Source organism: Lactuca virosa, chromosome 3 (genome assembly GCF_052849685.1).
Source record: "Lactuca virosa cultivar CGN04683 chromosome 3, Lactuca_virosa_CGN04683_v6, whole genome shotgun sequence".
Classification (NCBI taxonomy): Eukaryota; Viridiplantae; Streptophyta; class Magnoliopsida; order Asterales; family Asteraceae; genus Lactuca; species Lactuca virosa.
This window is the reverse complement of record NC_136428.1, coordinates 86,299,144-86,371,232: the sequence shown is the minus strand read 5'-3', so window position 1 is coordinate 86,371,232 and position 72,089 is coordinate 86,299,144. Positions and strand designations below refer to the sequence as shown.

The 72,089-nt window shown below is 35.7% G+C and overlaps 3 protein-coding genes across 3 annotated transcripts; 1 reads left to right on the top strand and 2 right to left on the bottom strand.

The window, feature by feature from the left end:
• Positions 1 to 29,896: 29,896 nt before the first annotated feature.
• On the bottom strand, positions 29,897 to 31,528 carry LOC145163762 (GDSL esterase/lipase At5g55050-like). The gene is made up of 5 exons (XM_079082542.1): positions 31,270 to 31,528; positions 31,047 to 31,192; positions 30,648 to 30,881; positions 30,262 to 30,511; positions 29,897 to 30,117 (listed from the first exon to the last, which is right to left on the bottom strand). Exons 1-5 carry the CDS (start codon positions 31,526 to 31,528, stop codon positions 29,897 to 29,899), a joined length of 1,110 nt encoding a protein of 369 aa, XP_078938668.1.
• A 4,368-nt stretch (positions 31,529 to 35,896) lies between these two features.
• LOC145163761 (GDSL esterase/lipase At5g55050-like) lies at positions 35,897 to 37,585 on the bottom strand. The gene is made up of 5 exons (XM_079082541.1): positions 37,327 to 37,585; positions 37,104 to 37,249; positions 36,705 to 36,938; positions 36,319 to 36,568; positions 35,897 to 36,174 (listed from the first exon to the last, which is right to left on the bottom strand). The coding sequence occupies exons 1-5, from the start codon at positions 37,583 to 37,585 to the stop codon at positions 35,954 to 35,956; spliced, it is 1,110 nt and encodes a 369-aa protein (XP_078938667.1). The 3' UTR covers positions 35,897 to 35,953.
• A 32,026-nt stretch (positions 37,586 to 69,611) lies between these two features.
• On the top strand, positions 69,612 to 72,080 carry LOC145166124 (ALG6, ALG8 glycosyltransferase family). The gene is made up of 3 exons (XM_079085056.1): positions 69,612 to 69,823; positions 70,104 to 71,555; positions 71,622 to 72,080. Exons 2-3 carry the CDS (start codon positions 70,322 to 70,324, stop codon positions 71,945 to 71,947), a joined length of 1,560 nt encoding a protein of 519 aa, XP_078941182.1. The 5' UTR covers positions 69,612 to 69,823; positions 70,104 to 70,321; the 3' UTR covers positions 71,948 to 72,080.
• Positions 72,081 to 72,089: the final 9 nt, after the last annotated feature.

Below are 72,089 nucleotides of genomic sequence, written 5' to 3'. Positions count from 1 at the left end.
CACCTGCTCCGGCTATTGTGTGGATCTCTGATAGTCGTAAGGGTATGGCAGGAGCCCCAGCAGAGAGGAGCCGACCATTGCGGGTATGATATCTTTTGCTTTGTCTTCGGTTGCTATCAGTATTTATGCTGCCTGGAGTGTTTTATCGGTTGGGGTAAGCGAAATTTTTGGTCTAATTCTCTATCGTTGTGGATTATATCTCTGAGAATTGTTGTATGTTGTTTGCATGTCGTGAATCATTAGTGGGTTATTAAAGGGTTATCTCCTGTATAGTAGGATCCAAATGTTCGGTTGTATTTTGGGTTGTAGTAGAGATCGGTTCATGGGCATTGTGTGGAGGGTTATGGTCAGGATTCAGCGGGTTAAATTCTCCAGTATCGTCAGGATTCAGCGGTTTTTCCAGTTGTGTTTGATTGGCTATTAGGGACGCCTAGGGAAGTGGTCCATTGTCGAGGTTTTGGTTTGGGCATCAGTTCTGAGGGTTGTAAGAGTTGGGTATTGTATCATTTTAAGCATTTGGGATCATTAGTGTTGCTGGGATTCGGGAAGTGTTCAAGTGGTCTTCAGGGGCTGTGCGGTCTTTTGGAGATGGTTAGTTATGCAACACTAGTATTGGTAAATGCTGGTTGTCAGCAGATCGTTAGGGGGTAAGAAGGATTGGGAATCCTTCAACTCTCGCATGCTGTGAGGATTTAATCGAATCAAGTGGGGGAGAATCGTTCAGGTATTCAGGAGCAGGAGCGGTTATGAAACTAGGATGAGTTTCGCATCCCCATCGAGGAGGAAGGCGGCCAAAGTGACTGTTTGGTTTGAGGGGTGTGTGAGTGGGAGTTCGGGAAACTTCCCAACATCTGAATCGCGTCCTATTGGTGCTTGATAGCAGGCTTTGGGGGAACCAGGTAGGGGTTACAGTCATGAATTGAGTTCAGTTTGGGTGTTCGGTCGAGTGTGTGCTCTACTTTGGGTATGTTCGATCTGATAGATTTGCGGTAAGGTTTTGGGAAATTGTGGTAAGGTAGAAGTGTTGTAAGACTGCGGGGTAGTCGTAGCATTCACTAGTGGTCAGTTGGGACGGGAGTGTTGTAAGACTGCGGGGTGGTCTGTAACATTCACCGGTCCCAATACAGCGGCATGATGGTGGCAAATCTGTATTTGCTCTCAGATTTCTTCAGTAAAGGGTATCATGGGAGGTGATTTGTATTATCTGATTGGTTAAGATTTCAAAGAGTATTCTTCAGAATTTCCAGAGCTGAGTGATCATTATGTTGGCTAGCAAAGGAGCGCTAGTATTGTTTAGCGCAGGGCATGGGCAGTTCAGGCTATTTGAGGGAGATGGATTAGAGATCCATAAGGTTTAAGAGGTGAGAGAGCATCGTCAAGTCAAAGTGGAGGAGAAATAAGTGGTTGTTTAGACTTAGGTTTTGTTGGTGGGAGTTCAGGAAACTTCCAACCTTCGGTCGGCATCGCCTTGGTGATGCATAGTAGGCAGTGGGAACTCGAATGGGTGACCCAAACTCATGATGGGTTATAGGATTTGGCTCAGTATGTGTGGTGTTGTGATGGTTTGAGTGTGGTGAGGCCATGGGTGGTCAGCATGGTTGGATGGAAGTATTGTAAGGCTGCGATGGGATTGTAGCATTCATCAGTTCGAAGTAGAATATTTATGTGATGGTCACGAGCATGGAAGATGAACCAATTCGTGAGTGAGCCTGAGTGTCTCTTGATGAGTGGGGTCCGTGGGCGAACCCCGTGTGATTACAGAAATTCAAGTTGGAACTGGTAGAGACCATTGTGCCAAGGGTTTGGATCTTGAGTGGCAGGATCATGTGGGTAATCAATGTACGATGCAGAGGGGTTTAGGCTGGCTAGCCTGGTTGTTGGACTTTTGGGAACCTGGTGGTTGGACCAGGTGCGAGATTGGAAGTCTCGGAGATGGTTTTAGAGTATCTATTTATTGGTTAGGTGAAGGTTGTTGGTAATCAGAAGGTTGTGGTGTGAAATGCAGGTGCAGATTCGTGGATGTTGGGTTATGAGTGGAGTATTGAATCGATTTTGGGTGAAATCTCAAGTTAGGAATCGCGCACGTTTTGTGTAGGGTTTTGTTTCAGTTGGATAAGAATTTAGGGTTTCTTTATGCCAAAGGCATCAATCGCAGGGATTCAAGAGTAAGGAATGGGTTTAGTATGATGATAGATCGAGCTATTATGTTATTATTCGGATGGTACTATCTGCGGAGGAACCACAACGTGCTCGGAATCAGGAGAAGTGGATTGAATGGAAAGGTGTTATGGGGCAGTTTTTGACAGTCGATATCTGCTTTTGGGAGTAACGTGGGGCTACTGTGTGTGTTTGTATTTTGGGCTCAGTTATTGAGCAGGTGTTCGGTGTTCGGAAAGTTGGCAGACAAGTTGGGACCATGGAGGTCTCGGTTGCTTTAGGAAAGCAGCTAGGTGGCAGCAAGATGAGTCAGAGTGGTTTCAGTGATTTGGGATTCATGTGTGGAGTCGCTTGTTATTCGGGGTATATGTTGAGTCGTTTGCAGTCGGATTAAATAATCTCAGAGTGACTAATTAGACCCTGTTGCGCAGCTCTCGTATGAGTTTATCCGTTTCAGGGATAAATCCTCTACTCGAAGGATTATCTGAGCCTTCTGTCAAGTGTAAGTGCAGTTGTATTTGATCAGTGATTTTGTTCCTATAAAAGCATCATGATAATATGGGTTGAGAGTATTTATGTTTAGTCTAGGCTTCTTATGAAATTGGTTGGTAGTGGTTCAGAGTGGGTGGTCTGTCAGGAAGTCAGGTCAATTTGAGATTTCGGATTTCAGGAAAGGTAGAGGTGGTTTTTCTGCACAGGTTTAAGGTTCGTTCTTCTTTAGGTTTGGTGAGTTCCGCTAGGGTTGGTTTCAGTTGCCTTGAGAAGGCTGTAGAATTCTCGGGTTGTGATAGTGTTGTTCGGATTGTTTGGCGTGTTGAGAAAGGTAAGGACGGATTTCGAGGACGAAATCTAATTTAAGTGGGGGAGATTTGTAACACCCAAAATCTAGAGGAGAAATTGTTGAGATTTAGCCTTATTCGAGTTGAACTCAGTGAGTTGGAGGAGTCAACTCGACGAGTTTAGGATGGAAGATTCGTAGGATTAAATGAGCCAACACGACGAGTTGAGGTGCCTTAACTCGACGAGTTGGTAAGGAAACCCTAATTTTTAGGGTGTTGCACCTTATTTAAAGGCCTTAAGCTCCTTTGGCTGGCCTCCTTATCAGCCTCCACTATTTTCAAAACACTAAATCAATTTGTAGCCTCCTTTGTCAAACATTCGAGCCTTAGAAGAAGTTTGGTAGTCATTTTGTGCATTATGAAGGTGTTAGAAGATCTTGAAGTTCTAAGCTTTGATAAGGATGTCTTGGATCTAGAATCTCTACCCATTTTGAAAGGAGTTTGAGGTATTAAGTTCTTATCTTGATGGCTATATGCTTAGATCTCTCTTTTGGGTTAATTTTTTATGCTTTAGCCATGGGTTGGGTGAATGTTTGGATTAGGACGTCCCAAAGCATTATTCTTTCAGATCAGGGGTTGTCATGGACTCTTTTGGCATAAAGGTGCCAACTTTATGGATTTAAGGACTTCTTGTCTGCATTAAGTCCCTTATTAAGCCCTTCTTGAGATTTTGAGCTTCTCCTAGACATGCATGAATGTAAAGTTGGCAACTTTACGGGGTTTTCCTGCTCTAGGGTGTCAGATCTACAATTTGGGACTTTGTCTTTGGAGATTAAGTGCTTAATGGTTTTGCCCTCACTCTTTTGAGTCTAGGGATTGGGTTTGAACCTATTTTGGTGGTTCCAAGGGGTAAATTTGGAAACTTTACCCTTCTAGATCTCATTTTGGTCGAGATCTGAACTTTGGAACTCTTGGATTCGATGAAGGCAGCTTAATATATTAAGTTGTTGGGTCTCGGGTGAACTCGACGAGTAGCTTGGTCAACTCGGCGAGTTGTTTTGGGTTTTTCCCGTTTCTGAGTTGATGTAGAACTCGACGATTTGGTTGGTCAACCCGGCGAGTTCGGTCAATATGGATTATGGATCTTGTCTTTTGGCTTATGTCTTTGACCAAGTTTGTCCCAAGAGGTGCTTGAGGTGATCTGAATTGTATCTAAGGAAAATATGGGCTTAGGATAAGGCCCATATGGGATTGGGCCCAATTTGGAAAATTGGCCATTAGAGGGCCTTTGTGGATCCTTTGGTTTTGGGCTTGAGAGTTTGATTTGTTGATGGGTAATCAGAATACTAAGTGTTGGACAAGAGAAAATGGTCGGGTCGTAAGGTACGGCCATGTAAGAGGGTTTGGGCCCAATTTGGAAAATTGGGCCAATGGTTGATTTGTGGGCCTTTAGGCCTTTCAGATTGTAGTTGGGTCATAAATTTTGGGCAAGGTTAGGTTAGGGGTAAAATGATGTTTTTACCCTAGGGATGGAGTTGTAGCTAAGGATTGGAACCCAATTGATTAATTGGGCGTTGATTTGTTATTGCTAGTTCGTGGAGCTGTCACCCAGCAGCCAAGAGTGTTCATGTATGATTCAGCAATGCGAGGTGAGTCTTCTCACTATATCCATGGGTCGAAGGCAACAATGTCGTCTGATTATGTGTTATGTGGTATGCTAGTTGTTTATGTGATATGTGGTATGCTAATTGTCTCTGTGATACTTGTATGGAAGACCTTTGGGGGAGCCCCGTGGCAATTGGATATCAGACCATGGGGGGAAGCCCATGGCATTCCAGGTCAATACCATGGGGGAGCCCATGGCATATCAGATAAAGACCATGGGGGAGCCCATGGCAAATATATGTATGTTGCATGATAATTTGTGGTTGTATGGTGTGTGGTATTTTGGGGAACTCACTAAGCTTTTTGCTTACGGTTTGCAGTTTATGTTTCAGGTACTTCAGTTTTCTAAGGAAAGAGCTCGGGACGATTGCAGGGCACACACCACATGTCTTCGCATTTTGTGAATAACTCTGATTAATGATGGTTTGCTAACTCTTGGTTACCTTGGTTTCATGGGAAAGAAATGTATCAATGATTTATCAATCTAAAAACAATTTTTTTTATGTCATGATTTTTGGGGCGTTACATAAACAATATGGAAAGAGTTAAAGAAATTTAAGAGTTGTGAAAGGGTCTAAAAGCATTTTTATAATCAAGTTTCACTTGCCTTGATTCGACGATTACATTCTGTGCAGCCTATTTTCCATGACGTGGACTTTAATTCCACGTCGTGAATTTGGAACCCATCGTGATGTCAAAGATGCTTTCGACCAACAACACGTCGTGGATTCTACCACCACGACGTGATTTGCATAATTGGGATATTCTTTTCTTCTCAACCATACAATGTGGCGTATGCTTTCCCACATTAACGAATTATGTTTTGAAGATTTTCCACACTATATTTGTTGAAGATTGAAGTCTCGGATTCACATTTTGTCAGCACACACACATATCTATGAAGATCTAAGTTCCATTTTCCATACTTAGAGATGTCCATATTCAAGATGTTCAAGTTTTCCACACCCGTTCAGAATCGATCTCTCCACTACTACCCCAGGGGAGTCTTTTCCTTTTTCTCCCTTTTATCACTTTTAAATTCTTTTATGCATACAATGAGGGCATTGTATGTAATAAGTGTGGGGTAGGGGGTCGAAAAAGTAAATTCCTAGAAAATTTAAAATTTTAAAAGAATTAAGGATAGATTTTAAATAATAGTCGAAAAATTGGATCTAGTAATGGTTTAAACTTTAGTTGCTAGTGTTGCGTGGGATGGTCCGATGCGAGTTCAAATGTTTAATTGAGCCAACATATGTTATAGTATATTTGTGGCTTCCCAAATCTTAGTGAAAATCCATGAGATATGAAAGATAATCTGGTAGTTTTTATGGCATAATATATTTTGCAGCCTGAACCTGTAATCTTTCCAGAAGAGCTTATGTAGTCATTACACTTAGACTAATACCTCTAATCAATAAACGTTGAAGTTAAGCACCCTTGCCTAATCATGTAGGTTTTGAGAGGAAAAAAAGGTGAGATATTAAAAAAAAAAGAGAAATTACCAATAAGTTGTAAGAATTTGGAGCTGTCAAAATATGAAGATCAAAAGATCAAAATTCTGAAGAATCAAAAAGTAGAAGATACCAAAAATCAAACAATTAATGTGGTGAATTCAAAGAAATCAAAGATCAATTATAAAAAAGGTGAATAATTTTAAGAGCTCCATTGTGGTATCAAGAGTTGTAATTTTTCTAGATTATGTATGCTTGGGTTGCTGAACAAAAATACCTTGAGTTTAAGAAAGATTTCTGAGGATTGATTCGGAGGGTTGCAGAATGAATGTCGTATAAGCTAAGGGGTGAAGGTTCATAAGGATTGTGAGTATTTACGATTGGGGAAGTTGTTAGGATTTTAGACATAAATATGTGCATTGCGGTCTTGGTATAATGGTTAAGTTTATAATGGATTGTTCTATGTGATGTTAGTGATGAGAGTTGAACTTAAAGTTAATTAGTTTTGCTTGAGAGCAAGAAAAATATAAGTGTGTTGTATTTGATATTGTCATATTTATACACATTTTTAGGCAATATTTTAATACATTTTGATTAATATTTTGGTTATTTGCACAGATAAGTGGTACTTATAAGATTGAATTGTATTTTGCAGCCAAAAGGAGCAATCTTGAAGAATAAGGACCAAAAGCGACAAGAAGCGGAACTTTGGAGGATTGAAGAATTAAAAGAAGAAAATCCCAGTGAAAAGCTCAATTCACGACATGGACATCACTTACACGACGTGGAGTGAATGTTTCTAGAAGATGAGTAGACGGAAAGTCAGAGTCCTTGCCCGATAATGATTTATCTGAATTCACGACGTGAAGTCCTAGTCCATGACGTGGAGAGCAAAAATCACGAAAACTATATAAATCCTTGGTGTTTACAATTTTAGGAGACTTCTGGGAGATTAGAAGGGTTTAGAAGTCGAATTCTGAAGGAAATTAAGTCAGAGAATTTGAGTGCTAACATCCAAGGAAGTACAAGTGATTGAAGATCATAACTTTTGCTTTAAGTTGGTACAATCAATTATGTTTTTATACATTGAATTTTTTGTTTGATTTCAGCCATGAGTAGCTGAATCTAGCTGCTTCTATTTGGCTAGCTGAAGCTTCAATTCATGGTTTAGTTTATTAGTTATGGATCTTATTAGTTGGTTATATGCTTGTGTTTGATTGTTAATATATAGCATGCTAATATTTGATACTTGAATTGCTTGAATTCATGTTCTGTGTAGCTTAGTGATTATTAAACTGCAAGAACTTGACACCTGATAATTTAGTGTGCATTAGATTACTAAAGCTAGGATCGAACCAATCTTAGATAAGTAATTGAAGTTATTGAATGTGGCTGTGCTGGAGAACATATATTGTGACTATAATTGTGTTTGTTTAAACAATCTTACATAGCTCCATTCATAATTTATAATTGATTTTGTGTTAAATTATATGTGACCATGCATAGTTCTACATGAATTAGTTAAACATTAGTATATTTGGACTCAAATTAGTAGTAATATAATCATTGGCGGCCAACGTGAATTATCCATAATTAGTAGCTAACCATTGAGGAGAAGTGGATTCAAACTAAACAGAAGTCTTGTGAGTAATTGATTGAATCTGATAATTGAGTAGTTAAGTTTGTCTGAACTTGCAAAATCAGATAAAAACCAATTAAACTCTTTCTTAGAAATTTAGGTTAATTAAATAGTAATTAAGTTAAATAATTAAATCTGTTCCCTGAGTTCGATACTTGACTGTTTGTGCTATACTATTTGCAAAAAGGTCCATTGCCTTTAGTCGAATAGCTAGTTAGATAGTAGGTAAAATTAGGTGTATTAATATTTCGACCATCAAGTGTCCTTGAGGTTGGAGGGTCTTTTGAGTGCATTTTGGTGTGTTTTGTCCCATTTTCAAGAAAGAGAACGTTGGAGCAAGGTGGTGGGTCAAGGAGAAGCTTGTAGATCCGGATTATCTGCTCCATTTCTAGCTTGTGCAAGGTATAAAGTCTTGATCTTGATCTGTAGAAGCTTAGATCTCCTTGTTTTAGCTTTTGGACCCTTTTTGGTCGCATAGATGAGCTCTTGCGGGTTATGATCATTTCTGAAGCTTAGAGTTGCTACTCTTGGTGTTCTTTGGGTCCTAGAGTCATAAATGTAACATCCATGAATTTTCGGTAAAATTTAAACTTTTCAAAACGACCCTTTATTAAAGAGGTGTTTACAAAACCGTTGTTTCCAAAACATTTAATTAAAACTGGAATCATTTACACATACTTTTCAAAACATAAACATTATCAGAGTATCCCAGAAACCATAAATCCAAAGCATGATGATGTGTATGGTCACGCCTTCGCCTTGCCAAAACATCTGAAGCACCTGAAACAATAAACTGCAACCGTAAGCACAAAGCTTAGTGAGTTCCCCCAAAGTACCAACACAAACACTAGCACATATACAAATAACAACAGTATATTGTGGGTCCAATCAACCATCGGGTTGGAATACCCCAGACCCTCAACCATCGGGTTGGAATGCCAACACACTATAGGTCCAATCATCTATCGGGATGGAATACCCCAGGCCCTCAACCATCGGGTTGGAATACCCCGGCCTGTTGGCTACGCACAAAGCAGTGAAGCCTCGGCCACCAATCAAATATGTGCACATATAACAAATAAATGTATAACGGTCTACAACCAGTCAAACGGATCTAACATATCAGTAAGCATAGAAACATCTTATCTACCAGGATACATATCATGACATCATAGCAACATCCTATCTATAAGGATACCGATCTAACAGATCATAACAGTACTCAATTATACGACAAATCAGGATAACAGTCCAAAGGATCAGCATTGGTGCCTTCGACCCTGTTAGTACAGTGAGGAAAACTCACCTCGAACGGCAGATAAATCCCACAATTATTGCAGCTGCTACGAACCGGCTTCCACGAACTGAACCAAACAACCAAACCATTCTTTAATACTTACCCATGGCAAAACCACCAAGCACTAATCCCTTAAATGGTCCAACTAACCAAGCCCACAATTGTCCAAAGCCCATTAGGCCCAAACAAGGCCCAACTCCATTGGGCCCATTAAGGCCCAATTCACCATCCAAGGCCCATCAAGGAAAGCCCAACCACAAGTCCATTACTCTAAAATCCTTAGTCCATTATGAGCCCAAGCCAAAGGATAAGTCCAAGACCAAGCTATCCTACAATCAAAGAGCCCAAAACTTGCACAGGAGATGCTCACGTTGTGAGCACCTTATGCTCACGTCGTGAGGTCGTGATTTCTGCCCAGAAACTTCCTCAAATACGCTCTCACGTCATGAGGTCTTATTCCTCACGTCGTGAGACCAGTTCTGACCAAAAATGAGCATTAAGCTCCTAATCCGTTAAGCCTTAACATGAGACAGTCTAGAGGGTCTTCCTTGACCCCAAGGACCATAAAAATCGAAGCTTTTTGGACATGCATGTCCAATACATGTCCCAATAACAACTATGGCACAAATAAAGAAATATGACATCAAATCTTATGCAAGAGTCATAAAACTCTACCAAACTAAAGATCTAGCAATTATCACACTCAAGGGACCCTGGAGATCCATAAAGTTGGCAACTTTATGGATTCCAATAACCACACCAACTTAGATCTAGAGAATAAGCACCAAAAATCTAGATCTAGGCTTATGGACACATAAGGCAATGAACTTGAAACTCACAATAGGTCCAAAAGGTGTCAAAATGGATGATGGTGAGGCTTGAATGCAGAAATGATGGGCTAGATGCTCTTCCTCTTCTTCTTTACACCTCCAAAACTCCACCAAAAGTTCATAAACACAAGGAGAGGCTAGGATTAGGGTTTTACTGAGTTTAGGGGTGAGGGAGGCTGGTTTGGAACCCTAAAATGGAGCTTATGGGGTTTAAATACGATAGAAACCCTAAAAGATCGTGGGCTTGGGTTTCAGCGTTACTCTCGTCGTGAGCTCTTAATGCTCACGTCGTGAGCACAGTTTAAATCAACATTTTTGTTTAATTGCTTCTCACGTCGTGAGCTCCAACTGCTCATGTCGTGAGCTCAGTTTTTCCCAGATCCTTTCCAACTTCTAACAGTCATATCTTCTTGGTTTCAACTCTGTTATCGACGATCCTTATATCCACAGAAAGGTTGTGAGAAGCCCTACACTTCTAGAAACTCATCATAGTCTTAAATCTTTCAGAACGAGAACCCAAAATTCAAAAAGGCCCAAACTAACAAATTACGATTATACCCTTGGCTCCGAAACGCCATCGAACACTCAGACTACTTAGACTTCAACACCCTCATCCAAAAAGGGTCAACTCCTTTCTCCCCCCAAGGACTAAAAATGACCTAATTATAACTTTGGGGATGAGTTTGAAAATACATGAAAACCGAGGTGTTACAACTCTCCCCCACTTAAATTCGATTTCGTCCTCGAAATCATCCTTTGTCATCCCTTGCAAGCCCGACATCCTGAGGGACACACCCACAACCTTGAACATACCATGACCTTTCCAAGCAACCAAACCCAACAAAAAGTTTCCAATCCTAAGGAAAACAAATCCATAATCCCAAGCAGCAATCCAACCCTACATCACCTGAAAATCTGTAATCTGGAATCTCGATTCCGGTCTGACTCCCCGACAGACTGCCCATGCTAACCATTACTAATTTCATTTCCCCTTATCCCCTAAAATGACTAATCAACCTTGAACATATGAGGTTCCCACCAGAAAACAGAATCATAGATCATACACTGCTACCGACAATTCTTTACTTGACAAAGGATTAGATATTCCTTCAAGAGAAAGCTCATTCTGATGACCAAATTCCCAGGGATATAATGAACAACGGGAGGTAAACTGGGAAGTGAACCCTTTTAGTGTTGACCAGACAATGCTTCCTTTAGCTCCCGAACCAACATACACATAACAACCAGCTAACAAGCACGAACACTCATACCTGGCCCAATAAGCCTCGGGCTGGAATGCCAGGCATGCCTACGACGAGTCCAGCCATCATCTGGATGGAATACCCTCGTATCATGCACATGTTTGGCCCATTCAACCCTCGGGTTGGAATACCAAACATGTCAGGTCCAATCGATCATAGGGTCTGGTCATCCTCGGGATGGAATACCCTAGATTGGAATACCCATATATATACATAACTCATGTCTAATCTCATAAATTGAGATCCAAGGTCCTACCCTTGCATTTTAGTCAAAATCTTCTGATTCATCGCAACCCCTCACTATATCTGGATACAAAGATTTCCTCAACTGCCGCTGAGACGACTAGTCTCACACCTGATCCAGCCACCCGGTTCCTAGAACCTGAAAGACAGGGACGTCCTAACCCCAATAATCTTCGATTACACCATCAATGATGAAATTGCACCTTCTGCCTGGAACTCGCGACTCGCACCACAAACCCAAAGATTCTCCACTTACTTCACAGTCTCTCAGAACACTGACCTTGCACGGATACACTCACAATTCCCAACGCGAGTTTCCACCAAAGACCATCTTGAAATGGCCATCCATGGATCCAACGGAAATAATATGCATTCATCCCACAACTCTTACTGCTCTCTTTACAAACCAACTGATTTATGGGTCTTCCGATCCCCCATCAACGCGTCAATACTGAGAGTATCACAAATAGATTAAACGAATAATCATGACCATTAGGCCCATAGACCATGCCTGGAATACTCCTGATCTCATACCGACCTTGTCGGTAATACATTGCTTGCCCAACCTTACGGGTCCGAAAGATACTCTCCTCCTTTCACTGTCTTGAGGGGGCCTAATCACCGTCCCACACAACACTGAACGCGCACCACCATGCTGCAACCCCACCAAGTACGATTCACCTGTAGAACAAGCTGCTACCGAAGCAAAATCTTACGAACCCATGGTTGCACACAACTCGAAGGTAGGATAATGGTCGAACTCTCGACCCCATTCGAAGGCCATAACCTAACAGAACCATGCATATTCTTAGGGAAATCCAACCTCATCCAAAAGGAAATATTTCCCAAGGTGAATCAACACACTACCTCCATCAATAACATAAGACATCCACATCATCGATCGAAACATGATCCCATACTTGATTGAGACTGCACGGATCCTACCAACACGAAACTAGTTCGAGAAGACTTCCAAGGCGATCTCGTAAGTTACCAAACCCGAGTTTGCTATGAATACGAAATTCCATTCTATCACTGAGGGTGAAATTACCTCAAGGACCAAAGAAAACATAAACACACTGCATTGGAGGGTGGGTGACACATTCCTTGCTCTTAACTGTCGCCTCTTGAATCCTCCGAAGAATTTCTGTTGAAAGGTGAACTCAATGACCAATGGTCTAGGACACCCTGAAACCTAGACCAGAGAACCACAAGCCCACATGGAGCTAAACACACCTGCTTCTGGAAAGGTTCACTAAACAACATCTACCAAACAATCTGAAAGCAGCAATCCGAGCAGCAACTGACAAATCCTTTAATGACTGACGCTCAACTTGATAATTCCCAATTATGCCCCACTTAAGGTTCTAACTACCACCCACTAGTTTGAAACCAACTCACAACTCAAACAGACTCAACCAGGTACAATCATTCCTAACCATGGAATGAATGACGTACGCAATATGGTCCTCCCGATACAGATCAATCGAAACCCAAGAGAAACCTGAATTCCAGCTGAAAACTTATGGCATGCAGAATGGCATATAACGACCCTCAATAACCCAAAAATAGCAGAAAGTCAACCTGGGATATAACTTACCCAATCCAGCAAAATTCCAACACAATACAATTCCCGATACAGCCCCGAAGAATACAGGAGGTGACACACTCTCAAAAGCATTTGATAAAATCCTGACTTCCTCCTCCTAAGTTACTCGGACCATCCTGAGGGCACGTAGGAAAACTCCCCTTCGATCCCAGGTGGCCTGAACTAATCCATTCTTGCAATCCCAACGACAATCCGACACCCAGCCTACCCAAGAATATGGTCCCTAACTTTCCTCGCAAGATACTCATGCCACATAAATTCACCTACGCCTCTCGGCGCCGACATACTGTCACCAACCACTGCAACCAACAGGCTCCAAGCTGAAAATATAACCAGACCCTGGGGTCACAAGCCCGCTCGCTTTTCAAACCCGGAAAACTATAAGGGTACAACCCTTCCATAGATGATGAGATTCCAATCCATCAATTAACCATTCTACTTCCAGCTGCAAAACTCAATCGATCAAATCATCGCTCCCTTCCTGAATCACGCGACTCGCATTGCCTGCCTCGAGAAAAACCCCCGAAGCCTTAAACCAAAACTCACTAGGTATGCACCAACAACTCGAATCCATATCGCCACTAGGCTGATATCACATACCAAGCCCATCCCCACGGCTGAGCATCCATAACCAAAGATTGACAGGAACAGAACCACTGCCGCGAATCATGGTATCCAACCATGCTACCATCCCTGACCAGTCCTTAGAATCCTCGAGATTTTCCTCGATTCAAGTATGAATCATGGTATCCAACCATGCTACCGTCCCTGACATATCCATACTTTCCTCAAGAATCGTCTTGGGTCCTCCAAGACCTAGTCATAAAATACTCTTGAAACCTACTCAACAGCGAAACAACTACACTAAAATACTCCCTAGGCTATCCTAGGGTCCCACACTTCTCTGCCATCATCTGCTGAAGAACTCCTCACAATGTTGATTAGCTATTTCATTAATACAATCACATGCAACAAAGCTCAGATAATCCTTCGAGTAACAGACTCATCCCTACAACAGTTGGACTCAGACGAGAGTTGCGCAGCAGGGTCAAATCCGTCACTCTGAGATTATCCAACCTTTTTCACATGTGACCTGACATATTTACTTAACAACTAACTCACACCACTCATGAGTCCCACAAAGCACAAAGCAAGCAGCATTCGTGCAGAGGAGTCGACTGACACTAAAATGCAATAAGATCAGACAGATTCTCTTACAAAATCCTCGATCTCAGAATCCCAGCATCCCGCGCGTGTCTTCGTTCTGCCCTCACTCTCTCAAGAGTGGCTAATCCTTCCTCACACTGACCTGCTACCTACTGCACCCACTCATGAAACTTCCACCAACCCTGCAACACTCGTTTATGCTAGCCATACATAACACTGGATCCAATAGATAGTCGAATACCTGATCCTACCCTAAGCCCTTCATCATAAAAGAACAGGAAATAAGGCCAAACCAAACATTCTCAGGCTATAGAATCTTAGTTATGTACAGCTATGATGCATACACTAAGCAACTACAGTAATGATGTTAATTTCATATATAGGAGAATCCTAGGCTATCAGGCATCATATAACAGTATGGTATTTTGGGGTCAACTTATTGGCTCCGACTGATCGTACACATCGCACCCTCCTTAAGTATTTTGAAAACCATTTGAAAATCATTTTAGAAATCTTTTTCCTTAGTTTGAGACTGGATTCACACGAGTGTTCCTCTAATTCACTCAAACCAAGGCTCTAACACCAACTTGTAACATCCATGAATTTTCGGTAAAATTTAAACTTTTCAAAATGACCATTTATTAAAGAGGTGTTTACAAAACCGTTGTTTCCAAAACACTTAATTAAAACCGGAATCATTTACACATAGTTTTCAAAACATAAACGTTATCAGAGTATCCCAGAAACCATAAGTCCAAAACGCGATGATGTGTACGGTCATGCCTTCGCCTTGCCAAAACATATGAAGCACCTAAAACGATAAACTGAAACCGTAAGCACAAAGCTAAGTGAGTTCCCCCAAAGTATCAACACACAAACAGTATCACATATACAAATAACAACAACATACTATGGGTCCAATCAACCATCGGGTTGGAATACCCCAGGCCCTCAACCATCGGGTTGGAATGCCAACATACTATGGGTCCAATCATCCATCGGGATGGAATACCCCAGGCCCTCAACCATCGGGTTGGAATGCCAACATACTATGGTTCCAATCAACCATCGAGTTGGAATACCGCAGGACTTCAACCATCGGGTTGGAATGCCAACATACTATGGGTCCAATCATCCATCGAGATGGAATACCCCAGGCCCTGTACCATCGGGTTGGAATACCCTGGCCTGTTGGCTTACACACAAAGCAGTGAAGCCTCAGCCACCAATCAAACATGTACACATATAACAGATAAACATATAACGATCTACAACCAGTCAAACAGATCTAACAGATCACTAAGCATAGCAACATCCTATCTACCAGGATACTGATCTAACAGATCATAACAGTACTCAATCATACGACAGATCAGGATAACAATCCAAAAGGTCGACATTGGTGCCTTTGAACCTGTTAGTACAGTGAGGAAAACTTACCTCGAACGGCAGAAAATCCCACAATTGTTGCAGATGCTACGAACTGGCTTCCACGAACTGAACCAAACAACCAAACCATTCTTTAATACTTACTCATGGCAAAACCACCAAGCCCTAATCCCTTAAATGGTCCAACTAACCAAGCCCACAATTGGCCCAAGCCCATTGGGCCCAAACAAGACCCAACTCCATTTGGCTCACTAAGGCCCAATTCACCATCCAAGGCCTATTAAGGCAAGCCCAGCAAGGCAACCCCAACCAAAAGTCCATTACTCTAAAATCCTTAGTCCATTATGATCCCAACCAGAGGATAAGTCCAAGACCAAGCTATCCCACAATCAAAGAGCCCAAAACTTGGACAGGAGATGCTCACGTAGTGAGCACCTTGTGCTCACGTCGTGAGGTCATGATTTCTGTCCAAAAACTTCCTCGAACACGCTCTTACGTCGTGATTTTGCATAGAGTGTTTGTGACTCCATTAGAGGTGCAACACTTGAGGCACTAAGCTTTCAGAGGTCAAGATCAAGAAGGGTTCTGATTGTTATTTCTACATAACAATCAAGGTAAAGTTTCTAACCCTAATCTTATGTCAATTTCGATAATAGCATGTTAGATCTAGGGTTTATGCTTTGGTATTCAATGTTGCATGTTTACGTAGAAAAACCTAGATCAAAGTAATTAGGATTACATGAACACCATAGGATTGATGTAATGCACATAACCCATCAAATTTGTTGATGAAAACATCTGATATATAAATATCATGACGACTCCCGACAACCCTTAACTGTTCCCTTTATCCAAACCAGCTGATTTGTGATTCTCCCGACTTCCAACCATGCACCAATACTGAAAGTACCACAAGCAGGAGAAATGAACAATCATGATCACTGGGCCCATAGCCCTACAAGGTCCTCAACATAGGTCTGGATTGCGTCCGAGCCCATAAACAGCCCTCTCGGCAACATTACACGAATTTGCCACAATACGCATCCTTAGGGGACCCATAACCGCATCCAAAAAGGGAAGAAATATCAGAGTTATATCGAAACAATAAACCACACTCATTAACAGAAGACATCCTCGTGAACGATCGAAACAAGACCTCATACCTTGCTTGAGACTGAACAGATTCCACCAATACATAACTAGCTCGAGAAGACTTCCAAGGTGATCTTGAATGCTACCCAAAACCTGAGCCTACTATGAACCAAAATTCCACACCACCATTGAGGTTAGACATAACCAAAGACCCAAGGAACATAAAACATATTGAACTTGATGATAAGTTAACAACTCCATTGAACTTCAACTGTCACAATTTGAAACTTTCGGGGAATCTCCGTTGAATGATGAACAAAACAACCAATAATCAAGGACGCATTGAAATTAGATCTAATGAACCAAAACCCGAGGGGAGCTAAACGTGCACGTCTCTGGAAGTGATTTACCGATTGACAACTGCCCATACAACGAGCTGACAAGTCCCTCACAATCGATATTCAACTAAACAGATCCTAGCACCTCGTCATATATTCATTGGCATCCCAAAAAGGAACCAATGGCTACAACGAGTTCCTTGACCAACTACTTCTTTCTGAGAGACAACTCATGCGTCTCCTGAACACACACATCCGATAGCCACTTGCTCTACACCCTTGATTTGATCAAATCTTAAACCGAAATCCAACATACTCGCATAACAGATCCCTATGAACCGTTATTCCAATATCACGAACTCGAACGGATAGATGATCCCTCCAAGCAGAATACTTAGTTCTCCCCCACTTAGGGTTCGAACTACCACCCACTGATGTTGTACCTGTGACAACCCGGAACTTTTATCTCGCACACTTAGCCAATTCAATCAAAGTTAAACATGTTTCGTTGACTTCTGGCACTGTTTGAGGGTTCGTTTAAGTGATTTTAAGATCAAGTATGACCAAGGTTGAGTTTAGGAACGAGTCAGCAAGCCATAGAGTGACAAAATCAGGCCATGCACACCCTTAGGGGGAGTGTACGACCGTACACATGGGTGTGCGGCCACGCACTCACCTCTTGGTCGCACACTCACTTGTTGACAGCATACCTACTCCTATATAAAGGGTAGACCCCCTTCCCTTCATTTCTTTCACTCCTTGGCAGCATACTACTCCTTCTCTCTCAAGATTCTTCAACCGCAAACCCTCTCAAAGCCTCAAAAACGTGAGTACTTCTTCCTCTAGCTTAGAATCCATGAAACACCTCTCTATCTAAGCCTTAAGTGTGCAAAAATGGACATGTTCTTCATGTTGGAAGTGAGTGCGGCCTCACACCCTCTTAAGGTGGCCGCACACCCCTAAAACACCCTCCAAAGTGAAAGTTTAACTTCCATACTCGATGTAGATGTGCCCCTAGCCTTGCTACACCTTGGAATGGACTTTTGGGTATCATTTTGAGGAGTGTACGATCGCACACACCTGTGTACGGCCGCACACACACTTGTATGGCAGCACACTCCAAGTGTGCGGCAGCACACCCAAGTGTGCGACCACACACTCTTGTGTGCGACCATACACTCATTCTAGGACCATAAACCCACCTCTAGGACCCTAAACTTGTACTACAACTAAGTTTGGACCAAGAACACTTCATGGATTGCAAGTATGGACCTTGAAACACCCCAAGAACACCTTCATTCATGGGTGTACGGCCGCACACCCCTTGGACCGCACACCCATGGCCGCACACACCTTAAAGGTGGCCATACACTCACCTCATGCAATCCTTTAGGGCTCTAACACTTAGTGCAAGTAGTCCCAAGTTCCTAGAGTGGTTCTCCATCACTTTTAGTGGTGAAATACCTCCATTTGACTCCGTTATGTGTCATTACATGTTAATTAGGATCAAAGCGTGTTCAAGGCTTCACTTGAACATCCAGCATTCCGTGTCGATCCTTCATTCAAATCACCCGAGGTTAGTTCATACCCCTACATTTTCCGTGTTATTAATGTTTTAGGGGGGGATACAAGCCAAACTCAAAGTATTTTATTAAGTTTTAAACTTACTAATGCAATCCAACGATTTCCACGTTTAATAACATATTCGGATATTTTATCTCTTTTTGTAAAATGTTGAGCGTAAGGGAAACTATTATTTTGGAAATCTAACTTCATGGCTTTCAGTAAGGTTTTTACAAAGCATTTTCCATACAAATTCTAATAAACTATAATGGGTATAGTTTGGGATAACCCTCTAGGCAGTCTCTACCTAATCAGATTTCATAAATGAATATATATAAACTATGGCAGATTTAGTTTATGTTATATATATTTTCTCAGGAGTATAAATTATTATTATTCAAGGATAATTATTGTTTTATACTGTTTCTCGCTAGTAAACTAGATTATACAGAATTGTGAGGCTCTACTTCAATACTGTACCCTTAGGTGTATAGTGATAAATCCTATCTCAGTATAACCAGAGTCTCCTGGAGGGAGAGCGTGAGATTTGTGAATAGATCTATTCGGGACTGACAATCCCACACCAGAACTGCTAGCTACAGTTAGGCAGGCATGCCTGTGGTGAATAAATGTCATTTAGCTTAACGCCTGAAGAAGGTTATAAAGGTCTCTCGGTCATATCAAGTATGGTTATACGACTCGCAAATAAGTATAAACTAATTTCGGTTTACGGACTCTATTCTTCATTTGTTTTATTTTAAGTAATAAAACTACTTTTATATATACTGACAGTATTCAGGGATTTCTAAACTGGCATCTCTACCTCTAGGACGGATAACATGTTTTCTAAAACTGATGGTTTATCTTCTACTAATAGATACTCTTTCAACACTACCTTTCATAAGAAAATATAGGATTTTCTTGAGGAATACTTTTCAAAAGAATCAAAGAACATTTTTCTCTAAAACTAAATGCTTATGAACTCACCAGCTTTATACTGATATTCTTCAAAACTGCTTGTATTCTCAGGGAATTAGTAGACAGGTACTTCCAGGAGCTCGGAGAAGTCGAAGTGTTAGAGTCGCGTCTTTCTATTTTGCTTTTGATATTAACAAAACTATGTATCAAAACAATGTAAACCTTTTTCATATATGTATTCAATGTCTGGTTGTGTTTACTATGCTTGCTATGATACAATTGTTGTGATACTACGCATGACGTCCTCCACCCTGGAACGTTTCGGCCATCACGGTTTCGGGGTTTGACATAACCAAACCATATATCGAACCGGCTCAACCAGGTACAAACCATCCTTGACTCTTGGAATGTATAACACACTCAGTATGATCTTCCAGATTAGGACCCAACAAATCCTAAGAGAATTCTGAATTTCAGCTGAAGACCTCTGAAATTTCCAATCAAAACCACTTTAACGTTAAGGATTTCATGCAAATGCATAAGCAAATACCGACTTACGATCCAAAACATACACTCCTTGCCTATAAATTCAATCGTCAATCCGGTACCTGACCTGCCTATATCCAAAGATTATGGACCCTTGATCGCATCACAAAGCATCCATACCACATCAATCCACCTGCGCACTCCTACGCTGGCATACTGTCGCCAAACATCGCGACCAACATACCCCATGTAGGGTTTACATCCCAACTTTGACAGTCGCAAGCCTGCTCACTCCTTCTCCGAACTCGAAAAAACTGAAAGGGCGTGATCCTCGCTATAGATAGCGACATTCCAACCCATCATCCTGATGTACGCCACACGGGAGACGACGACTAGCTATTGGAAGCTTCCTGAACTCCCAATTTACATGAATTCAATCCAGACAGCCACTCGGGTCGTCTATCCTCCTGACTGGGATTCGAAACTTGCCCTAGTTCCACATCCGAACCATTTCCAGAAATTCTAATCGATTCTCCCCACTTGAATTTGTCAAAGCTCTCCCAACCCACAAAATTATACGGATTCACAACCCATCAATCTTCATATAGTATGAACCGACTATGACCTGCTTACGAATACTAGCGTTTCAATACTAGCCGATCACGATGATCGCCCAAATCCTGGAATCCAGATAGATACTCCCCGAGATCCCAACGACCCGATAACCCCAACAATTCCCATGATACAACACCAAACCCTGAAATCCTATATGTCGGCGACTTAAGACCATAACCCTTGCTCGGATCTGGAGAATCTTTACCCCAACTTCCCATCCTCAAATAATCTCTTAATTCTAACCATCTACGACTCATGTGACAATAAAATTCCATTGACATCTCTGATAACCAAACAACTCATGCAACTGTCACCACTGTCTTCTTGCCACCGCTCCTTCCCTAGCGACGGTAGTGATTGGACCTCAAAGTTCTTCCATGAACAACTGTCGACCAAACCGGACAAATGCTAACATGACTAAGCTCTGACTTCATTGGAGAACTAACCAGTTGATCCGCTCATAAACCTTCCAAACGATATCCCTGAAATGACCCCACCAACACATCGGAACAACAACCGAACAAACTGAAACCAGCTCAGGAAGATACAACTTACTAATGACTCTTGGCAAGCATATTGGCATATAATAATTCTTGATGACATAATTCCGGCAAAACAGAGAACTAACCCGAAGATAATACTTACCCATACCCAACAAGATTCGAAGGCAATACAACTACTGATCTATAGCAATTCACAATAATATCAATACAGAATTGGGGTTCAAATTACATACCAGCGATTTCTTGCGGTTCGATCTTGACCTCCTGAGGAACAATGAGCGTTGGGACCTGAACTCAATCTGCCACCCATGCAGGACAACTGGACTTGAAATGACCTGGTTGATGACAATGAAAGCATATCTGATCCTTCTTACAATCCCGATGCACATGTCGTCTTTCCCCACACTTGAAACGCCTAAACATGTGACAAGCAACCTGTAGGTTCCCCCACACTTTCCACACACCTCAAAGTCCTCCTGACTTCCAGCACCCAAGTCAGCTGATTCAGACTCTCCACCTCCTTCCAATTGTCCTGAGATACGTGTCCGCTTCCTTTTCCCAAACCACGCTTCCACACTCACTTTTCCTTCAATAACAGCCTCACCAGTTGCACTTGCAACATGCGAGAGTGCGGCTCGCTCCTAGAATTTGACAATCAATCTGTCAGTGATCTGACCAATGATGTCGGGCAAATCCTCCAGTAGTATCTGCGAAACCTCAGCGGCAATCCAGACATGAAATCTTGTGTCGTTTGCGTCCAACCCGGAGGTCTCCACTCCTCTTCCAGTCATCGACATCCTCACACCCGATACTGACCTGGATCTAGCCTCAAGTCATCTCATCATCACCATACTTGCAAACTAAAAATAAACCAGAGGGATATCAGATAACACGCATATCATATCAGGGGAACCAACTCCCAACAGAGCCCTAAGGTTATGACTTCACTGTCACGCATACGGGTCCTGTGCTTTCAGTAGTACGGGAACATACTACCTTCCACACCTACCCGTATTTATCCCAGAGGATCATCACAACAACCCAAACAATACACTGCACTCTATCCTCACTTACTTGAGGAAAGCTAAACATATCGCAACTGGCCGGCTGACCCCACATAACTCATCCTACCACCAACTGCCACATGACCCTCCATTGGTGCCAGATAACTATTGCATCAATACAATCACATGCCGCACAACTTAAACAATCTTATACTAAAAGATTTAATCCTACAACGGTTGGACTCAGACAAGAGTTGCGCAGCAGGACCAAATCTTTTACCCTAAAATCATTTAACCCATGTAGCATGTGACTTAGTGTATTCACTCAATAGTCAGTTCACACGCTAAAGAGTCATACAACCATCAATCAAGTATTATATATAAGATAAGGCATCATATATCAGGCAATTCTATCATACAGTGCCTGAAGATCCCTATCCTACTATTGGCATGTTGTTCTAACATATCATAACATATTCTCATATAAATGTGTGGTAATTTTGGGTCAACTTATTGGCTCCGGCTGATCGTACACATCGCATCCTCCTTGATTATTTTGAAAACCATTTGGAATTTGTTTAAAAAAAATCTTTTTCCTTAGTTTAAGACTGGATTCACACGAGTGTTCATCCAATTCACTCAAACCAAGGCTCTGATACCAACTTGTAACATCCATGAAAACCATGAAAATTTTAAGCTTTTAAAGCCAACCCAAAATCATAATTGTTTACAATATAGTTTTCAAAACATGTTTAATATCAGAGTTTTCCTAAAAAAATAAATCAAAACACCAAGAGGTGCACGATCACGCCTTTGCCTTCCCGCGGTCATCTAAGGTACATGAAACCTAACCCAAAACTGTAAGCCCAAGGCTTAGTGATTTCCCCCAAAGTACCAATACACAAACAAATAACACATATACAATAACAACATACTATGGGTCCAATCAACCATCGAGTTGGAATACCCCAGGCCCCTCAACCATTGGGTTTGAATGACAACATACTATGGGTCCAATCAACCATCAAGTTGGAATACCCCAGGCCTCTCAACCATCGGGTTGGAATGCCAACATACTATGGGTCCAATCATCCTCGGGATGGAATACCCTAGGCCATCAACCATCGGGTTGGAATGCCCCAGCCTGTTGGCTTACGCGCAAAGCAGTGAAGCCTCAGCCACCAACCAAACATGTGCACATATAACAGATAAGCATACCATTAACCAGCCAACAAACAAACAAACAAATCTTACAGATCACTAAGCATAGCATCATCCTATCTACCAGGATACCGATCTAACAAATCACTACAGCATAACAACATCCTATATACCAGGATACCGATCTAACAGATCTCAACATCACAAAAACATGCATAACAGGATATTAATCCAATGGGCTGACATTGGTGCCTTCGACCCGCAGGTACAGTGAGGAAAACTCACCTGGATCAGAGAATTATGATCACCGCGATACAATCCCTTTTTCAACACTGCTTCTTCCCGCGAATCCACTAATACCAGAACCAGATAGAATCTCAATCAATGGCCCCAAATCCTCAAGTTTGATCCAAAGTCCAACTTGGTCAAAAGTCAATGGTCAACGGAAGTCAAAGGTCAGCAAGCCCTCACGACGTGACCATCTATGGATCACGTCATGAGCCACAACATGAAAAAATAATCGAACCTGGTCATCCTCACGACGTGAGATGGATCTCCTCACGTTGTGAGATTCGTCTGAATGCCATCTTTGATTCAAAAACTTCTTAATCCATTGGGACAAGCCACCAAACCTTCCATACAGTCTTATTCACTCCAGAACATCATAAAAATCTTGGCTTTTTTAACATGCATGTCCAATACATGTCCCAACACCAACTAGGGAACAATTATGGAAATATGACATCAAATCTTATGCAAGAGTCATAAAACTCTACCAAACTACAGATCTACCAACTATCACTCTCAAGGGACCCTGGAGATCCATAAAGTTGGCAACTTTATGGATTCCAATCACCACATCAAATTAGATCCAGAGAAATGAGCATACAAAATCTAGATCTAGGCTTATGGACATATAAAGCAATGAACTTGAAACTCACAACAGGTCCAAAAGATGCTAAAATGGATGATGGTGAGGCTTGGATTGAAAAATTATGGACTAGATGCTCTTCCTCTTCTTCTTCAAACCTCCAAAACTCCACCAAAAGCTCAAGAACACAAAGAAAGGCTAGGGTTAGGGTTTTACTGAGTTTAGGGGTGAAGGAGGCTGGTTTGGAACCCTAAATTGAAGCTTACAGGGTTTAAATACAATGGAAATCCTAAAAGATCGTGGGCTTGGGCTGCAGCGTTCCTCACGTCATGAGCTCTTAATTCTCACATCGCGAGCACAGTTTAAATCAACATTTCTGTTAAATCGCTTCTCATGTCGTGAGCTCCAACTGCTCATGTCGTGAGCTCAGTTTTTCCCTAGATCATTTACAACTTCGAACAGTCATGTCTTCTTCGTTTCAACTCCGTTTTTGAGGATCCTTATATCCATGAAAAGTTAATGAGAAACTCTACAATCCTATAAACTATAATTTGCCTTAAAACCTCCCAAATTAAAATCCAATATTCAAAGAATCTCAAATTGCCACTTTACAGTTATACCCTTGGGCTCCAAATCACAAGTCAGACTCCCGGATCATCTAACTTACATTACCCCACCCCCAAAGGGGTCTAAATCTCTCTTTCCCAACACCTTAAGCCTCATGATAACTGATCTTCAGATCACGGCCCCGAATTAAGAAACGATTCGGAACAGGTTGTTACATTATGATATTTTTATATGGTTTTAATTCTTTCCAAATACCATAATATAATTTATCCTAATTATTTCAACTTTATTTACTCTAATTATTTATATTTATTTTTAATTTAAATAATAATACTTTATTATTATTATTATTATTATTATTATTATTATTATTATTATTATTATTATTATTATTATTATTATTATTATTATAAAATCCAAAAACTTTTAGGCCATATATAAGGCTATTACATTAACACCACCATTGCATTTGAGACAGAACTCAATTAAGCTGCCTCAAACAAGATGATATGTTCTTCTTATGATGGTAATACAGACAAGTATGTTGTTGTAAACAACCAGTAACAACGAGTAGCTGTCGTAAACAACTAGTAATGGCGAGTTATTGTCATAAGTAACCAAGGACCGTGTGCTTGAACTTATGCATTACATTGCATTGTATAATGACATGAAAGTATGTTTATATCAGTAAAGCATGTTTAGCGCTTGAAAGATGTTTAAAGCAAATGTTTTTAAACAGTACAACAACCTACATATCTCATGAGACAGTTTTCTCCCATATTATTATGCTCCAGTCATGTGTCCAAATCACATGACTTCTTAGTATTAGACTAGAATATATGAAGTGTATAAAAGTCACCTAGGATTTATATGGATAGAAGTGATGATCAACCAAATGATAGAGTATTTCCCTATATAGTATATTCATGTTATTGAGGGGGCATGTTTTGGGTTTACACACCAATATAGTTTGTGTTGCAATATAACTTTCCCATGTATATATTGGGTTCAATGTAACGACCCCAATTTTTCCACTTCGCCATTGAGGTTAGTTCCATTATGTTTTCTTGTTAAGTTGCTTTTGACATGGTTAAAGTTAACTTTTAGGGGCGAAAGTGCAAGAAAATGTTACTTGATCATGTACATGGGTCATATAGTCATGTTCTCATCTCGTAGTCAATGGTTTCAAGAACAACCATGGACTTAGTTTTCCACGTAGCGAAATTGTGTTCATCAAAGGGAGGAATTTTATTGAGACCAACGGATTTTGGATTTGACATTATTACTTGAGTGTAACACAAACCTGCTCTGATACCGATTGAAGGTTTGTATCGATCGGATACACTTCAAGTATAAAGAACGAAAGAAAAACTTAATCTAATAAAATAAAGAACAGAAAAGTAAATAACACATAGATTTCTCCAAATTGTTCTTTCACCAAGAAAGAGTTTTGTCTTCACCAAGAAGACGGGTTGTCACAAAGACGATTGATACAAAGTCGAACTCTCTCTACATTAGGGTTTACCGTAATGTAGATTATATACTAATCTATACATATGAATCATATGATTTAAGGGATTGTATCTTATCTATACTAAGAACCGATCTTCATAACAAAGATATCGGATCTGCTATCTATTCTATACTTATCTATATTATTACCTAATATACAAATGATTACATAGAATAACTATACTAAGCGCTGACGTTGATAAGCTTGATACGTTGGCGTTGGTATTAGAGTAGACGATGACGCTGATGGATGTGTAGATTGTTTTAGTTATTAGATCATAAGGTCTAACCTTACAAAAAAACTCCCTTGAACACATACTACAAAATGCTATGACTTTATGTCAAAATTTGTGGTCTGTTCAAGACCTGTTTTGCCCATCTTAAACCCTATGGTTTGCAAAACTATTTTCTATATAAGTCGTTCAGATCGATACATTTTTAGGAACTACTCACACACGTTCATATAATCTTTATACAATTTATTATGATTTTTTCAAAACTGCATATCATTACAGTCCTTTTCGGACCAGTCTGTAAAAAATGGTCACTTTTACCTTAGTTAAGGTTCATATTAGGTTAGAGAAAAACTTAGGGACAAAGTAGACTCAATTTCTAAACCTTGAGAGTTTACTGATGCTAATTCCGACTCCCGATGATTTTTCTAGAATTTTTCTAAAACATGGACAGAATCGACATTTTAGATTAATTTTCCTATTTTGTCTTTCAAATATATATATATATATATATATATATATATATATATATATATATATATATATATATATATATATATATATATATATATATATATATATATATATATGTGTGTGTGTGTGACATTGCCACCTTTGTAGTACTTCAAAAGTCAAACTATTACCGTACATGTATAAATATATGTTTAAATACATATTTATACAAGTTATAATTATTATAACTTAGAGTTATACATGTACATATGATTACTACTTTAAAACGTACCTCTTTATAAAAGTGAGTATCTTCCACTTTTATGTTCATACCAACATACTCGACTTTTATAAACTTTATGCAATTCATTATGCATAGTAACTTATCCACATATAAGTTAGGGCTGAGAGCTATTCACATACATTAGTTAAGGGCTTTATAATGATAAACTATTCATTAGCTAAGTCTAAACACTTAGCATACCCACACTACTATAACCGTTGATCTCCAGAGCGAGATACGTATGTATAGATCTGTACAGGATTGACATCCCCACCTGCAGTTACTAGCTACAACCTCGACCAATCGATCGAAACGGGTGATAAGTATCTACAATCATTACTACGATGTACAATGAAGCATTGTAGGGGGTACATTCAGTCACATAGCTCGGTTATAGGACTCACTATAAACATTAACTAGAATCTCTCTCTTTCTCTCTCTCTCTCTCTCTCTCCCTCTCTCTCACTACAAAACCATGGATTTGGTTTCTCTCAAAACAGTTTTAAGTATGGATTTACGTATGCAAAGACATCTTTTGGTTTTCAATGGTTATTCAAAGACTCTTTACAAACACAATTTTATGTATGGTTTTACTTTCAAAGAAAATATTTTTTAGACTTTTAAAAGTATCACTGTTGTTAGCAGAAACCTGTAACTCTCACCAACCTTGTGTTGACCCTCAAAATTGCATGTATTCTCAGGAGTTCATTAATCAAGTTTTCAGATAAAGGAATAGTCATGGATTTCAGGCGATCTAGTTTTCTAGTTTTGTTATATTTGTCTGTCTGTTTAAGGCAACTCATGTACTCTATTATTGTCTGTAAGAACCTTGTATTTAAACTTCAAGATGAAATACAACTATTGTTCTGTTATTGTTGTACTTATGCTATATATTCAATTGCTTGTGATCCATGAACAAAGTTGCATAGCCCGATATGTTTCACTGCCTCGGTCAAGGGTGTGACATCGGTCTCTTGACTTTTCGAGTTGTAGTTGTTTGACTGCAAGTGTGAGGTGGGTCTTCTCACTATACTATATATGTAGGATTCTTGTTGTCTTTATGATACTTGCATGGAAGACCAAGATTTGGCCCCTGGCATTTGTATGAAAGACCAGGATCTGATCTCTAGCAATGTATGAAAGACCAGGATTTGGCCCCTGGTAATGTATCTGAAAATGTATGGAATACTAGGATCTAGCCTATGGCACGTGTATAAGTACAGACCATGATTTGATGCATGACAGGAAGTGATTATAAGACTATGATTTGGCTCATAGCATTCACTTGGAGTTGAAATAAAAACGTTATGGTATGTATGGTATGTGATATTTTGGGGGACTCACTAAGCTTCGTGCTTACGGTTTATGTTTATTATTTCAGGTACTTCTGGTTTCAAAGGGAAGGGCCCGACTTAATCGCATTGCATCCCCTAGAGTCTTATTTCGCATTATTCGTTTTATGATTTTGCTCTGATGTTTGAGAATACTTTATACTCTGATTATCTTTTGGAAAAATGGATGAATGGTTTTGGTTATTTGAGAAATAAAATTTTTACTTAGTATTTTTGGGACATTACAATATTAAGAATTATATTCTAGACTGAATGCTCATTTGCAGATTAATGTATTTCTAAACATTTAAATATTTGGTTTATATATATATATATATATATATATATATATATACAACAATTTTTTACTTCCTCGCTGTGTGACATAAAAAATATCTACATTGGAGATACCGACATGATATTTTAGGAATGAATGATTTATCTTCTCAAGGCTAATATACATATTAATGAAAGAATTGGTATCTCATTTTGGTTCTTATAAAAAGAAGGTCAAGTATTAAACAATTAATCAACACTAATTATGTTGGGGAAAATGTATCCAAAAAGATAGAGTAAACTACCAACAATTTCGATTAATGAGAAGTCGTCAATCGAAATCGGAAATACCTAAAACCCTTGGTCCCTGGAAGGAGGGTTAACCCAACAACCAAATAGAACAAACAAGATTTAGAGATACAAAGATAGCAATGTCTAACAAACACAAACAAACAATAAGTTAACAATCAACAAAATGAGATAAGGGGTTTAACGTGGTTTCACAACGGAAGAGGTTGTGTACATCTACAAGGGAGAGTTAATATCTTGTAAATTGCACCAACAAACACTTACCAATGTATGAAAAATGATCCAAAAAGCATAAAATTAATATCATTTGGAATCTAACATAAGGACAAAGGAAACGAACTAAACCCTTTAATAGAACAAAAAGGGTTTATATATACCCGTCAGGGGCTCCAATCAGTTTCAACTGATTCTTATGAGGACAAGATGAAAATGCCTAGAACAATCAGACTTTAGACAAAATTTCATTAATGGGTCTAAGTTGTTTCAACTTGTTATGATGTTATGAATATGTTAGAAAATCATAAGAGAATAGGAAGAATGGAATGCCAAATCTTATTCATTTAGTGAGAGTTATTCCTAAATTAGGAACTCGCTCTTATCTATAGCAACATACAATTCCACCAGAAAAAGACAAAACTATCCTTATTAGTTAAAGCCACATATTAAACTCACACAACTAATTCTCAGGAGGTTGGAGACGAACTAACTTGGACCGTCAGGTGAACAAAAGTTCTCCCATTTTCCTTTTCCTAAATCATCAAACGGATGTGAATAGGAAACATTGTGTATCACCACAAAACAACAAATTAAGCATATACTCAAAACTAGTTCTTTATATTTTGTTGACAAAAACACAACATATAACATGCATATCTAAGAAATATACTCAGATTTTACATATTAACAAGCTTTTGAACATTGATTGGATGCATATATCGTCGTGATCCACTGTATAGAAGATCAGCAAACACATGAGACACCATTTCTGTGGGATGGACAAGGTCCCAGAAAAGATGGTCGCTTCTGTTGGTGCAATAGGTAGAAACCGGGATACAAGGGATGTTGGCTTTCAACTTGCCAAGTCCACAACATGCTTCTTTTGTCTCCTTAATACCTACAATAAAGTCATAATCATTACTATGAGCTTCTTTAACATTTCATAAGATCCAATAATCCAAATGAAACTTTTGTATTCCTCTCGCAAGATAGTTATTGTTGGATTGTACTTGATTAAATATGGGTATCTGGTAGTAAGTACCGTAATTTTGGGGATCTTGGATGAGGTCACTCATGACACCGAATATGTCAAAGTAAGAATAGTTGATATCCGATGATTCTAACTTCAACTCCTTTAGCATAATCTGTAGACCCTTGTTGTATTCCATCGACCAATTATTTGTTTTCTCCATGCATCCGTTGGTTGTGTTTTTCAACCTCTGAATCGGGCAACACCCAATCGCTCCAACTCCAGTTACCACAAATTTACGTGCTCCCAGCTCATACAGCCTCTGCAATAATATCAAACCAAATAATATATAATTCAAAAAGGCCAATCTTTTCTGATATATTCCTTTCTCTCATTGTATGTGAATTTTTTAATAATCAACTGTGGTTTTAGATAAATTACCCAAAGGGTTTAGTTACCTTCATAAGTTGTTTGAGGGTAGAGGTCATGAGATCAACATATTGTTGTGGTGTGTATTGGCTTGGGAGTTCGGAGTTTTTGTGATAATAGGCAAAGATATCATTGCTTCCAACCACAATTAAAAATAGACACTTGGCCAAGTGGGCCCGGGCACCATCTGAGCCCAGTAGTTGAACCAGTTGGTCATGAACTTCGGAGTAGTATCCTACTTGGTTTTCCAATGTAATCGATTGCTGCATCCATTTATAACTTAATAATTACTGGAATAAATGAGTCGATAGTAGGTAGAAAAATGTTTTGTCTGTATCATTTATGCTATATATGTATACTTTTTCTTGATAAATCTTTAAAAAGATTCTGGAAACACAATCAATATTTCGAGATTTATATATTCTTACAAAAAAAAATTTGGTTCCATTCAGGATCCCGGCACCTCCAGAAGCAAAACTAACTCCGGTAACAGTCACATTGGTGCTGCCCAATTTTTTCCCTTCCGATGCCAATGATAGATACGGTGGCGTCATTGGTAATCCCACCTTTTCAGCTGCCAAATCGCACAATATATATTAATTAAAAATTCTAATACTTAACCCGCTTTCTTTTATTAATTTTTGTTGTTACCGAGAAAGTCAGCTGCATTTTTTCCGTTACTGAAACGGCCGGTGGGTTTTCCGGTTGGAAAATCCAAGTCGTTGTGAGGGAAATTAGCTTTAAGAATGGAAAGAGGGAGGTGATTGTTGTTTCCGACGTCAACCAATGAGTCTCCTAGAATGTAAATCCCCGGAACTGAGTCACACCGGCCACCGGACCCGAAAAGTAAAGCACTGAAAAACAAATATGTAATGCATGTGAGATGAACTTCATTAATCGGAGTAGCCATTAGTAGTGTGTGTCGGTGGATGATCTGGTTGGTGAGGGTTGAACAGGGTTTAATAATAGTATTAATTATACAGGTTAACAGGGGAAGAAGAAAACCAAAACAAGAGTGAAGGATGACAAAATTCTAATTATGAGTTAAATGGTTGTGCTTTGCGGGGTGATATAGTTGGATCCTATCTTATATAATTAATTGTTCATCCATTTATATGTAAAATCTACAAAATCAAAATCTAGAAGAATGTATTCTATTAATATAGCCAACATTGATAAATTAATTTGCATTAAAGAATGTCTTGGCAGGTTACCATAACTCATATATGTCTTACATATAAGTCAACCCTCATACTTATATTAAATGACATTAGAGTATTAACATTATGTCTCTCAAATCCATATTAAAAAATAAAAATTGATTTTTTTCACATATCATTAGTTTCACCACATGTTATTTTTTGGTTATTTTCAATTATTATTATATCTGTATTTTATGAGTTTTTTGCTTTTATTTATTTTTTATTTATTGCTTATGTAATAAATGTAATAGATGTCTTTCAACTTCAAGAATTTAGTAATTGACTCATTTTTCTTATAAATTCAATATTTGATTCGTTTTCCTTATAAATTTAAAATTCTTAAAATTCAGAAATTTGTGATTCTAGACAATTCTTTTAAATATGTCAATAATTTGTTTATTTGTATATATAGAAATACTTATTCATCATTTCTATCGTATTTATTTTAAAATTTCACTTTAAAATGATCTTTATTTATTATGATAGATTTAATACTTTACATATATAATGATTTTCCATTCTCTATCATATTTAATACTTTACACATAAAAATATTCATATTATATGACATTTTAATTTATGAAAATTATAAAAAAAAAACCATAAAATGACATGTGGATTTAATTTTATTCAAAAAACCACGAAATTACATGTGACAAAACTTTGAGAATTTGACAAGTGACATCAAATGATCGTTATTTATTAGGATAGATTTAATATTTAATATTTTACATATATAAATATTTTTCATTTATTATCATATTTAATACATTACATATATAAATATTAGTATTATGTGATATTTTAATTTATGAAGATTAAAAAAACCACAAAATAAAATGTGGATTTAATTTTATTCACAAAAACTATCAAATTACATGTGGCAAAACTCTTGATAATTTGACAATAGGCAACAAATGATCTTTAATTATTAAGATAGATCTAATTCTTATATATATATATATATATATATATATATATATATATATATATATATATATATATATATATAGGGTTAGTTTATTCTATTCAAACTAATTATTGTACATCTATCGTATGCTATAAGAATTACTAAGAGAATAAGTTGTTTAGCAATGCGAATACGTTCAACCTTTCAAGAATATCATCAATTTCATGCATTCTCGTTAATTTTTTTTTTTTTGTTGTCGTACATCATTTTTCACTCATTTTCATTCTGACAGTATACGACCCAATAAAACATTCTGACAGAAATGAGAATAATAATAATAAGTGTATAATAACCTTATAGACGATTTAATTAGTGAGAATGTGTGTTAATAACAATAGTTATGTAAGATTGAACGTATTTATATTATCAAACAACATATTTTCTTTATCATTCTCATAGCATACGATAGATGTACAATAATTAGTTTAAATACTTGAGCCTAGCTCTCTTTCTCTCTCTCTCTCTCTCTCTCTCTCTCTCTATATATATATATATATATATATATATATATATATATATATATATATATATATATATATATATATATATATATATCATTCATTATTATATATAATACTTTACATGGCTTAGGTTATTTTGTTTTTACTAACTATTGTGTGCCAGAATGCACAGATCTGGACCACCGGATGATATATATATATATATATATATATATATATATATATATATATATATATATATATATATATATATATATATATATATATATATATATATATAATAAATGAAGATCATTTGTAGTCACTTGTCAAATTCTTAAAAGTTTTGTCATATGTAATTTTGTGTTTTTTTTAATAAAATTAAATCCAAATGTCAATTTGTGTGTATGTGTTTTTTTTAAAATTTTCATAAACTAAAATATCACATAATACTAATATTTATATTTTTAAAGTATTAAATATGATAATAAATTTAAAATATTTAAATAGGTAAAGTATTAAATCTATCATAATAAATAAATATCATTTGTTGCCATTTGTCAAATTCTCATGAGTTCAGCCATATTTAATTTTGTTTTTTTAATAAAAGTAAATCATCATATCATCTTGTTTTTTTTTTGTAAATTAAAATGTCATATAATACTAATATTTATATATGTAAAGTTGAGCTCTGTTCAAATGTTTTTAGCAAATAGTGTGTGCCTAAATACACCAATGAGAATTCAGGAATAATAACTCATTAAATAAATTAACAAGGGGTATAATGGTAAACTTACTATATCTAATTATGGTAAAAAAAATAAGTCAATTAATTTCTCCTTAATTAGTTTAACCCTACAAAGCCAACATCCCTAACCATCGACGGCTTCCTCAAATCATTGATACCTCTGTTCCTTTCCACCAGAAATCGATTCTTACATCCGAGCACCACCGTCGGCTTATTATCCGCCATCATGACAGCAACTTCTAGATCCTTTATTCGACTACTCGTCTTCCTCATCTTCATGTTCGTTGGCCTCTTGCTTTCCATACGCTTTTGCGATTCAGCATGATGTTCTTTTGCGATTCAGCATTCATGCTAAAATCGCTTTTCCATACGCTTTTGCGATTCATCTTCATGACAGCAAAACTCTCTTTTGTGATTCAGCAGTTGCTCGATTGTGCGCCCCAATCTACCAGGTATTTAATACTTTCCCTCTTCGAATATGAATATCTGAATATTGGTATGCTCTTGTACTAATCATAACATGTTTTTTTAGTTGTATCTCCAGTTCCTGACCACCATGAAACTGAATCGGTAAGACTCTCACTAATTTTTTTTGAAGAAACTGAAGAAGCACACCACGTGTTCGATAAAATGCATAGTTGAAATCTAGGTTTTTTTTAATGCATCTTGATGTCGATCATTCTGCTAGAATGAAATATCGAATTCTAATTTTGTCAGAATAGAATCTTGGATTCATTGTCAACTTAAGCAGTAAATTATCGTAACCAATTCTATCAGAATATAATTGGTTTCCATTCTTGTTATTGGTCTCGATTCTTATAGAATCACATCCTAAATAATGAAACATTACATTCTTTCAGAATAATATACATTGCAAGTTTAGGGATGATTGTTAATGTTGGTTTGTAGAAATTATAGTTATATTCTATTTAAATGTATATCACATTCTATTAGAATTTATTGTTTTATTCTATTTAATGCACTAAAAATTTTAATATTTGAAAGTTGATTATGTTTTCTTTGTAAATTTAGGTTTTGAAGAAGTTCCATTAATGTGGAAAATGAAGAAAACATGGAGAACAATATTGTATTCTAGCAGAATATCTCCTGTCAGAATTTATAAGTTCTTATTCTTTCGGAATGTATTAGTGTTTTTGTTAGATTTTGCGTTTTTTTTTTCTATTTTAACCATTTTTAGTTTTAATCTTTAAGAATAAATGTAATCCTTAAACCATTATTAGTCATAATTTTTTTAGAATGAATGTAATATTTGTTTATAGTTTTTTTTCTTTACGGATGAATGTAAATAGTGGTTTGTAAAGAATAAAATTCGTATTCTTTAGAAAATGTTATTCCTAATAATATATTGTATAATTATTTAAGCATGTTTAATATAAAAAGTATCTTGAATTAAACAATACTCTGCCAGAATAAAACCGCAAAAAGGGTTTATATATATCCGTCAGGGGCTCCAAGCAGTTTCAACTGATTCTTATGAGGACAAGATGAAAATGCCTAGAACAATCAGACTTTAGACAAAATTTCATTAATGGGTCTAAGTTGTTTCAACTTGTTATGATGTTATGAATATGTTAGAATATCAGAAGAGAATAGGAAGAATGGAATGCCAAATCTTATTCATTTAGTGAGAGTTATTCTCAAATTAGGAACTCGCTCTTATCTATAGCAACATACAATTCCACCAGAAAAAGACAAAACTATCCTTATTAGTTAAAGCCACATATTAAACTCACACAACTAATTCTCAGGAGGTTGGAGACGAACTAACTTGGACCGTCAGGTGAACAAAAGTTCTCCCATTTTCCTTTTCCTAAATCATCAAACGGATGTGAATAGGAAACATTGTGTATCACCACAAAACAACAAATTAAGCATATACTCAAAACTAGTTCTTTATATTTTGTTGACAAAAACACAACATATAACATGCATATCTAAGAAATATACTCAGATTTTACATATTAACAAGCTTTTGAACATTAATTGGATGCATATATCGTCGTGATCCACTGTATAGAAGATCAGCAAACACATGAGACACCATTTCTGTGGGATGGACAAGGTCCCAGAAAAGATGGTCGCTTCTGTTGGTGCAATAGGTAGAAACCGGGATACAAGGGATGTTGGCTTTCAACTTGCCAAGTCCACAACATGCTTCTTTTGTCTCCTTAATACCTACAATAAAGTCATAATCATTACTATGAGCTTCTTTAACATTTCATAAGATCCAATAATCCAAATGAAACTTTTGTATTCCTCTCGCAAGATAGTTATTGTTGGATTGTACTTGATTAAATATGGGTATCTGGTAGTAAGTACCGTAATTTTGAGGATCTTGGATGAGGTCACTCATGACACCGAATATGTCAAAGTAAGAATAGTTGATATCCGATGATTCTAACTTCAACTCCTTTAGCATAATCTGTAGACCCTTGTTGTATTCCATCGACCAATTATTTGTTTTCTCCATGCATCCGTTGGTTGTGTTTTTCAACCTCTGAATCGGGCAACACCCAATCACTCCAACTCCAGTTACCACAAATTTACGTGCTCCCAGCTCATACAGCCTCTGCAATAATATCAAACCAAATAATATATAATTCAAAAAGGCCAATCTTTTCTGAAAGATTCCTTTCTCTCATTGTATGTGAATTTTTTAATAATCAACTGTGGTTTTAGATAAATTACCCAAAGGGTTTAGTTACCTTCATAAGTTGTTTGAGGGTAGAGGTCATGAGATCAACATATTGTTGTGGTGTGTATTGGCTTGGGAGTTCGGAGTTTTTGTGATAATAGGCAAAGATATCATTGCTTCCAACCACAATTAAAAATAGACACTTGGCCAAGTGGGCCCGGGCACCATCTGAGCCCAGTAGTTGAACCAGTTGGTCATGAACTTCGGAGTAGTATCCTACTTGGTTTTCCAATGTAATCGATTGCTGCATCCATTTATAACTTAATAATTACTGGAATAAATGAGTCGATAGTAGGTAGAAAAATGTTTTGTCTGTATCATTTATGCTATATATGTATACTTTTTCTTGATAAATCTTTAAAAAGATTATGGAAACACAATCAATATTTCGAGATTTATATATTCTTACAAAAAAAAATTTGGTTCCATTCAGGATCCCGGCACCTCCAGAAGCAAAACTAACTCCGGTAACAGTCACATTGGTGCTGCCCAATTTTTTCCCTTCCGATGCCAATGATAGATACGGTGGCGCCGTTGGTAATCCCACCTTTTCAGCTGCCAAATCGCACAATATATATTAATTAAAAATTCTAATACTTAACCCGCTTTCTTTTATTAATTTTTGTTGTTACCGAGAAAGTCAGCTGCATTTTTTCCGTTACTGAAACGGCCGGTGGGTTTTCCGGTTGGAAAATCCAAGCCGTTGTGAGGGAAATTAGCTTTAAGAATGGAAAGAGGGAGGTGATTGTTGTTTCCGACGTCAACCAATGAGTCTCCTAGAATGTAAATCCCCGGAACTGAGTCACACCGGCCACCGGACCCGAAAAGTAAAGCACTGAAAAACAAATATGTAATGCATGTGAGATGAACTTCATTAATCGGAGTAGCCATTAGTAGTGTGTGTCGGTGGATGATCTGGTTGGTGAGGGTTGAACAGGGTTTAATAATAGTATTAATTATACAGGTTAACAGGGGAAGAAGAAAATCAAAACAAGAGTGAAGGATGACAAAATTCTAATTATGAGTTAAATGGTTGTGCTTTGCGGGGTGATATAGTTGGATCCTATCTTATATAATTAATTGTTCATCCATTTATATGTAAAATCTACAAAATCAAAATCTAGAAGAATGTATTCTATTAATATAGCCTACATTGATAAATTAATTTGCATTAAAGAATGTCTTGGCAGGTTACCATAACTCATATATGTCTTACATATAAGTCAACCCTCATACTTATATTAAATGACATTAGAGTATTAACATTATGTCTCTCAAATCCATATTAAAAAATAAAAATTGATTTTTTTCACATATCATTAGTTTCACCACATGTTATTTTTTTGTTATTTTCAATTATTATTATATCTGTATTTTATGAGTTTTTTGCTTTTATTTATTTTTTATTTATTGCTTATGTAATAAATGTAATAGATGTCTTTCAACTTCAAGAATTTAGTAATTGACTCATTTTTCTTATAAATTCAATATTTGATTCGTTTTCCTTATAAATTTAAAATTCTTAAAATTCAGAAATTTGTGATTCTAGACAATTCTTTTAAATATCTCAATAATTTGTTTATTTGTATAGATAGAAATACTTATTCATCATTTCCATCGTATTTATTTTAAAATTTCACTTTAAAATAATCTTTATTTATTATGATAGATTTAATACTTTACATATATAATGATTTTCCATTCTCTATCATATTTAATACTTTACACATAAAAATATTCGTATTATATGATATTTTAATTTATGAAAATTATAAAAAAAACCATAAAATGACATGTGGATTTAATTTTATTCAAAAAAACCATAAAATTACATGTGACAAAACTTTGAGAATTTGACAAGTGACATCAAATGATCGTTATTTATTAGGATAGATTTAATATTTAATATTTTACATATATAAATATTTTCCATTTATTATCATATTTAATACATTACATATATAAATATTAGTATTATGTGATATTTTAATTTATGAAGATTAAAGAAACCACAAAATAAAATGTGGATTTAATTTTATTCACAAAAACCACCAAATTACATGTGGCAAAACTCTTGATAATTTGACAATAGGCAACAAATGATCTTTAATTATTAAGATAGATCTAATACTTATATATATATATATATATATATATATATATATATATATATATATATATATATATAGGGTTAGTTTATTCTATTCAAACTAATTATTGTACATCTATCGTATGCTATAAGAATTACTACGAGAATAAGTTGTTTAGCAATCCGAATACGTTCAACCTTACAAGAATATCATCAATTTCATGCATTCTCGTTAATTTTTTTTTTTGTTCTCATACATCATTTTTCACTCATTTTCATTCTGACAGAATACGACCCAATAAAACATTCTGACAGAAATGAGAATAATAATAATGAGTGTATAATAACCTTATAGACGATTTAATTAGTGAGAATGTGTGTTAATGACAATAGTTATGTAAGATTGAACGTATTTATATTATCAAACAACATATTTTCTTTATCATTCTCATAGCATACGATAGATGTACAATAATTAGTTTAAATAGTTGAGCCTAACTCTCTCTCTATCTATCTCTCTCTCTCTCTCTCTCTCTCTCTATATATATATATATATATATATATATATATATATATATATATATATATATATATATATATATATATATATATATATATATATATATCATTCATTATTATATATAATACTTTACATGGCTTAGGTTATTTTGTTTTTACTAACTATTGTGTACCAGAATGCACAGATCTAGAACACCGGATGATATATATATATATATATATATATATATATATATATATATATATATATAATAAATGAAGATCATTTGTAGTCACTTGTCAAATTCTTAAAAGTTTTGTCATATGTAATTTTGTGTTTTTTTTAATAAAATTAAATCCAAATGTCACTTTGTGTGTGTGTGTGTGTGTGTGTTTTCTTTTATAATTTTCATAAACTAAAATATCACATAATACTAATATTTATATTTTTAAACTATTAAATATGATAATAAATAGAAAAAATTTAAATAGGTAAAGTATTAAATCTAACATAATAAATAAACATCATTTGTTGCCATTTGTCAAATTCTCATGAGTTCTGCCATATTTAATTTTGTTTTATTTAATAAAAGTAAATCAACATATCATCTTGTTTTTTTTTTGTAAATTAAAATGTCATATAATACTAATATTTATATATGTAAAGTAGAGCTAGGTTCAAATGTTTTTAGCAAATTGTGTGTGCCTAAATACACCAATGAGAATTCAGGAATAATAACTCATTAAATAAACTAAAAAAGGGTATAATGGTAAACTTACTATATCTAATTATGGTAAAAAATAAGTCAATTAATTTCTCCTTAATTAGTTTAACCCTACAAAGCCAACATCCCTAACCATCGACGGCTTCCTCAAATCATTGATACCTCTGTTCCTTTCCACCAAAAATCGATTCTTACATCCGAGCACCACCGTCGTCTTATTATCTGCCATCATGACAGCAACTTCTAGATCCTCTATTCGACTACTCTTCTTCCTCATCTTCATGTTCGTTGGCCTCTTGCTTTCCATACGCTTTTGCGATTCAGCATTCATGCTAAAATCGCTTTTTCATACGCTTTTGTGATTCATCTTCATGACAGCAAAACTCTCTTTTGCGCTTCAGCAGTTGCTCGATTGTGCGCCCCAATCTACCAGGTATTTAATACTTTCCCTCTTCGAATATGAATATCTGAATATTGCTATGCTCTTGTACTAATCATAACATGTTTTTTTAGTTGTATCTCCAGTTCCCGACCACCATGAAACTGAATCGGTAAGACTCTCACTAATTTTTTTTTAAGAAACTGAAGAAGCACACCACGTGTTAGATAAAATGCATAGTTGAAATCTAGGTTTTTTTTAATGCATCTTGATGTCGATCATGCTAGAATGAAATATCGAATTCTAATTTTGTCAGAATAGAATCTTGGATTCATTGTCAACTTAAGCAGTAAATTATCGTAACCAATTCTATCAGAATATAATTGGTTTCCATTCTTGTTATTGGTCTCGATTCTTATAGAATCACATCCTAAATAATGAAACATTACATTCTTTCAGGATAATATACATTGCAAGTTTAGGGATGATTGTTAATGTTGGTTTGTAGAAATTGTAGTTATATTCTATTTAAATGTATATCACATTCTATTAGAGTTTATTGTTTTATTCTATTTAATGCACTAAAATTTTTAATATTTGAAAGTTGATTATGTTTTCTTTGTAAATTTAGGTTTTGAAGAAGTTGCCATTAATGTGGAAAATGAAGAAAACATGGAGAACAATATTGTATCCTAGCAGAATATATTCTGTCAGAATTTATAAATTCTTATTCTTTCGGAATGTATTAGTATTTTTGTTAGATTTTGCGTTTTTTTTTTCTATTTTAACCATTTTTAGTTTTAATCTTTAAGAATAAATGTAATCCTTAAACCATTATTAGTCATAATTTTTTGAGAATGAATGTAATATTTGTTTATAGTTTTTTTCTTTACGGATGAATGTAAATAGTGGTTCGTAAAGAATAAAATTTGTATTCTTTAGAAAATGTTATTCCTAATAATATGTTGTATAATTATTTAAGCATGTTTAATATAAAAAGTATCTTGAATTAAACAATATTCTGCCAGAATAAAACCGCAAATTTATTTACTAGTTTATTGTTGACTTTTTGTTATTCTGACAGAATAAAATCGGTTATTATTAAAAATAATACTAAACTTAATTAGAATTAATTTAAAAAATTCAGATTTTTTAAAAATAAGGGAATTAATGATCCCTTAAAATCCGAAAATTTCCTTTTTTAAAGTAGGTTAATTGACCAAAATATCATTTTGCTGAAATTTATGTGATTATATGATACATGCTACCATATTCTAATATCATAGACCCTCAAATCATTATTGTTGATTCTATTCATCCGGTGGTCTAGATCTGTGCATTCTGGCACACAGTAGTTAGTAAAAACAAAATAACCTAAGCCTATATTATATATATATATATATATATATATATATATATATATATATATATATATATATATATATATATATATATATATATATATATATATATATATATATATATATATATATACTAGTTGTGTACCTGTGCATTGGTGCAAGAGAGAAAATTATTATCAAAAGTTAAGTTGGTAGGATCATTTAGGTTAATGAGTTGACAAATTTATTTCATAATTATTATAAAATATTTCTTTATGAATTTTCATTTTGATTTTTGATAATGTTACTAAAATACATATAGATAATATTGTAAAGATCATCCGGTTATAATAGGAAAAACTTCAAGAAAATCTTTATATTTTAATCTAATAATCGATTAAGTTTTTATATTATTTTTCTTGCAATTAAGCCCAAAAACTTATAATTGTTTACAATTAAGTCCTTAAAACCTACAACTGTTTATATTTTTGGGTTTTTTAATTGGTAAAACCGGTAATTTATATGATTTTACCCCGGTAAACCGATCATCAACCGAAAGGTACAAACCATATTTGCATTAGGTTCCAAAAAGTATAAAATATATTTGAATTAGGTTCCAAAATGTAGAAATTATATTTGTATGGGTTCGCTAAAGTTGATTAAAAGAACATGAATAATTAGGTGAACTATCAAATAAAAACACATCTCAAAGGTTTTATATTAAAATACGGTAAAAATCTTATTATACATTCTATTCTATTATTGCTTAAAATACACTTTGCATGCATATGATTTTACTTTTCCAACAAATATCTTTCCTTTGTGGTTATGTGTTACTCAAAATAATGATATATAGTGAACTTTCGCTCTATGCTTTGGCTTATACTATCTAACTATAGTAAAATTCAAAAGGTCTGTATAAGTACATAATTTAGTGTACCAAATGCGCTTACAGCCTTACTTTTAACTTTGGATCTTAAAAAAAATTAATATTTCATTATATACATAGATCAAATTATATTCAATCAATTTTTAATATGAAAAAGTAAAGTTTTACTCTTAGAATTGAAGTGCCCTTGTTTTTGTTGCAACAGTAATAAATTGTTAAAAACACACAAGACAAATTTCCCAACATCACCATTTCTCATATCAATTGAGGATCAAGAAATAGGTGGTTTTCAAGTTACTTACAACTCAAAACTCACTACAAACATCTCTCGATCTTTCACTCAACCTAAACTACTTCTAATCAATATACTCTGACAAAGAGCTAATTACAGAACTCTTAACAGATGAACACACGATCAAAAGATAGATGCAGAACAATAACTAACATCAAAAGAACTCTTGAGAGAGAAAACCCTAGATCTGATCTAAAACACTTGAACGACTGACCCCAACACCTTCTCTCTCTTTCTTTATACTCTGGATACCAAATACGGATATAATCCGAACCGACTCGACCCAAAATATAACCCGCGTGTTTCCATAAGAACTTCAACCTGCATAACACTTAACCCCTTGCAGAATATAACCTTTACACAATACACCCTTTATAATAAATTACTTCATAATAAATATGAGATTGCAAAAATATAACATATTTTCAACATCCCCCCTCAATCGAAATATTTATTTTCTAAAAACATCAATAAGACCCATTTTATTTGTCAAAAAATCATGTTGTTTCACACTTAAAGATTTTGTGAGTATATCAGTATTTTGTTCAAAAGAATCTATTTTTACCAATTTTAAAACACCACTAGAAATTTTTTCCCTAACAAAATGCAGATCTATTTCAAAATGTTTTGTTCTTTCATGAAACACAGGATTAAGAGCCAACTTAATCGTGGAACTATTATCACAAAAAACAGAAGCAGGGATAAGACTTTTAACCTCAAGTTCAAACAGAATCTTTAAGATCCAAACTATTTCACATGTGATAGAACCAAGAGCCCTATATTCTGATTCAGTTGAAGACCTAGAAATAGTAGACTACTTCTTACTCTTCCAAGAAATAAGACAATTATTAAGATATACCATATATCCAGATACAGACCTTCTTGTGGCTAAACACTTAGCCCAGTCTGCATCAACAAAACCTTTTAATTCAAACGCACTAGACCTAGTTAAAGCAACTCCTTTTCCAGGACTGTTTTTCAAATATCTTAATAACCTGAAAGCAATATTTAAATGTGATTTTCTAGGATTATGTATATACTGACTAAGAACCTAAACTACATAAGAAATGTCAGGCCTTGTAACTGTAAGATAGATAAGTTTACCTATCAATTTTTGAAATTCAGTTTTATTTTTCAACAATTCATCTTTTCCATCATGATTACCTGAATTTATAACAAAATTTGTTTCCAAAGGTGTATTCACAGGTTTACAACCAAGCATACCATATTCATGTAATAACTCAAGACAATATTTCCTTTGGTTTAAACATAATCCACTGTCAAATTTTACCACTTCAATCCCTAAAAAATATTTAAGAGTTCCAAGATCTTTGATTAAAAATTGACTATTCATAAAAGATTTTACCTTTTGTAACTCTATTTCACTATTTCCAGTTAAAATAATATCATCAACATATACTAACAACACAATTATTGAACCTTCAACTTTCCTAATGAACAATGAATAATCACTTATACTCTGTCGAAAACCAAACATAAACAATGAAGCACAAAGTTTTTCATTCCATTTTCTAGGAGCTTGCTTTAATCCATACAAAGACTTAGTAAGTTTACATACTCTAGTATCATTACTAGAATAATAACCAGGTGGAAGTGACATATAAACATCTTCAGTAAGATCACCATATAAAAAAGCATTGTTAATATCCAACTGATATAAAGGCCAAGAATAATGAACAGACAGAGAAATAACAATACGAATTGTTACAATTTTTGCAACAGGAGAGAAGGTCTCTTCAAAATCAATTCCTTCTCTTTGATTATAACCTTTAGCAACTAAACGAACTTTATATCTCTCAATTTCACCATTTGATTTATATTTAATCTTATAGACCCATTTACATCCAATTGGTTTTCTATTTTTAGGTAAATTAGTTATTTCCCATGTATGATTCCGATGAAGTGCTTCCATTTCATCATTCATAGCTTTAATCCAATTTGGATCAGAAAAAGCTTCATTATAACTCTTAGGTTCAACAGTTTTATTGAGATTTGAAACAAAACATTTAGTTTCGGGATCAAGAACATAATAGTTAACAGATCTCTCAATACCATATTTATACTTTCCTTCAACAACATAATCAGCAAACTTAACAGACATATGAGACTCACGCCTAGACCTAAAGACACCTACAGACTGATCCATAGAAGGGGTTAAGACAGACTGACTAATCTCCTCAGACACACTCGAAGAAGAAGGAACAGATGAACCAGTAGGAGGCACATATGCCTCGCCACCATGGTTGACAGATTCACTAGAATTAACATCATCCAAACTAATGGCTGCATCAGTACCATCCAACTGGGACTCTACTCTCAGCTCATCAAGATTAATATAATCATTTATATATTCATTAGTATCAAATACATCATAGGAAAAAGGATCACTAGGGCCAAAATTGTTTGAAACATTATCAACAGAAGTTGATTTCAACTTGTATGGAAAAACAGATTCATAGAATTTCACATCCCTGGATACAAAAGAAGAATTAGTATCCAAACTAAGAAGTTTATAAGCCTTTTTATCAGAACAATATCCTAGAAAAATACATTTTTCAGCACGTTCAGAAAGTTTATCAGAAACATTTGGCTTGACAGCAAAAGATAGACAACCAAAGACCCTTAAATGATCAAAACTAGGAATTCTTTGAAAGACAAGTTCATAAGGTGATTGACCATTTAAGACAGAGGTGGGCATTCTATTTATTAAGAAAACAGAAGTTAAAACAACATCTCCCTAATATTTAGTAGGAACTCCTAATTGAAATAAAAGAGATCGAGCTACATTGAGAATATGCCTATGCTTTCTCTCCACAACACCATTTTGTTGTGGAGTGTAAGCACATGATGTTTGATGTATTATACCTTTTTCAAAACAAAAAAACTTCATTTGATTATTAAAAAACTCAGTACCATTGTCTGAACGTACAACTTTAACATTAACATTAAACTGATTTAGAAGAATATTAACAAAGGATTTAAAACAATCAAAAACCTCAATCTTAGATTTCAAAAGAAAAATCCAAGTGGCCCTAGTAAAATCATCCACAATAGTCAAGAAATACTTAAACCCTTCAACAGAAGCTAGTCTATAAGGACCCCAGACATCTAGGTGAATCAATTCACCTAATTTAGTTGAAGTATGTTGACTATGTGGAAAGGACTCTCTAGTTTGTTTTGATTTGTGACAGACATCACATGGAGGAAGAGACTCATTTCCAATATTTAAAACTTTTTTTAAAGATGTCAAAGCTTGGTCTGCTGGATGACCAAGTCTGCTATGCCAAGTTAGTTTAGAAACACAACATTTAGAGAATACATTAGTTAAAATACCTGAGGGAACACAATCAAGATAATATAATCCCCCGGACTCTCTACCATTCTCCACCATCTCCTTTGATAGTGAATCCTGGATTTTACAAGTATGTTCAGAAAAAACAACTTCACAACAACTATCCTTACAAAGTTTATGGACAGACAAAAGATTAAGATTAAAATCAGGAACAGCAAAAACATCAAATAAAGTAAGATGTGAGGACAATTGAAGATTCCCTATTTTATTTATAGGAGCTGAAGAACCATTAGGATGTTTGACAAGAAGATTAAGTCTAGACACATCTACAGCATCTCTAAGTTGTGACTCAGAAGCTATCATATGTTGATTGGCTCCTGAGTCAACAATCCAGCTTTGAGAATTAGTGTAACTAACAAAAGAATTATAACATTGAAACACAGATATACCTGCCATATTTGCAGTAGCTAACACATCATCACTAGTAGAATTCTCACTAATGAGACGAAGAAACTTAGAATATTGTTCACCAGTGAGAAAGTGAGCATCACTTCCAAGAACAGACTCAGAAGAACCAGATGTGCTACTGTTAGAACCAACAGAAGAGGAATTCACAGAAAAAGATTTGTTCTGATTATTACTGTCATTTCTAAATTTAAAATCCTTTGGATAACCAATTAGTTTATAACATCTTTCTATTGTGTGACCTTTAAGATTGCAATGTTTGCATACTAAACCTTGATTCTTAGATCTAACTTGATTTTGTCCCCGTTTAAAATCACTAACTTTACTATTAAACACTGAGACTTGTGGTTTTGAAGAAACAGTAGAACCAAGAGACCCATTCTTTTGAAGAGATTCTTCTCTAGAAAGAATAGAGAAGGCAGATTTAACATTTGGTAAAGGCTCCATCAAAAGAATGTGACTCTTAACTTGACTGTAAACATCATCAAGACCACTAAGAAATTGCATTAACTTCATCAATTTAGAATGATCATTAAGTTTTGTAGCTGCCTCACACACACATTCAGTTAAACTAGTTAAACCATCAAACTCTTTCCACAAGGAATCAAGTTTATTGTAATAATCAGAAAGAGAAGAACCATTTTGCTTCAAAGTGTTAATCTGCTGATGAATATGAAAAATTACTGACCCATCAGCTTTATTATATGTCTCAAATAATTCATCTCAAATATCTTTAGCTTTATCTGAATATACATGACTAGCATATATAGTTTCAGAAATTGACCCTAAAATCCAATTACAAACAACAGCATTTACACGTTCCCATTTAGAAGCTTTAGTTTTCTCAGTGTTTTCAAGAGTAATGGAATCATCCACAAAACCCAATTTATTTCTAGCCTTAAGACCTCTAGACATAGCACTATGCCACAAACGATAGCTTTCATTACCAGTCAGTTTAACTGTTATAATAGAGGTTACAGTATTATCAGGAGGATGAACATATAAAGGATCATCAAAGTCAACAGGACTCTCCTTAGAAACACCACTTCCTTCAGGAGTTTCACCAGCCATAGTAAATCACAGAAGATACACCAAAGAAAGCAGATAACAGACCAGATCAAATAACAAATAGCAGATAACAGACCAGATCAAGTATAGAAACAAGAACTCAAAAACAAAACACTCGTGTTGACTTAAAGTCCAGATGGTCACCACAGTATGTCGGGGCCCAAGACAATCAACACAGTGTAAAAACAGAACAACTTCAAAAAAAGAAACAACAATCAACAATTAACTGATGTATTCAAGACATCAGGGTCTCCCACATCTACAGCTAATAAAGGAGAAAGAAAGGAACAAGAAATCCTCACAGTGCAATAGGCAAACGAGGTTATTGATATCGACTCCCCGAATCCGTTTCCTACAAGGGTTTATCGGTGATGAAACCCGACCCCAAGAGGATTATTTCAGATTAAATGGGATTGGTCGATTATGTTTCAGAGTTTTAATCTTCAACACAGCAGTGCTCAGTCAGAACCCGATTCTCACCAAACCTGAAAGATTAAACAAAAGAATCTCGCAGTACCAGGATCTCAACAACCAAATTCAAGTTTAGGGAAATAAAAAACAGAAACCCTAAACTACAATCGTTTGATCATACGAACAGAAAAACAAAACGAGAAGGAAGGTATACCTTTCACAGATCGTCAAGCGCAGAAACATCAGATGACGAACAAAAAAGAAGCAAACGTCAGTATCAAAGAACACGAGCCTTATGGCTCTGATACCATGTTAAAAACGCACAAGACAAATTTCCCAACATCATCATTTCTCATATCAATTGAGGATCAAGAAACATGTGGTTTTCAAGTTACTTACAACTCAAAACTCACTACAAACATCTCTCAATCTTTCACTCAACCTAAACTACTTCTAATCAATATACTCTGACAAAGAGCTAATTACAGAACTCTTAACAGATGAACACACGATCAAAAGATAGATGCATAACAATAGCTAACATCAAAAGAACTCTTGAGAGAGAAAACCCTAGATCTGATCTAAAACACTTGAACGACTGACCCCAACACCTTCTTTCTCTTTCTTTATACTCTGGATACCAAATACGGATATAATCCGAACCGACTCGACCCAAAATATAACCTGCGTGTTTCCATAAGAACTTCAACCTACATAACACTTAACCCCTTGTAGAATATAACCTTTACACAATACACCCTTTATAATAAATTACTTCATAATAAATATGAGATTGCAAAAATATAACATATTTTCAACATAAATCGAGTAACCAACATGTACTATTTTTTTTCTTGCAACCTCAAGCATCCAGTATGTTACTAAAATCAAAACAAAGCTAATGCAAAACGTAAATAAACCAAAATTGTATACGCAATGTACACAGTATTGAAAAACATCAATTATAGTATAACTCAATGTTTATAGATAGAAATACATACCCATTCAAAGAAGATGTCGGGCCCTTTTATCACCCCTTACCTTATCGACGAACACACAAACAAACAAAATTCAGCCAATAGGTGTCTCCCCTTTAAAAAAAAGTTAAAAACAATAACCAACAAATTGCTATAAAATGGGAACCGGAGAAAAGAATGAGATGAGATATAATTGCATTGAGAAATGGTAAAAAGATTCATCAGCATACTAAAAGTGAACACATTGACCATGATCTTTGATCGCCTCATTTCCTTGTAAATAGTAATGTCATATATGTTCGATTGAAACTATAGAAATAAACTCATAAGCAAAAACGAAAAATGCCCATTCAATTGTCAAATAATTTGCACACTTATTTACATTTCATAAAAGAAAAATATTAGGTAACAACCACAAACTACTACAGTTAAGTTCATAAACAACAAACTCAACATACAAAAACTATCGGAAGAAAGTAACAACATCCATAAAAGATGTGTTACATTACATTACTTGGTAGAAGGTGAAAATGTTTGAGGAAAAGAACTTCAATTGGAAATTGAATAGTAATAACTTTTGGGTTTCTAAAACTAAGTAAAAACGATAAAAAAAAATTAACTTCAAAATCTGGTATTGTGACAAACCCTACTTTTGTTTTAAAATCTCCTCAAAGAAAATAAAGATGTGATTATGAGGCGGTGTTAACAACTCTATCGTCCTTCCCTTTAATACCAGAGTAGTTCTTTACAGTGATGAGTTTATCGGATCCACCCAATCTTCCATACACTTGAGACTTTTAATATGTTATTACCGAAATAATAGGGAAATTGGTGAGAATGGAGAAAGGGCTGCAATTTGAGATTTCAAAATTTAAACCCATAACCATCACATTCTTAATTGACGGTACCAAAAATAAAACTTACCCGAATGAGAGTGAGGTGAGTGATGGGATCTTTGGTGTTGGCCTAGCTTGTAGTATTTACAGAAACAAAAATGAAAGAAAATAGACTAAAACAAAACCCTTGATTATAATTGAGGGACTATTTTTTACCTAAACTTGCAAGAAAGGCTGGAACGGGGCTGACAGTCGTTGGTTCATCAAAAAAGTCGATATCTTCAACAATCGTTACCTCCATGGAAATATGGAGTTAAGTGTTGGCTTAGAATCAGCGGATGAACTCATTGTCTGTGCTTTAGAATTCCCATGACCGGATTGTCGTCAAATTCTTCGATTAAAATTTTATATTTCTAAAAAGAACCAATAATTTTGATGGGTTTTGAGCATAACAACATTCATATGTGATCATGCAACCCTAATTGCTTTGGATCTAAGTTTTTCTCTAGTTATACATACAAATAGAAATTCCAAAGCAACAACCCTAATACTAGCATACAGTTCGAAATCCATATGAAAACTAGGGTTAGAATATTACCTTGCTTGCTATCTAGTAATAACAAGAATTTCTTGGATGATCTTGACTCTTGAAAGTTTTAGTGCCTCAAGTGTTGCACCTCTAATGGAGTCACAAACACCAATAACAAATGATGAGAGGAGAGAGAGGCAGAAAATCGGCTAGGGTTTCTCTTGGAAAGCAGTGGCCGATTTCAGGAGGTCTAGGGATCTTTAAATAGCTGTAGCTGCTAGGGTTTTCAGGTGGAAACCCTAATTTCCTCCTTAGGCCCTAAGCAACCCACGGACACTCCTTCTAGAAGGCCTTGGAAGAATTCTATAGGGCCTCATATAGATTTCGTCCACTCTCTTCTAAAGGAGTCCATCAGCCCAATATTGCAACTATCAATGATTTGCAATATCAGTCCCCGTTCTTTTAATCAGTTCCTTTAATCCTAAAATTAATATCAAATTAATTTCTGATTAAATACTAATTAAATAATATGATTTCCAATTAATATAGTATTCTTAGAATATATTAATAAGTCATTAATTAACCTCTTTCTCCAAAAGTCATCCTGTCAAGTTGTTATGGTGAAGGCAACCCAAAAGGATCATGCTACTATCAAATCAAGTACATACCAGTTATAGTTATGGGCTTAGACACCTAACCCAACAGTCTCCCACTTGGATAAGTCTAGTAACTATAATTACAAGTATGACCTCATAATCTGATCAACAATCGTAGCTCTCAAAAGTCGTTGTCGAACTCTGACCTAGTCAATGACGCGTCGTTTAGATAAGTGATCATATAATCCTCTGTTCTGCAAGATATCATATGGACAAAGATATGGAACATAATCATTCTCAATGTCCAATTATTTGTTTCATGATTTCTGATTTGTTTGACAACGAACTCAATTAAACATATCAATTCAGTCTTGACCGGGCCCGACACATAAGTCACCACAAAATCATCGAGGGGCCCAATATATCACTTTTACCCCCTTGAGATAAAAGGAACAGATAAACTTTGACTTATATGCTTGTACAATTTACTTATCAAATCATACACAACAATACGTTTTATAACAAGTTACTGATGCGTTTACGCATTATTAATGCACAACCAACTCGTAAACAACAACTCATATATATCGGTTTAAAGATTATACGATATTATCGTCTCACAATCACCCATGATAAATTCCATGAAGTGATTCAAATGAGCGTGGGTTTAATCCAATACTCAAATCCTATTTCAGGAGTACTCATGAACGTTGCAGCAAACCTTTGTTATGTCTAATCACTTAGACAATCTACAAGCCAATTCATGACAGTCTTCATTCATTACTTACTTCCAAAGTATGATCGACTGTGGATAGTTTGAATAATCTTATTATTCATGAAGTAAAACATGCAAAATGAAACACAAAATAAACAATTGACAAAAGATTGCAAACTTTACTCATAAATAAATCTTCCATTACTTAGCCATCAAATGTCAATTACATTTATATTGTTACAAGTTTCTAACTATTTATCTAATCACTAAAACTAATATCGTCCTTCAGACCAATGCTCCTCGCATGTTGAACATGCTTAATCCTACTCAGACCCTTTGTGAGGGGATCTGTAGGATTCTCTTCTGACGATACCCTCTTAACGACGAGGAGTCCTTCTTCTACCCGATGTATGATGAAGTGGTATTTTCTGTCGATATGTCTGGATCTGCCATGATCCCTTGGTTCCTTCGTTAAGGCAACTGCACCTTAATTATCGCAGAAAATCTCCATGGGCTCCTTTATGGTTGGTACAACTCCAAGGTCTCCAATGAAGTTTTTCAACCATATAGCCTCCTTTGACGCTTCACTCGCTGCTATGTACTCTGATTTGCATGTTCAATCAGTCATGGTCTCCTGCTTGGAACTTTTCCAAGTTACTGCTCCTCCATTAAGGGTAAACACCCACCCCGACTGAGAGCGGAAGTTATCTCTGTCGGTCTGAAAACTGGCGTCACTATACCATGTGACTCTTAAGTCATCACTGCCACCAAGAACAAGGACCCAGTCCTTAGTCCTTCGCAGATACTTAAGAATATTCTTAACTGCTTTCCAGTGAGCTCTACCAGGGTTCCCTTGATATCGACTTACCATGCTCAACGCAAAAGCCGCATCAGGGTGAGTACATGTCATAGCGTACATGATCGAGCCAACGGCGGAAGCATATGGTACTCGACTCATTTCCGTTATCTCTACATCGGTACTCGGACTCTGATTCTTACTCAGTTTGGTATTGCTCTAGATAGGTAACTCCCCTTTCTTGGAATTCTCCATGCTAAAACGTTTTAGCACCTTGTCCAAGTAAGTACTTTGACTAAGTCATATTAGTCTTTTATTCCTATTTCTCAAGATCCTTATCCCCATAATATAAGCAGCCTCTCCTAGATCCTTCATAGCGAAACACTTCCCAAGTCAGGACTTAGCCTCCTGCAAGGTTGGAACGTCGTTTCCTATGAGTAGTATGTCATCGACATACAATACTAGAAAGCTAACTATACTCCCACTAGCTTAGACATGTACACAGGACTCATCCTCACTCCTAGAGAAACCAAACACTTTGACTTTCTCATCGAAGCAAAGATTCCATTTGCGAGACGCTTGCTTTAATCCATAAATGGATTTCTCAAGCTTACACATTCTATTGGGGTATTTATCATCCACAAAACCCCCTGGCTAACACATATAAACATCTTCAGCCAGCTTCCCATTAAGGAAAGTGGTTTTGACATCCATCTGCCATATTTCATAATCATGAAACACAGCGATAGCTACCATAACCCTAATAGACTTGATCTTGGCTACTGGTGAAAATGTCTCATCATAGTCAACCCATGGGGTTTGAGTAAATCCATTCGCAACTAGGTGTGCCTTGAACGTGTGTACCTTACCATTCATGGCAGTCTTCTTCTTGAAGATCCAATTGCACCCAACTGTCTTACGACCTGGTACATTGTCAACCAAGTTCCAAACTTGATTGTCATACATGGACTGGATCTCGCTGTCCATTGCCTCTTTCCATTTAGTAGACTCAGGACCCGCCATGGCTTCCTTGTAGCTATTAGGTTCATCCAAATTTATCAGTGTACTATCACTGATAAACGTATCACCTTCTGCAGTTATATGGAAACCATATAACATATGTGGAACGCTAACTCTACTGGAGCGTCTAAAAGGTAACGATTTGTCAACTGGTTCAACAGGAATCTCTTCCTCGGATTAAGTGCTAGTGTTTGAGGTTCCTTCACCGCTTGATTCTTGAATTTCTTCAAGATCAATTGTACTCCCACTGTCCCCTTGGCATATGAGTTCCCTCTCGCGTAAAACTCCTCTCCTTGCTACGAAGACCACGTAATCACTAGTTCTGTAGAATAAATATACAAAGGATTTCTGTGGGTAGCCGATGAAAATACATCGCTCAGTTTGAGGTTCAAGCTTGTCGTGAGTCTCTCGTTATGCGAAAGCTTCACAACCCCAAACCTTCATATGTGCCAGTGAGGGAACCTTCCATGTCCACATCTCGTGAGGAGTTTTGGCAACCTTCTTTGTTGGAACTAGATTAAGGATATGGGCGGCAGTCTGTAAGGCTTACCCCCAGAATGAGATTGGTAGCGAAGCTCGACTCATCATGGAACGAACCATGCCTAACAAGGTTCGATTGCGCCTCTCATCCACACCATTAAGTTGTGGTGTCCTAGGAGGTGTCAATTGTGAAACAATTCCACATTCCTTAAGATAGTCGTGGAACTCGATACTAAGATACTCACCACCTCTATCCGATCTGAGCATCTTTATCTTCCTGTCCAATTGATTCTCCACTTCTTGTTTAAACTCTTTGAACTTTTCAAAAGTTTCTGACTTATGCTTGATTAAGTAGATATATCCATATCTGCTATAATCATCAGTAAAAGTTACATAGAAGCGATTTACATCCCTTGTGGTGGATCTGAAGGGCCCACACACATCAGTGTGTATGAGATCCAACAATGATTCACCTCTTTCACAAGTACCAGTGAAAGGTGATTTAGTCGTCTTTCCAAGAAAACAAGAATCGCATGTGTCATCTGACCTTAGGTCAAATGACTCCAACACTCCATCCTTTTGGATTTGGGTAATGTGTTTCTTGTTGACATGTCCAAGATGACAATCCCACAAGCATGCCTTGTCTAATTCATTAGCCGAATAAATATGCAACACATTATTTCCTAAGTTATCTACAACCATCACAGTTTCATATACACCATTACAAGGCAATGCTTCAAAATAAAAAGTACCATTATAATAAGCATTTATAGAACCACTTTCATTATTAAACGAATATCTAAAGCCGTGTTTGTACAAACCATGAAAAGAAATAATATTCCTCGTCATTTCTGACGAGTAGCAACAATCATTCAAATCTAAACCTAACCCACTACTAAGCACTAAAGAGTAAACTCTGATCTTGGTAACAGGCGATGATTTCCTATTTCCCATTATCAGGTTCATCTTCCCATGCTCCACATCCCTACTTCTTCTAGCCCCTACAAATCAGAACAAATGTGAAAACCACATCTTGTATTAAGGACCAAGAACTAGTATGTGATGAGTTATTAGACATAATAGTATAAATACATGAAAATGTGGGCTTTATCTTCCCATCCTTGATGTCCTGCAAGTACTTCGGGCAGCTTCTCTTCCAATGCCCCTTTTCATGGCAGTAGAAGCACGTTGCTTCTTTTGGATCAGAGGAGGGAGGGGCAGAACCGGGTTTTCCTTTGGATCCACTTGAAGAGGATCCATCATGAGACTTTCTCTTCCAGTTCTTAGAGGGAGCTTTCCTCTTTTTCCCCTTTCCATGTCCAATAGCCAGGACTGGGGCAACAGCAGCAGGGGTGGATTCGATAGCTTTGCCTTTTAATCCACTTTCAGCAGTTCATAACAAACCTTGAAGTTAGTTCAAGGTGACTTCCTCCTTGCTCAGATGATAAGTCATCTTGAACCTCTTAAAATTCAAGAAATGACAAATATGTTTTATATAATAGTAAAGATAAACGGATCTTTTCCAAGTCATTATCGAGTTGACACCCTGTTAGGGCGTGTCAAACCCAACAAATAAAGGGTACAAATGACTCCTTAAACACTACTACTATGCACTAAAAACGTAGTACAAGGTAAGTAGGGTCGATCCACAGAAACACGGGACAAGTGTTTATACCTTTTTGCGTAAGGTACAAAAATGGTCACAGAATGGGGGGAATTTATAAGCAATGATTTAAACTATAGAATAAAGCAATAAGTAAATGATTGATTAAGTGAAATAAGTTCAAGATTTGTAAGTACTCCAACTCTATGCAAGACAAATTAGCAATGTGATTCCATGGATGACAAGATATTTGTTTAATTCTATCTAAATTGGTACTTGAAAGTGTTAACAAGCTCTAACACTTCCCATTCACCACAATAATTAACCAAAACAAGCTCTTTGATTAATCCTAACCTTACTAACCTAATGTAAACAAGCTCTTAGAATTAGATTGAAAGGTTGCTTTAAACTTTATGTGAATGTTCCCAACAACACTCAATACTCCTCACAAGCTCGGGAGTGTAAAAGTGTGTGAAAAGATTTACACTAAATTCATTCAATAGAAATCAAATTAGTGCTTGTTACCTAGTCCAATTTACAAAACAATTACGGATTTTGCAATTAGATAACTTGAATGATCTAACCCTAATTCAAATGGCCAATAAGAATCACAATTAGAATCAAACATTCGATTGAGACAAAATCAAATTCACTAGATAGAAAATTGAAAGCAAACATCAAGTCATATGATTGAAATCACAACTAAGAAGTCAAGACATGAAGTTGGAGAAACTAGGGTTCTAGCCAATCATGGCTAGAACAAGATCACAAATCTAGAAAATGAAATTAAAGTTCTTACAAAATGAAATCAAATGTTCCCAAGTGTTAATCAACTTCAAAATCCTCAAGAAAATCGCTTTCTCTGCTCCAAAAGTCGACCCCCCAAAGTAAAAAGTCGGTTCCCCCCTTTAAAAATGGTGAAAAACTGCTTTAAAACCCGCATTTACGTTTACACGGCCCGCGTAAATTAACACTGTCATTTACACGGCCCGTGTAAACGCAAAAATATACTGTGCAGAAATCTACGTTTACACGGCCCGCGTAAACGCAAGGCTTGCATTTACACGGCCGTGTAAATCTCTGTAAAGCCAAAATCTTCATTTCTTTGATATCTTGCTCCTCGGTGCTCCGCAAGTCCTGAAATTTTGTCCGCAACTTTTATTTACCTCCTCCAACAATATCCTACCTCCAAAAGTCCCTGAAATATCACAAAAGTATTTGAATGAAATTGCCTCATGAAAAATCCCGAAAAACATGCAAAATGCATGAGTTTAAGCCTATATGCAATGTACTTTTATGAAATAAAGCTACAAAATGGGTACATGAAATGCACCTAACAAATCTCCCCAAGCTTAAACCTTTCTTGTCCTCAAGAAAGAACAAGAAAATTTAAACCGGAGAAAATAAAATAAAAAGAAAAGAAAAGAAAATCAAAGTTAAACTTTTTTTTTTTTTTGAAACTTGATGCAAGAAATCAAAACAAACATGAAAAAATATATCCAACCCAATTAACCCTATTTTGTACCATAGTTGAGAATGTACCTGTCATGCCTTGAGTCAACTTGGCTTTAGTCTCAAAATATTATATGATAATAGAAATAAGACTTTGGCCACTCCCTAATACAACTCAACAGAATCAAAGATCACAACACTAATTCCCTTTCAATATCATCAAGTCAATTCTTGGAACAAATTATGGTCTTACTCTCGTGAAATTATATGTGACAAAACATGCTCAACCATCTTTGTTTCATAAAATATAACAATGCCCGATTCCAGCTATTTGTTGATCAACAACAATCTTTTTCTGAAAAATCTTTTCTAAAAATTCCCTAATATTTACCCAAATTGGTTACAAGATTCAAACCACTTACTCCAGTCAAAGTAATTAACATTCAGTCCCAATGTCATAAGTTCAAATCCAAGTCCAAGGAAATCTTTTGGCAGCCAAATATTTTTCCTAAACATAATATTCAATTAAACTATAAACACAACTATATACAAACTTCCTAATTACATTTTTTTTACAAATAAAGCTCATGGCTTTCTTTGAAATCCGTGTAACGGGCTTCCAACCAACACATCCAGATCAAATGACCTTAGTGTGCTAGATTTAAAAGGATCCCTCGGGTTTACTTGCCCGAACCTCAAAGGCCACAGATTAGCTTTATTTGGTTATTAAGTTCATGACTTTCTATGGAACCCGTGTAGCGAATTTTCAACTCAATCAGTCCCAAACAATTTAGCTTTAGGCGATTAGGTGTAAAACACCCCTCAGAGTTTACTTGTTCGAGTCCCAAAGGTCATAGATTAACTTAATAATATATATTTTTTTAATTTTTTTTATTATTATTTTTTTTATTTTTTCATATAAATAAGATAACATATAACACTCTTATTAATTTATTTGCTAGGCCTATTTCTTTATATTTTCGTCCTTGAATTTTCTATTGTGGGACATCTCACGGTCTATTACCGTGAGGGACTTCTAGACATTTTTCGGGGGACTAAAGGTTAACATGCAAAGACCCGTAAGTATAGTTGAAAGCTATGTCCCCAAGCAGGGTATATAAAAGGGAATGAGTAGAAAGGACTTTTTAGAGCGCTGGAAGGCTCGGGACATTGAAATTTTGCATTCTTTTTTTTTATTTGGCATTTTAAGTTCAATTGAGCACTTACTACTCATAAGACCAGTTATATGTCCCAAAGAATCGACTCATACCTGCTGTTATGCTCAAATGTTGACAATCTTCTCACTTTCTGTTTTGCACAAGTAGCTTCGGGAGGTGTGTTCGTGTGCGATTAACTTGCTTTTAGATTTTCAATAAAAAGAGCAAGTCTAATCTCAAGGCACATGACTCATTTACCAGCTCAACTGTTTCGAAAAGATTCGGTTGCTTGGGATTGGATCAATTGTTTTTTTTTTCAAAGAATGCAATGCAAAAATTTGGATGCAAACAAAATGCAAAGAAAATAATAAAAATTAGAATAGAAAGAAAATCTTTTTGGTTTTTGAAAAATTTTCTATGCAGAAAAATGAACAAGAAAATAAAAATTAATGTAATATGTACAAAATTAATGCAACCTACATGCAACGGAATTTATGCATGGATGGATGTCCCTCCCCAAGCTTAAAATATAGCATCGTCCTCGATGCTTGGAGAGAGGCATAGTCGGCCTATTAAGAGTCGGATGGTGGAGGATGGTAGCTGATTTGGGAATGGGTCTAAAACATTCACAAATGCACACCAATTGAATTTTAAGTAAAATATGAACGATTAAAGATATGGAAAGAATTTACCAAATCTTTCTTGGTGCCTCACAATTGTGGTGTGAACCTCCTCTTCATCCTCCCCAAGCTATCCGTGAAGTATTTTTGGAGCCGAAGATTCATTTTCTAGGCATAAAAAATAAGTTTAAAACCATTTGGGACATTAAAAAAAAAATTGAAATTTACCAAAGACTAAAAAGTTTTAAAAGAAAGAAAAAAAAAACTCCGGGTTGCCTCCCGGTTAGCTGCCCTTGTTTTAAGTCGTTGGCTCGACTTGGCCCCTGAATGTGCTTTGTTCTAAGTAGGTGGGCCTTTACAACACATTAACCTTCTCGCCACTTCCTTCAATTGAAAACTTATCTTCTACCTGACTTTTTTTTCTTTTTTTTTTAAAGCACCTGCTCACAAAATGCTTGGCATAAATAATTAGTAACACCGTGTCCCCGGCAACGACGCCAATTTGTTAGGCGTGTCAAACCCAACAAATAAAGGGTACAAATGACTCCTTAAACACTACTACTATGCACTAAAAACGTAGTACAAGGTAAGTAGGGTCGATCCACAGAGACACGGGACAAGTGTTTATACCTTTTTGCGTAAGGTACAAAAATGGTCACAGAATGGGGGAAATTTATAAGCAATGATTTAAACTATAGAATAAAGCAATAAGTAAATGATTGATTAAGTGAAATAAGTTCAAGATTTGTAAGTACTCCAACTCTATGCAAGACAAATTAGCAATGTGATTCCATGGATGACAAGATATTTGTTTAATTCTATCTAAATTGGTACTTGAAAGTGTTAACAAGCTCTAACACTTCCCATTCACCACAATAATTAACCAAAACAAGCTCTTTGATTAATCCTAACCTTACTAACTTAATGTAAACAAGCTCTTAGAATTAGATTGAAAGGTTGCTTTAAACTTTATGTGAATGTTCCCAACAACACTCAATACTCCTCACAAGCTCGGGAGTGTAAAAGTGTGTGAAAAGATTTACACTAAATTCATTCAATAGAAATCAAATTAGTGCTTGTTACCTAGTCCAATTTACAAAACAATTACGGATTTTGCAATTAGATAACTTGAATGATCTAACCCTAATTCAAATGGCCAATAAGAATCACAATTAGAATCAAACATTCGATTGAGACAAAATCAAATTCACTAGATAGAAAATTGAAAGCAAACATCAAGTCATATGATTGAAATCACAACTAAGAAGTCAAGACATGAAGTTGGAGAAACTAGGGTTCTAGCCAATCATGGCTAGAACAAGATCACAAATCTAGAAAATGAAATTAAAGTTCTTACAAAATGAAATCAAATGTTCCCAAGTGTTAATCAACTTCAAAATCCTCAAGAAAATCGCTTTCTCTGCTCCAAAAGTCGACCCCCCAAAGTAAAAAGTCGGTTCCCCCCTTTAAAAATGGTGAAAAACTGCTTTAAAACCCGCATTTACGTTTACACGGCCCGCGTAAATTAACACTGTCATTTACACGGCCCGCGTAAACGCAAAAATATACTGTGCAGAAATCTACGTTTACACGGCCCGCGTAAACGCAAGGCTTGCATTTACACGGCCGTGTAAATCTCTGTAAAGCCAAAATCTTCATTTCTTTGATATCTTGCTCCTCGGTGCTCCGCAAGTCCTGAAATTTTGTCCGCAACTTTTATTTACCTCCTCCAACAATATCCTACCTCCAAAAGTCCCTGAAATATCACAAAAGTATTTGAATGAAATTGCCTCATGAAAAATCCCGAAAAACATGCAAAATGCATGAGTTTAAGCCTATATGCAATGTACTTTTATGAAATAAAGCTACAAAATGGGTACATGAAATGCACCTAACACACCCTCAACCCTAACTTTACTCATTTAGTTTTTGTATCGTGTCGTATTAACCCACTTAATTTAATGGGTTGGTATATCTTATCAAAACTCATTTATTTCATATCGAATTAGCATATCGTATCATATTTTACCTTAAACTAGTGGTGTACACGCGTAAAGCGACGGCGGGGAATAATTTTTTTCCGGCATATGTTTCTTTTACAAAAAGGTTACGTTCTAAAAGGAAGTACAGTACATGTACATGTCTAATTATTCTAATATCTATAAATAGAATAATGGTATAATAAAAATATATCATAAAAGATTAAGGATAGAAATAACAAATCATCTTCTAATGTCTCCCTTCTTCCCATTCATTTTTAATGTATCCTTTTCTCCCTTCTTTTCATCCATCGTGCTCTCTCCACTTAATTTAGATAAGTTAGAACGTCAATGAAAATTTTAGGTCATTCCAAGATATGCTCATAAGTTTATTATATTATAAAGAACAAATTACTGAAATCGTCCCTATGGTTTGCCAAAAATTACATGTTTGGTCCTATCTTTTTTTTTGCACTCGGACCGTCCTTACATTTTTATTTTGTTGCGTTTTTGGTCCCTCGTAGATATAAAAAGACTATATTGCCCTTTTGTTTTATTTTTTTCAGACTTTTTATAACTTCTATTATATATATAATAAAAAAAGGAAAAGGGCCCACCCTTTAAACTTTGTCTCACCTTTCAAATTTCGTCAGCCCTAAGTTGTTGTTCATCATCTTTTTCACGTCTTCCAGCCACCACCTATCTCCGCCTCTATTCCTTTCGTCGCCTAAAACTGAGTTTAACCCACAAATATTCCTGAATCATGGACCCAGTGCACCACCATCAAAACCATACTTCTGTATCACCTTTCTCTCCCCATATATGTCATCGATCCATCACAACCTCTTCGTCTCTAGAAAAATGTTAGCCACGATGTCGACGTCACCAGAAAACGTGAACCTGGAAAAATCAGCACCGCCTCTCTCATTCTTTCTCCTTAGTCTTCATCGACTCCATCTCCATCTTATACCTGATGAACCATGAACCAGGAAGTCAATGCTTAGGGACTTAGAGTTTGTTGAACCGATCTTGCATAAGGTGTATCTGGTCTGTTTATCGATCTTGTATTGGTGTATTGCATCTAGGTTCACGATTCTAGGGCACTTCTGGGATAAAAATCAAATTTGAGAATATGTTCTGGGTAAATCTAACACCGGTGGGAGGTGGTTAAGCCGGTGGTGGTTAGTGACAGTGGGAGGTGATTAAGGGCGATAATTTCTTCCCAATCGCTCATCTTCCAATAAACCTAACCCCACCGCTGCCATCTTTCAACTCCGACGAAAACCACCACCATCTAGCGATAAGTATAACACCATTGCTAACATCCCTTTTTTCTTCTTCCCTTTCAACATCCAAACTCTGACTCTCGACTTTTTAGGTGGGTTTCATGGCGGTAACTGAGTTTGGGGGTTTGATTTGGTTAAGGATTTTTGTTTTTTAAGATTTGATTTTGGTTTATTTTTAGAAGGGTTAGTTGATTTTCAGGTTTGAGGTTAGATTATGGTTTAAGGTTTGATTCAGGTGGTGTTACAGGTTGTGGATCAATTTTTCCGGTGGCAGGTGTCGGTTGTCGGTGGCTGATGGCAGCCGGTGGTCGGAGTGGTTAGAGTGGAGGTGGACTGGGAGTGCAAGTGGTCCCACCTATCAATAAATCAATTAATTTGTTTTCCTTAAATATAAAAATTTTAAAAAAAGCTGAAAAAAAATAACAAGGGTATTATAGTCATTTCTTATAGGGCAGGGACTTACACCGTAACAAAATCAAAATCTGAGGACGGTCCGAGTGCAAAAAAAAAGATAGGGACCAAACACGTGATTTTTAACAAACCATAGGGACGATTTCAGTAATTTGTTCTATTATAAATAATAGCATCATTGTCTTTTCATATATTCTAATCAGTAAAAATATAGATTTAGCCACGTCGAACTCTCTAGTAATCTTCTAAAAATATGTAGATTTTTTATTTTTGATAAAGGTCAATTTTAAATATCTCATGTATCAATGGTAATTTCAAAACTCATTAATCTCTTAAATAACATTAAGTTAACAAAAACCAAAAAAACACAAAGTGCACGGGTTGTATTTACTTTTTCAGAAAATAACTATTATTATAATTAAACTATACAATACATAAATAGTATAATGTGAAAATTTTATGACATAAAGGGAAAAAAAAAAGTCAACTTTTTATCACATAAAAATGGAGAGTTTCATCTTTTATCGCATATAGATGAAAATTTTCATCTTTGACATCATAAAAAGATGAGAAAAAGTCATTGTTTATAACATAAAGGTGGAAAGAAAAATTCATCTTTTATCACAAAACTACACGAAAAAATTATTTTTTAGGGTAAAGACGTATCATCTGACTTGGTCTCAAACTTAACACCTAAATCAACACAAAATTACATGACCGACAACACAAAAAAAATGCATGTATTAAATAAATTGAAAATAAAAAGGAAATAAACATTCCCCGTAATTTCCATAAGTTCAATGCTAGCTTCCCCATGTCCTGCAGGTGCTGCCACAGTAACTCTAACATCATCAACATTCATTCCAAAAATTTTGAAACAAAAATATGATAAAAAAATAATGCTCTTACATAAACGAATTTTGTTAAACAATAAAGATTTACTATTGAGAAATGCAAGGTAGTACAGGGGCATCATGTAACAAAAAGATAACACTTGAAGAAGGTTGTGCAATGGGCATAATTTGATGCAACAAATTTGCCGTAAAAAGTTCATTCATGAAAAAGTAGATCACACCATCAATTTTTTGCGGAATATTTGTTTATTAGTTGTACTTTTATGCTAACTATTTGAAATTCGGGATTTCCTTACAAGTTTAGTTGAATAAGTTTACCTTGAACCCATGGATTTTCCAACCATTACAAGATGATGTTTAGGTAGTTAACATCAATCATTTTGACAGCACCCGAGTGAAATTCAACCAGTTTTTATGCTTTGGTAGGAGGCTTTCTTCCAGTAACATCTGCCGATAGCTAATTTTAGATAACCGCAAAATGTATAACGATTCAAATTTCAAATACATCTGAACACAAAATGTGTAGCTAGAGATAAGAGAAGACATATACAACCAACACAAAAGATAAAAGGCAATTACAAAAATACACTGGCCATCTAGTCCTGCATCTCCAGATGATTGTCTCCCATTGTTAACGAATCTTGAAACTTCTATACAATTGAATAACGTAGGAAAGTTTTACAAACCAACACATAACATATATACAACTATGTGTATGTGTGTACCGATTTCATTTATAATAGAAAGATAAAACTCATTTTAGTGGTGCACGATTCATGTATCCCATACTCAGACACAAACCAGGATAGCTATGGTATCACAAATTTGATTTACCAAAACTATCATCCAGTTAATGTCTTACAAATTAACAAAAACCATCATCTTAATAATCAACATAGAGAAAGAAACCTCTTTCAAAAAAACCTCTTTAAAAAAACGTAGAAAAAGAAACCGAGAGACATCAAAGTAAATGAAATAACTAAGAATTGAGAAGGAAAATATGGTCGAGATGGCAGAGAAACATAATGAGAAGCATACAATCGACAACCTACTAGTATCGGTACATATTCTCCATTATTGTAAAAACATCATTCTCCTCTCAATAGAAGGGTGTAGACAAAGTTAATACCACAATTGTGATCTTACCTTCATGGTGAAATTGTTTTGATTATTTCTTGTACGCAGGTGAATGTATATTCAATCAACATTTGAAGCGGGGACCTAAAAGCATATGATGTTGCAATCAAGAGGTTGGTGGCTACGAAGGCCTGCCAGATGGGCGCCGGTGGAGGTAACGACTGGATCAAGAGGGTGGAGGTAGCAACGGTGTCGGAGGCTGGTGGTTACGGAGGTCTATCGGAGATTGAAGAGAGTAAGGAGGGAGACGGAAGAGATATGACAGAAACGACGATGAAGATGTGTAGAGGATTTTAGAGTTTTCTACATAAGGAAATCTAGAGGACGTGCATTATAAGTTTAATACATGGTGTTATAATAGTTGTAATAGTTGTACATGGTGTTATAATAGTTGTATCATCTGATATGTTTTATATAATAGTAAATTTAAAGATAAAGATAATTAAATCATATAAAAAATAATAAAGCGGCATAATATGTGTAATAGTAATTATTACACTACACAAAGCCAATTTCTCTCAACAAAATTACATAGACCATTTTTTTTGGGTTAATGTCACTCTTGTCCTACCAACTTTTGGTTTTTGGTTTAAATAATGACTTAAAAGGGTAATTTATTATTCGTTTTGTACATATTTAGTCACTGACTTTTTTTTGTCCATATTTTACCATTGAACTTGTTGAACCGTTCAAAAAACATCCTTATAACTTGCAATACCAGGTTTAGCCGGTTTCCGGCATATTTGATTGCTCCGGTAAAGCTCCGGTCATATTCTCCGGTGAACATGATTTTTCCGGTGAACTCAAGAACTCGGGTTTGTTCTCTCCTTATGTCTCTTTGTTAGATCTAAACAAATTTTGAACATAAACCCATGTGGGTGTTCGATTTTCAAACTCAACTCAAACTCGGAAATCAATTCTTCATCTTCATCTTCTTCTGTTCAAACTCAAGAACACACATCATAATTTCTCACTCTAAAAACGATTTTTGAGGTGTGTGTATGTTAGATCAGAACATGAACCAAGATCTTTAAAAATCGAACATGAAATTGTTTATGGGGTATTAACACAAATCATATATATTCCAGATTCAAGTTCATCTTCAAGCTCGAGTTTTGGGTTTGAAAACCCTAACTCGAGTTCATCTTCAAAGCTCGTCAGACCTTCAAGAACTCGTCAGATCTTCAAGCTTGATTTTGAGAAAACCTCCACATGTGGGTGTGTTCATCTTCAAGGAACCTAAAACACACAAACTCGATTTCTTCTTTGTTCTTGGAAATCGATTTATGGGTTTGAAAACCCTAACTCGACTAAGGGTTGTTCTTGAGTCTGATTTTTCGCCTTTATGTGTTTTTGGAATACCATATCAATCCTCGAGTTTGTAAGTTTCAAACAAATCAAAGGTGTGTGCATGTGTGTTCATCAAGTGTGTGTATTCATCTTCATCTATCTTCGATTTCTGGAAGAAAAAAAAAACTTTACCCTAAGTCTGAGTTTGTGAGCATAATGTGGAAAGAATTCGAATTGAAGATGGATTCTTCTAAAATAAACTCGAAATCTGGAGTTTTTCGGATGGATTTGTTCATTGTATGTTTCAGATCTTTATCTAGTTCATCATGGTTGTTCGTGTTCTTGAGAGCTTCTTCATATTTGAGTGTGTGTGTGTTTGTTCAGAACACGAACCCAGATCTGGACGTATGTATGATTTCGTTTTTTTGATACATTTTCTATAAATGATTTATTCAGATTTGTGTGTGTGTATATGTGGGTTAGATCAGAACACGATCCTAGGCTCAAGAAATTGTTTCAGGTTGCTTAAGAACACTATGGACGGAGGTTGAAGATGATGAACAGTGATCTGATGGAAAATCATGAATGTCGAAGTTTTTGAGATCACCAGAAAAATCAGGAACGCCGGAGAAGATGACCGGAGCTGTCAAATACGCCGGAAACCGGCTAAACCTCCAATAGTAGGTCATAAGGATGTTTTTTGAACAGTTCAACAAGTTCAATGGGAAAATGTGGACAAAAAAAAACTCGATGACTTAATGTGTACAAATCAAAGAATATGTTACCCTTTTAAGTCATTATCCCTAAAATGTCCTTAATGTTATTTTTTGGTAGTCTAGAGGCATAAAGTGTTATTTTTCATATCAAATAAGCCATTATCGGAAGGGGTAAGGGAAGAAGCGGTTGCAAGACTTACATGACATGCCATGTGGCAATTTTATTTGGATAAGTCACCCACACTGGTTTGAGATGACGTCCACGTCGCCTTTTTTTATTATTACATATTTTTAGAATTATTATTATTATTATTATTATTATTATTATTATTATTATTATTGGATTTTATTAAACATAAAAATTATGAAATAAAAGTTATGAAGATTTGAAGAACATTTAGCCAGTTCTTAATCAAATGAAGCACATTCAACACCACCACCTAACAGCACGATCGACTCCCTTCATGCACCACCATCAGCCACCAACATCATCCATCTCCCACCCATCAACAACCACTATGAACAACCAAGATTTGAAAAACACCATTAAAACAATTTTTTATAAATTTAACAATTTTTTCATATTATATTGTAGGCGTCTTCATGTTCTTTGAAGCACACTCAATTATCAGCACCATCCTTCAACATCGACCACAAACCACTGACAACCACCATAGTAAACCACCAAGAAAAAAATCAAGAATTGGAACTATCAAATATGTGTTCCTTATAAAGATGAAAGTCAAACAAAAATCCAACCAAAATCTGGAACACAAACATGGATCTAGAAAATCAAATGGGACCCAAACACTCAAAAAACACATCAGGAGAATCTAAATCGAACCCCAACTACTAAAAAATAAATCTTGAAATTTGAAATTGAACCCCAAATACACGAAAATAAATATGGAAAAATCGATATCGAAAACAAATCTGGAAAATCGAAATGATAACAAATCCAGAAAATCGAAATAATGCTCGTGTGTTGCGTCATCTTAGAAACCCAGAAAAAAAAAATAAACTCACAGACATGAAGATCTAGATTTCAAGATTCATTTTTTTATTCTTAGATTTGTTGTTTGGGTCTTGGTGAAGACATGTTTTATTCCTAGTTCATTATCGTTTCCATATCTGAAGGGGGGAAAAAAGAATGATGAAGATGAAGGTACCACACATTATCATTTCCAAATCTGGAACACATCGAAGAACATTTGGATATAAAAAAAAATTAAAAGGGCAAATACCATAAAAGCCACTACATTTTCACGTGTTTTTGAGAAAAGCCCTATTATTATTTTTTGGTTGGCTCTGGCCACAAATTGGACATAGAATTACCACTCTAGTCCATTTAACGATTTTCATGGTTAACTCTGTTAAATTTGTTGCAAAATCAGTCCTAAAAGTTCAAATTTGGTCCCTATAGTTTGCAAAAATTTACACAACATGTCCAAAACTCGGTTTTATGTTTTTTAACTTCTTTATTTTCATTTTTTTATTTTTTAATCAAAGCTAAACTTGCTTTTATATTTTTTTTATTTTTCGTCCTTTTTTCGTTTTTTTTGGTGTTTTTCGTTTTTTTTTATATTTTTTAACTTTTTTTTTTGTTTTTTTATATTCATTTATTTTTCATATTTTTTTCGTTTTTTGGTTTATTTTTCATATTTTTCGTATTTGTTTCGTATTTTTTGTTTTTTTTTTGTATTTTTGTTACGTTTTGTTTTTCGTCAAATTGATAATTCTTTAGAAAGTGTAAAGTGTATGAATATATTAGAGTATAATACATTTATGGTGTTTGAATTTTTTTTGGTTTTCTAAAAAAAATGAAAAAACGAAAATAAAGAAAAAAACGAAAAAAATATATAAACAAATATGAAAAATAAGTGAATATAAAAAACGAAAAACACAAAAAAAAAAAAAGAAGTTAAACAAAAAAAACCAAAAAAATGAAAAAAGAACGAAAAATATAAAAAAATTAAAAAATATAAAAGCAAGTTTAGCTTTGATTAAAAAATAAAAAAATAAATGAAAATAAAGAAGTTAAAAAACATAAAACCGAGTTTTGGACATGCTTTGTAAATTTTTGCAAACTACAGGGACCAAATTTAAACTTTTAGGACTGATTTTGTAAAAATTTTAACAGAATTAACCATGAAAATCGTTAAATGGGCTAGAGTGTTAACTCTATGTCCAATTTGTGGCTAGAGCCAACAAAAAAAAAAAATAAGGCTTTTCTCAAAAACACATGAAAATATAATGGCTTTTATGGTATTTGCCCAAATTAAAAACATGAACTATTGAAGAACATTTGAAATCGATTTATGGCTTGATCCCACAATCTTTTACTTGATTTCAAGAACATCTAAACATTAAGAACATTAACCCAGAAAAGAACATACAATATTCTATTCAAATCGATTCTAGGTTTTGTCTAGAAGCTTTAAATCCACCGTTTCCATCTTCAAATTACCCACTAGCTACCAAATGTCCAGACCCCTATTGTTTGTTCCCAGAAGCTTCCAATTGCCTTCCATGATCTAACCTCCAGGAATAAATGAATAACATTCTTGCCTCTGGAAGCTTGAAACCTAAATTTTTTCTTTTGGAATTGGAGCCCTTTGCTGATGAGAGCTGGAAACCATTAGATGATTTATCTAATAAAATATAAAGTATCATTTTATTTTTATTTGCCGTAGAAAAAAGAAATTAAAAAAAAAACAAATAAAAAAGCCATGTGGACTACATTAATCCACATCATCAATGATTTACCTGTGAAACCGGAAGAATATTCGGTACTTCCCTTTTTTAATAGGTAAATAACAGTTATGCCTTTAGACTACCAAAAAATAAAATGAGGGATTTTTTAAACCAAAAACGAAAAATACGTTGGGCTGACATTTACCTTCTTCTTTTTTTTTTTTTTTTTTTTTTTTTTTTTTTGGGTTAAAATTCAATAAATCTACTATCTACACATGATTTTAGCCCATTTAAGAAAGGATAACAGGCCTCTTGGACTTGGAGTCTCGCTTCTCTTGACTCGTAGTCCAGTTGCGATCGTCTCTTCCATCTCTCTCTCTCTCTCTCTCTCTCTCTCTCAGATTTCTCGTCGTCGATCTCTTTGACTATTTGTGTCGGACTCTCGCTCTTGAACTCTTCGGTCTCCCCGCAGCATGCACTCATTGGATCAAGCTCACCTCTCCCCCTGTCAAGTAAGTTTAACCTAATTTTGCTTTTCTCTTTGTTGTTGACTATTACAATGTAAAATGGTCATGATAATAGCATATTATGTGCACTGATTTTCTTCGCAATGTTGTAACATTATTATTTCTTATCCTACTCAACGATTCTCATACAAGACACACTCTGTTAATTACTGTATATTCTAATTCCTCTGTGTTTTCACTATTCGTTTTGTTTGTTTACTTGTTGCTGGATTTGTATATGTGTATCAGGCTCTCATTGTTAATTTTTGGTCTTTTATTTTGTCAGCTGATTGAAGTGATCAGGTTTACAGGCCTTCAATGTTAATTGTTCAATTTGAATTTTGGCAAGAACATGGAAAGATCAAATTCATTATGAGACCTTTTTCTGCAGTATAGTTTTTTCCTTTCATGGCAACAAATTAACATAGGAATACAGCTATCTCCTTTATCTCTTTCACATCACTCTCATCAAATCTAACTACAGAAACACCAGATAAAGAAGCCATGAAACCCCCAAAACAGAAAAAACTACAACAATCAAAAGAAAAACAAACCCATCTCCAAAATCCACATGAACCTACAAATACAATAATCAAAGATCTCCTCTGGTTCTCCCTCATTGCCACATTCTTCAAACTTCTCCTCATCCCAGCCTATCACAGCACTGATTTTGAAGTCCACCGTAACTGGCTAGCCCTCACCCACACCCTACCATTATCTCAATGGTACACAGACGAAACAAGCCCATGGACACTCGATTACCCTCCATTCTTTGCTTACTTTGAGTATCTCCTTTCCCATTTCGCGTCCCTCGTGGACCCCACAATCACAGATCTCTACAATGGCCTAAACTACAAATCCCCTTCAGTCATCATCTTCCAAAGACTCACAGTAATCGCCTCCGATTCAATCTTAATCTATTCCATTTACAAATTAACTAAAAACTTGAACTCAAAGAAACGCCTCTTGATCTGGATTTCAGTCATTTCATCACCCGGGTTATTAATTGTTGACCATATCCATTTCCAATACAACGGGTTTCTTCTAGGGCTTTTAATGGCCTCTTTAGGTGCACTTCAAAATGGGCATGACTTAACTGGTGGTTTCATTTTCGCGATTCTGCTATGTTTCAAACATTTATTTGCAGTTGCGGGGCCCGTTTATTTTGTGTATATTTTACGACACTACTGTCGCGGAGGCTTTTTGAGGGGTTTCAGTAAGTTGATAACAATGGGAGTAGTAGTGATTGCTGTTTTTGTAGCAGCTTATGGACCCTTTGCATATCATGGACAAATACAAGATGTTTTGAAACGTATGTTTCCTTTTGGTAGGGGATTATGCCATGCATACTGGGCTCCTAATTTTTGGGTGTTCTATATACTCTCAGATAAACTCCTTGCTTTTGTGTTTACAAAATTAGGGTTTTATATCAAAACACCAACTGCTTCATTCACTGGAGGGCTTGTTGGGGATTCTTCTCCTTTTGCAATATTACCTACAGTTACTCCTTTGGTAACATTTGGTGTTGTTCTTCTTGCTATTTTACCTTGTGTTTTTAAGATTTGGAGGAATCCTGACCCTAAAAAGATTGTTAGATGGGTTGCATATGCGTACACATGTGGGTTTTTGTTTGGGTGGCATGTTCATGAAAAGGCTTCTCTTCATTTTTTGATTCCACTTGCAGTTGTTGCAGTAGAAAGCATTCAGGATGCACAACATTACTTCATGTTATCTATAGGTATTCATGATTTTATTTGCATATTAATTATTGAACGCCATTAATGTGACATATTTTTCTTTGCAGTTTCTATATACTCGTTGTTTCCTCTTCTCTATGAAGCTCAAGAATATCCTGTAAAAGTGATCTTGCTTCTTTTATATGTTGCTATAATGTGGTTTGGCTTTTCTTCTACATTTTCTGAGAAAAAAGATGGTGTTGTTAGTGGATGGATAGAAAAGAGTTATATGGTTGGGTTTGTGGTTGTGGAGATATGGGGACAGTTTCTTCATCCTTTGATTCTTGGTGATAGATTTCCGTTTCTACCCCTTATGCTTATCTCATTTTACTGTGCGTTAGGAATGATGTACTCTTGGATTTGGCAACTTAAATCTATTATTAGGTCTCATTGATGATTGTTGTCGATTAACACATCAAATTCTTATGTAATGTAACCCCTACTGTGTCAAGTTCTTGTTGTCGATTTGAATTATTTGGACTTGCAAACTAGCTTCGTTTTTGGTAAATTTTTGTTATCGGTTTTAATGGTTGAGT

What these genes read in the sequence shown, in the direction of transcription:
- LOC145163762 (XM_079082542.1), bottom strand. Translation starts at nt 31,528, where the DNA reads ATGGCTACTCCGATTAATGAAGTTCATCTCACATGCATTACATATTTG. An exon ending in AAATGCAGCTGACTTTCTCG is followed by an intron (nt 31,193 to 31,269) that starts GTAACAACAAAA and finishes GCGATTTGGCAG; the next exon opens with CTGAAAAGGTGGGATTACCA. An exon ending in CCCTCAAACAACTTATGAAG is followed by an intron (nt 30,512 to 30,647) that starts GTAACTAAACCC and finishes ATATTATTGCAG; the next exon opens with AGGCTGTATGAGCTGGGAGC.
- LOC145163761 (XM_079082541.1), bottom strand. Translation starts at nt 37,585, where the DNA reads ATGGCTACTCCGATTAATGAAGTTCATCTCACATGCATTACATATTTG. An exon ending in ATGGAACCAAATTTTTTTTT is followed by an intron (nt 36,939 to 37,103) that starts GTAAGAATATAT and finishes AAATGGATGCAG; the next exon opens with CAATCGATTACATTGGAAAA. An exon ending in CCAAGATCCTCAAAATTACG is followed by an intron (nt 36,175 to 36,318) that starts GTACTTACTACC and finishes ACTTTATTGTAG; the next exon opens with GTATTAAGGAGACAAAAGAA.
- LOC145166124 (XM_079085056.1), top strand. Translation starts at nt 70,322, where the DNA reads ATGAAACCCCCAAAACAGAAAAAACTACAACAATCAAAAGAAAAACAA. An exon ending in TTACTTCATGTTATCTATAG is followed by an intron (nt 71,556 to 71,621) that starts GTATTCATGATT and finishes TTTTCTTTGCAG; the next exon opens with TTTCTATATACTCGTTGTTT.